This window comes from Macaca thibetana, chromosome 12 (genome assembly GCF_024542745.1).
Source record: "Macaca thibetana thibetana isolate TM-01 chromosome 12, ASM2454274v1, whole genome shotgun sequence".
In the NCBI taxonomy this organism is placed as follows: domain Eukaryota; kingdom Metazoa; phylum Chordata; class Mammalia; order Primates; family Cercopithecidae; genus Macaca; species Macaca thibetana.
Genome location: NC_065589.1, coordinates 20,778,160 through 20,850,248, shown reverse-complemented (window position 1 = coordinate 20,850,248; position 72,089 = coordinate 20,778,160). Strand labels below are relative to the sequence as shown.

The 72,089-nt window shown below is 39.5% G+C and overlaps 1 long non-coding RNA gene across 1 annotated transcript; it reads right to left on the bottom strand.

The window, feature by feature from the left end:
• Nucleotides 1–40,368: 40,368 nt before the first annotated feature.
• Nucleotides 40,369–46,047, bottom strand: LOC126933032 (uncharacterized). Its single transcript, XR_007718398.1, has 3 exons — nt 45,934–46,047; nt 42,024–42,780; nt 40,369–40,520 (listed from the first exon to the last, which is right to left on the bottom strand). It is a non-coding gene; the product is annotated as an uncharacterized LOC126933032 (long non-coding RNA).
• Between the last annotated feature and the right edge of the window lie 26,042 nt (nt 46,048–72,089).

The window sequence follows — 72,089 nt, the reverse complement described above, 5'->3', positions numbered from 1 at the left end:
CAAAACTTTTCCAAGAACCTAAGCAATTCTTATAAATCTAATAAATTAAACTTTTAAATATCATGACCCTGAAGTTCTCTTAAATCTTTCAATGCTGTTTACAAACTTAGCCAACTTCTCCTGGAACTTTCTACTCTAAAGCTTTCGTCTAAAATCAACCACTAAATTAGACATTTAAACTAGTATCACATGGCTAATTACAAGGATGACTATGCCAGAATCCTTAAACATTAAAAACACTTTACCAACGTTACAAACACTTTAAGTATCAGACATACAGTGGTTGTCTTAAATTCAACAGAAAAACGTTGAAGAGTATGGGTTTTGTTTACTTCATCGTCCTTGTGGTTAACTCTAAAATCTTCCAAGGTTGGAAAACACCTGATAAGGAAAGAGTTTTATAATTCCCAGATAACTGGAGTTACCTTCCCACTGATTGGTTTTTCTCATTAACCAGAAATTTAGACAGAGACACTAGGGACTAAAACCCTTCAACTTGATAGCCTTCACTTTCCTGACAGGCAGGATGAAGTCCTTTTATGTATGTATGTATTTATGTATTAATTAATTAATTAATTAATTGTAGAGATCAGGGTGCAGGGTGAGGTTCTCATTATGTTGCCCAGGCCAGGCTCTAACTCCTGGTCTCAAGCAATCCTCCCACCATGGCCTCTCAAAGTGCTGGAATTACATGTGTGAGCCACCAGGCCCAGCTGAAAGCCCTTTTTAAAACAATCAACAGTTGGGGAATGTTCACCCCATGTCCTAAAAATGCGGCCCATCTAGCTGAACTGAATCTCCTAAGTTAAAGCAAAACTGTTATCTAATTTATTTGAAACGTCTTTTACCAATCATTGCCCGTTTTGAGTTCATGAGTTTAGTGACTTCTCATCTAGATTTCTCCTGCACTTGACTGGATTCAGTTTAATCTATTTAGTGTTTGATTTCTATGCAACCTGCCCCATGGACTACATCTGCCAAGGCCATTTTAAAAACAGAGAGTAGAAGGACTCTAGGTATTTTGGTCACATGCCCACCTGCTGGGCCAAGTGAGCTGAACTTCTGGTTACTGTACCTTTTGACCATGGGTCCACAAACAGGGTAGGGAAAAAAGAGAGAAACAATGAAGTCACTGATAGGAGAATAACAAGCAGCTACTGGCAATAGTTCCCACTCCACCCACACCACATGCCCCTTCCCAGTCCATCTCCACTCTGTGGCCAGTAAGATTTTTCTCAGATGTAAATCTGACTATGAATGTTTGATATGGTTTGGCTGTGTCCCCACCCGAATTTCATCTTGAATTGTAGTTCTCATAATCCCTGTGTGTCATGGGAGGGACCTGGTGGGAGGTAATTGAATCATGGAGCCAGTTACTCCCATGCTGAGATTCTCATGACAATGAGTGAGTTCTCATGAGATCTGATGGTTTTAAAAGGGGCTTTCCCTGTTCTGCTCAGCACTTTTCCTTGCTGCCACCATGCGAGGAAGGACGTGTTTGCTTTCCCTTCCACCATGATTGTAAGTTTCCTGAGGCCCTCCCCAGCCCTACAGAACTGTGAGTCAATTAAATCTCTTTCCTTTATGAATTATCCAGTCTCGAGCATGTCTTTATTAGCAGCATGAGAACAGGCTAATACTATGTTTCTCATTAAAATCCTTTGAGAGACCTTCATTGTCTACAATGTGGGATTATACTACTCCATTCTTGCATTGCTATAAATACCTGGGACTGGGTAATTTATTTTTTAAAAAGGTTTAACTGGCTCATGGTCCTGCAAACTATACAGGAAGTAAGATGCTGGCATCTGCTTAGCTTCTGGGGAGGCCTCAGGAAACTTACAATCATGGTGGAAGGTGAAGGGGGAGCAGACACATCGCATGGCCAGAGCAGGAGCAAGACAGGGCGAGGGCGAGATGCCACACTTTTAAACAGCCAGATGTCACCAGAAGTCACTCACTATCTCAAGGATAGCACCAAGGGGATGGTGCTAAGCCATTTATAAGAAATCCACCCTCATGATTCGGTCACTTCCCACCAGGCCCCAACTCTGACACTGGGGATCACATTTCAATCTGAGATTTGGGTGGGGACACACATTTAAATTATATTAGGAATCATGACCAGGATCTTTACACCATTCACAAGGTCTCTCATGATGTGGCTGCCAGACCCCTTTCAGCCTCATCTCCTCATATTTCTTATATTTTGATACCTCTGATGGATAGAAGCAATGATTTATGGAGCACTATATATGCTATGAGCTTTTCCACTTTCCCTTCTTTATACATGCCAGTCCTTCTGCCTTCAATGCCCTTTCCTGTTTTCTTTGCTCACTAAACTCCCATTCATACTTCAGGAACTCCTCCGAGGATCTCCTTCCCTCAACACCTCCCTCATTTGTTCAGTCGTGTCCTCCTCTGGGGCTCTATAGCACCTCTGTGACTCTATCAAGCACTCATCACAATGTTTGACAATTATTTATCAGCATATCCACTTACTAGTAGACCATCAGTTCTTCGAAGGCAGGGTGTGCCACTTTTCTTTATAGCCCTAACACCATCCATGGTACCTGGTCCATAGACAATCTCAGTAGGGACCTCCATGTGAGGCCTCTGTAACAAATGTAACTGTGAAATGTAGGAGCAATTAATATATATTATGGTGCACAATGAAAACTGATGAGTGTGTATGTGTTCAGGGTTGGGGAGATAGAGAGAGAATGAGATTTTAGAAATCATAGTTAAATCAATCAGTGACCTAAGAACTAGGAGAAATCTTAAAACACTTAATAGGCACAGGCAAATGTGGGAGCATGGAATATTTAAGGCCTCTTAAGTTTCATCTAAATAAGGATAATAATAATAATAGCGAACACAGCTGGGCACAGTGGCTCATGCCTGTAATCTGGCACTTTGGGAGGCTGAGACAGGAGAATCCCTTGAGGTCAGGAGTTTGAGACCAGCCTGTGCAACACAGTGAGACCTTTCTCTCCTCTCTCTCTCTCTCTCCATACATATATATATATATTCTCCTTATATATAAATATATATAAATATAATTATATATATAATTATTATTATTATTTAATTAGCCAGGCATGGTGACACACACCTGTGATCTCAGTTATTCAGGAAGCTGAGGCGGGAGAATTGCTTGAGCTCAGGAGTTCGAGGCTGCAGTGAGCTATGATCACACCACTGCACTCCAGCCTGGGCAACAGAACAAGACTCTGTCTCTAAAAAAAAAAAGGAAAAATACAGCAAACACTTAAATAATGTTTTCCATGTGCCAGTGCCAGAGATTATTCAATATCTGTTAGTTATCTTAGTAACTTAGTTCCTTATAAAAATCCATTATCTAGGTTCTACTATTGTCCTCCTTTCAAAGAGGAGGAATCCAGGTCAGGCAGGGTGGCTCATGCCTGTAATCCCAGCACTTTGGGAGGCCAAGGCAGGTGGATCACGAGGTCAAGAAATCGACACCATCCTGGCCAATATGGTGAAACCTCATCTCTCCTAAAAATACAAAATTAGCCGGGCATGCTGGCATGTGCCTGTAGTCCCAGCTACTCGGGAGGCTGAGGCAGGAGAATTGCTTGAACCCGGGAGGTGAAGGTTGCAGTGAGCCAAGATCATGCCACTGCACTCCAGCCTGGCGACAGAGCAAGACTTCATACAAAAAAAAAAAAAAAAAAAAAGAGAGAGAGAGAGAGAGAGAAGGAATCTGGCTAGGCATAGTGATTCACTCATGCCTGTAATCCCAGCACTTTGGGAGGCCGAGGTGGGCAGATCTCTTGAGGTCAGGCTTTCGAGACCAGCCTGGCCAACATGACAAAACCTCACCTCCACTAAAAATATAAAAATTATCCAGGGATGGTGGCGTGTGCCTGCAGTCCCAGCTACTCAAGAGGCTGAGACAGGAGAATTGCTTGAACCTAGGACTTGGAGGCTGCTGTGAACTGAGATCACACCACCACACTCCAGCCTGGGAGACAGAGCGAGACTCTGTCTCGGAAAACAAATAAATAAAAAATAAAGAGGAGGAATCCAAAGTTCACGAGGATTATGTAACTTACCCATGCCTCTAACTATATGCAGCTTACCTTCTAGAGACAGTGCTCTATTGTGTGACGGGCCCAAGGAGCAACAAACAAAGAAACAGAGAAAAGGACAGAGCAGAGAGAAAGACTGGATGGGGAATCCAGGAAGAAAAGAAGCTTCCGAGGGCTGAGACTCTAGGATTCTTTATCCATGAGGTGACTGTCACCTTTTTATGAGGATATTTATTCATATTATTTACTCTCTGTGTTCTTATCTGAATTAACATAGAATTGCCCCTCAGTGTCGGTGGAGAATTTGTTTCAGGAACCCCGCAGATACTAAAATCCATGATGCTCACGTCCGTTATATAAAATGGTGTAGTATTTGCATATAAGCTATGCACATCTACCCATATATTTAAATAATCTCTAGATTACCTATAATACCTAGTTTAATGTAAATGCTATGAAAGTAGTTGCTATACTGTACTGTTTAGGAAATAATCAGAGTAAAAGGCTATCCATGTTCACCACAAATGCAACCATGCCTTTTCTTTTTCAACTATTTTTGATCTGAGATTTGTTGAACCCATGTATGAGGACCCCATGGATACAGAGAGACAACTGTATTCAGTCTAGTTAAAGTATTCACCCAAGTGATAACAGATGAGATCTGGATCTTTGATCAGATCCATCTACAGTAGCCCATGGAAGGGTAACTGCCCTCCAATGAGTTTGCCAAAAGTCTAATTAGCAGTTCCAACTACTCTCACTTAAACAAGAAGATTTATATTATTTTTAACTTAATTAACTAGTTTAAAGTGGAATACTATGACATCAGGAAAGATCAGCTTCCACCCTATGGTGTCCCTGGTTAAGCATCAGGGTCCCCAAACAATCATCTTGTTGTGCCATACCTGCATTATCAATAATGATTCTGCATCTCTCTACCAGGATCAGGCTAAGATGGGATGTCAGAGAGTGAGTGGATCCATGTATCCTGACTCTAGGAACTCCTGCCCATTTCTTTGTCTGCATGACTTTTGTAGTTTCTGCAGAGCTGAAAGGCTGTCACTCCAACCTATCACTCTTTCAGTGGTCAGTCCAAGCTCGTGACACAATTGTTAGCATGTAAGAAGGGAGCAGTAAAGTTGCATTGGCTGGACTTCTGGCAGCAGGGACGGACTCTGGGTTTCTGCACTTGTGACATCAGTTGGCACCAGGGGTAGATACGTGAAGCAGGAATTAAGATCACAGAAAATAGAGAGCTTGGGGAACAATGCCTTCCTGTTTTAATCATGTGCTGCCACATGCCCCGATGGTGTCTTTAGTTTGAGAAACAAGGCCATTTCCCCACTTACAAATGCAGGGTGGATATGTCTCCATGGGTTGTTAGGGTGATGAATGCCATGTTGTATGTGTGTGTGGATGCATTGGTGTTGTGTTTGAAGGAGACTGCAGATTTCCGTAATTAAGAGATTCTTTAACTTGGTAACTGGGCTATTGTATTTATACGGACTGTTCCTTTTTAATATTAGAAATATTCCATTAAGCTTATCAGTTGTGAGTCTATTTCTGATGCTATATTCCTTGTAAAAATTACAGAGCACAAATATCATATCTTCTTTAGTCGCTCAGCTTCCTCATCTGTGAAATAAATGTCTTGAGGTAAACTGTCTTCATGCTCTCTTATAGCTTTACAGTTCCAGAATCTGAGATGATCAATAAGTACTTGTTGCTATTATAAATAGCTAGCATTTGCAATACATTTGACATCTGGGGACTCATTTGTTTTGTAATAATATTCTATGGGGGAGAAATAAAAGGATGTTTCACATTGCTTATTGCTTACTTCTCTGTATATCTGGCTGGGATCTAACACCACATCAATTGGCAGTAAAGCTTGCTGGTCAAGCAGAAGGTATCAAGGTAACTCTTCTGCCAAAGGTGGAGCTAAAGGCATGACACAGAGTCTCACAGGCTTTCTCCAGTCTGTGGCTGTTTGTTCACCTGGAATACGCCACACGTTTGCAGGAGAGAGCACTGTTGGATCTCTTCCCAAGTCTTCTCCTGGAGTGGGCTACTGTCCTCCTGGAATTCAATCTTCTCTTTTAGTTCTCTGATTAACTCAGATTCAGAGTTGACCCTCTGATCACTAGGGACCTTTAGAAAAACCTATAATGGTTTATAAAATAGTTCCATAACGTGCTAGCCTCTCTCTTGGTCATTGTGATGTGATTACTTTGTCTTATTAGGGAAATGTTTCTGATTCCCAGCGAGTCTGATTCCAGGGACAGAAACTAAGTGCAAAAGCATTTTTCTAGACCAGGAGCCACTGGCTTCATTAGTCTGGCTGCCCTCTCGGCTCCAGACTTGTGCTTCATACACTTCTCACAGCTCTGACACCTCTGTTCAATATGTCTTGTCATTCTCAGCCAATAAAATTGGTCTTGCGCCAAGTCAACCATTCCCTCAAATCCTGGGTGTCCCATCTCATCATGTTTTCCTTTTGTCACTGAATAAAGCACAGTACTGTTTGACTAATTTTGTGTGTGTGTTTGTGTGTGTGTGTATGTGTGTTACTCTGTCCTACAATTACAAACCTCTTCCAACATAAGACTGGGCCATTTTCTCAACTATGATTTTGTTTCTTTTTACTTTTCTACAGCTAAGGTAGGTTCTATAAAAGTGATTTTTTGAGATGTGTGGCTCTTTGTTCTTTTTGAACATGTTCAATCACTAAGAGAATAATTCATATTCTCTATAAGCCCATCAATTTGCTTAAGAATCTCAGCTTCCACTGGGACATCCTGCTTCACATTAGGAGTATTTCAGTCTGGGTTATAGATCAAGATGTTTGGTATCTCACTCCACTTCCCCCACTACCCTGTGAGCTAAAAAATCTGTATTGTTTAGTGCCTTTTTTCATATTGCCCATTGAATTTTTTAGATTAAATTTACATATATATATAAAATGTTAAATGTGATATCATGTTTTTATGTTGTTGCTTTTGATTGTGTGCAGATTTCTTGTTCTTTTTCTGTTTTGCTCAGCTCTCCTCTCCCTTGTTCTACATACCATTGTTTCTGCCACATTATCCCCCTTCACCCAGCTTCTGCATAGCTCTTTCAGCAACATAGTATATATCCTTCTATATTTCCCCATGTTTATGTAATAGCATACAAACATGAATGTACATATATAAATATACAGAAATAGAGGTTGTGTTAGCCAAGGTTTCAGCGGGAAACAGATGGCAAGTTCCAATGAAGATCATTCAAAAAGAACCTAATAATGGGATTGTTTATGAAAGTGCAGAGAGGTTACTGAAAACCAGAAGGAGTGTAGCTATATCCCAGTGCTGTTAATATTTCTAAGGATAAAAGGAAAAGGGGCCAGGGGAGTGGTTACCAGAACCTGAAGGAAAGTCATATAGAAAGGGCTATTTAGAGGGAAGTCATAATGTTCAGAGACTCAACCAACACTGACCTCATTTTCCAGCCTCTCTCCAATCATCTGCCAGGTCTCTGATTGGCTAAAGCTGATGGGAAGTCAGAGACTTAAGAGTGTGCCACCCAGGTCAGTATCCCAGGGCACAGAGCAGGGTGGAGAGGGTGAAAAGTGGATCTGCAGGGGAGCAATAAAGACATCAGCTATGAATATTTTTGTTGTTACTTATTTTCTAAAAATGCGATTATATTATTCAGTTTTGCTACATCTGTTTTTTCTTTAATTCCTGGTGGATATCCTTAAAAAGTAACTGGCATAGCTCTTATTTATTATTTTTAATGGCAGCATAAAAATTCATGGTGTGGGAAGTTCCAAAATTTATTCACTTTTTTGCTGTTGAACAATGTTGGAATGTACCTGCATGTCTATGTATGTTTGTATGTATATATGTGTGTGTGTGTATGTGTGTATGCTGGTACTTTTAAGTATATACTTTTTATTCTAATAAGTTTTGCCAAATTGTTTTCCATAATACTCTAACTTTTCACATTGACAAAGTAGAGGAGTACCCTTTTTGCCTCTTTTACTTCATAAATGTTTACTATAAACTTTTAAATTCTTTCTAGTTTGAAGGTAAAGTGATGCCTCATTGTTATTCCAACTTGTATATTCCTAATCGTTACTGAACTTGAATGTATTTTCCTACATTTCTTGGCTATTTGGGGAGATATCTGGGTTTTCTAACCCACTGGCCACTGGCTTCTTACCGGGAGCCTTTTTGGATTACAAATCTGTTTTTGATATTTCTGATTCTCTTTCCGATATCTCCAGCTCACCATGGCTGTCTACACTTCTCTTTATGTTTACAGTGGGCATACTTTCCAAGGGGTAAGATTCTTACTTGTCTATGCATTTGCACTTTCTGCCTATTACTATGGGCCTTTTCTCTGGTGCCCATGAGCAAAGCTGAGGAGTTTATCCTCTTTGTCATGAGGACTAGCTGTATGACTGGAGCCTATCCTAAAACTATTTCTCCTTCTGATCTCAGCATCATTATGGATGACCCCCAAAAGCAGCAGCTGTAAGACATTATTTACTTACAGCCATGTCTCTTACTAGTGTCCTAAAGGCTCTGATACGACTTTAATGGCACATAACGTATCAGTAATTAGAAATATATCATAAAGAAGAAAACTAATGTTATATGCTCACTGCTGTGCCTCTGTCATCTCTCTTACCTAAAACCTTGAGAGAGATCAAGGTAACAAATGCTCCTGTGCCTAAGAAGCAGCTGAGGCGCTAGTTAAAATGCAGATTCCAATTCAGTAGGTCAGAGTGTGTGCCTAAGATTCTGCATTTCTAGTAAGCTCCTGGGGTGCAGATGATGCTGATCCAGTAATCACCACGTAAAGTGGAGAAAAGGTAGATAACAGAGGTGTTAGTAGACTAGGCAGCACATAAACAGATGAAGGTGCCATGTGGCTAGTCAGTAGAAAGTAATTGTTCATCACAGTCTGCCTGAATCCAAAGCTATTAGAATCAAGCTGTCCTGTGTGCTTGTTTTCTTTCCTCAGAATTGGAAACCTTTTATTGATGGCATCACAGTCTTTCTGCTAAACAAATCCTAACATTCTCTAGGACTCAGACTGTGTTATGCGTATCTCTATGCCCGGCCTTGCACGGTGCCTGGCACACAAATGTTTGCCAAATGATAAGTGGCACTGTTGCATAGTTAAGCGAAAATATGTGGAACCTGGGAAAGATCTGCAATCTTCACTCTTAACTGTGCATAGCAGAGGCAGCAAGAAAGAAGATTCTAGCACCTGTGCTCAGAGTCCAGAATCTCTGAGCTATAGCTCTTCTAATGTAGAGTACCATTTGGCTATGAATATCTCTCTTAAGTACCAGCCAGCTCAATAAACCACTGAGGATCTAAGCCCATGAGGTAATTCATGGCAATCAACCTCAATCAGAGTCCTTGGGAGAAGGAAAGGCAAAACAATTGGGAAGTGTTGCCTGGAAAAGCATAGACTGGGCACCTCTCTGTGCCTCTGAGCTCCTCTGAGTACACAGATAAATAGATGGGGCCTTGGCCTCATGCAGCTGACAGAGAAGACTCTAACACAAACTCCAACAGGTATATGAAAAAGATGCTCAACATTACTAACCATCAGGGAAAGGCAAATCAAAACACAATGAGATATCATCTCACCCCAGTTAGAATGGCTATTACAAAAAAGACAAAAATTAACAAATGCTGGCCGGGATGTCAAGAAAAGGAAACTTTTATACGCTGTTGGTGGGAATGTAAATTAGTTCAGTCACTATGAAAAACTGCATAGAGGTTTTCTCAAAAAACTCAAAACACACACACCATGCAATCCAGAAATCCCACTACTGGGTATTGGTCAAAAGGAAAAGAACTCAGTATATCAAAGGGATACCTACACACCCATGTTTATTGCAGCACTATTCACAATAACCCAGATATGGAACTAACTTATGTGTCCATCAACGGATGCACGGATAAAGGAAATAAGATATATATACTTAATGAAATACTATTCAGTCATAAAAAAGAATGAAAATCTGTAATTTGCTGCAACATGGATGGAACTAGAGGTCGTTATGTTAAGTGAAATAAGCCAGGCACAGAAAGACAAATATCACCTGTTCTCATGCCTATGTACGAGCTAAAACAGTCGAAGTCATGGAGCTAGAGAGTAGGATGATGATTACCAAAGGCTGAGAAAGGTGCAGGGTGGTAAAGAGAAGTTGGTTAATGAGTACAAACATACAGTTAGAGAGAAGGAATAAGTTCTAGTGTTCAATAGCACAATAGGGTGACTATAGTTAACAATAATTTATCACATATTTCAAAATAGCTAGAAGAGAAGATTCCTAATACAAAGAAATGTTTGAAATGATGGATATCCTAAATACTGGATTTGATCATTCCACATTGTGTGCATGAATCAAAATATCACATGTACCCCATAAATATGTCCAACTATGTATCAATTTTAAAAAGGGATAACAAAATAATAGCAACCACATATTGAGTGAACTTAGTCCTACATAAGAACCAGACATGTTACATACATTATCTCACTGTATTTAATCTTCATCACAGTTCTATTATAGTAGATGTCATCCTCACATGAAGATGAGAAAGTGAGGCTCAGGGATGCTAAGAAACTCACACAGGCCGCAAAGAAAACAAAGGTCTGAATCAGGATTTGCATCAAGGTCCATCTGACTCATTTTTGTTTTCACTCAACAAGAATTAATTCAGTGCCTACTCTAGGCTAATTTGTGTGCCTTGTGTTCAATGCCTTTTTCTTCTACAATACTTGGTGATATGTTTTGGCTCTTTGTCCATACCCATCATGTTGAATTGTGTTGGGGGGGGTACCTGGTGGAAGGTGATTTTTGCTTTTCTCATGATAGTGAGTGAGTTATCACAAGATTTGGTGGTTTGAAGGTGTGTGGCACTACCCTCTTCACTCTCTCTCTCTCTCTCCTGCTTTGCCATTGTGAAGAAGTCTTCCCCTTCCTCTTCCCTTTCGCCTTCCGCCATGATTGTAAGTTTCCTGAGGCTTCCCAGTCATGCTTCCTTTTAAGCTTACAGAACTGGGAGTCAATTAAACCTCTTTTCTTTATAAATTACCCAGTCTCAGGTAGTTCTTTACAGCAGAGTGAGAATGGACTAATACACTTGGCCACCTCTTTGCTTTTCTCCTTTTTGAATAAAATTAAAATGTCTTATAGTGGTTCCATCTACACATTCAAAGGTGGAACAGGGAAAGTACTAACTGGATATCTCATATCCCCAGCCAGTTATTTTTCTGAAAACACACACACGCACACACACACGATAATATGGGTTTATACACATAGCGGCCTCATTGGAACCTATTTATGTGGATACAATTAGATTTACCAGCTCCTTCACAAAGGGTAGATGTTGTACTTGCCATGTGTGTTTGAAAACTCTTCAGGCACTTTGTAGAAACAGTTTTTGGTGGAAATATAACACTTACTGAATAAGTGAAGGCATTTTTTGTTTTTTTGACATTATTAAAAAAGCAAAAAGTCTGAATCTTCTCAGTGCTCCGTGGAAGCGCAGGCTCATGCTCCCCTTGGGTGGTGCCACGTTATTCATTAGACACCTTCTCTGGGCTTTCTGTCGGTGTAGGCTGCAGGGAATGGTAAACTATTAACTTCCAGTGACAAGAAACTTAAATTACAATGCAAACTCTGCAAGGTGCAAAATTTGCAAGTTGAATTCCTTGAGAGGAACCCCTTTGTCTGGCTGAATGCTGCTGGAGGGATTGGTGGGGAATGGAGCCTGAAGTCTCATACAGCCTTCTGGAACCTTTATAACCTTCCTCTGCTTTGTGAACCTCAGGCCCAGCCACTGAAGGAGGGGCTCTCCTCCCCGGAGTTCTTCCCTTATCTTTACCCAACATGGCTGGGTAACCATGGCGACGGGGAGGACCTGTGGGAAGAACAAAGCCAGTCGGGTGTTTTATTCTGTCACTACGTTCCACTCAGTGGCCAAAAGCTTTAAAATCAAACAATATAGTTGGAGACATCAAGTCAATACTGGCTGCACCGACTGTCTCTGGCTGAAGGCAGCTAAGGGGAGAGAAGGTAATGCTTGTTGACTCAAGAAAAGGCTGAAAATCTGCCCAGGAATCACCCAGTGGAGAAAACGATCTGATTTTAAAGTCACTGATAAATTCTTTCCACTTAATCTTTATTTAAGGAAACAGTGTTAATTAGCTGTGACTATCTCATGTAATTATCTTAAAACAGGATGAGTATTAAATGCTGATAAAGGCAATCTCAAAAGGCAATCGTGGGTTTTGTTAGTTTCAAGTATATTATTTAAACTAAACATAGGTGAATATGGTGAAATCAGAAATATTTTTAACCAATGACATAATTGTCCATGTTACATACACGTTAAAATTGGGAATTAAAAACCCATCTTTACGGGAACTTTCTATGCATTCTGCATGCCTGAAAGTTGTTTCTCCTGTTTCCACATTCATATTTTAAAATGTGGAGCATATTTTGTTAATTCTATCCTCCAAACAATTAATTAATGAAATACTTATTGAGCACCTTTAATGCTCAAATTGTGGACAATACACAAAAATTATAAAATCTGATCATGTATCTCCTTAGGAAGATTATAATCTACTTGGGATGATGGATGGGAGTATGCAAATTTTAATCAGAGGTACTTAGGACACTGTGGAATTTAACTCTGGCTTTGTCCAGAGAATAATTTTTACCTTTGACCCCCACCATGACTTGAACACATGCTCATCATTTGCAAGTAATTATAGAGACTAAAACTCCCCATATTTAGGAATATTTAGTTCTAAATATGACTTGACTTTTCATTTGGAAATGATGGTAGAATTAAGCTGCAGAAAGATACCACAGGTTGTAATAATGAGCCAAACCTAATAAGGTTAACTTTAACTAGGTTAAACAGGAAGGTCTACATTCCAGAGTATTGATAAGATTCCAAGCTGTGTGAGACCAGAGATGGAATGTGTCTAGCTACTCCATCTAGGTTCACTATCTCCAGTGCTCGGCACAGTGTTTTTGCCATAGTTGACATTAATAAATATTTGTTGCGTGAGTGAACCTGCCCAAGCTATGAACCTATGAGTGAGAAGTGCTCAGAATATTTCACTGTGTTGAATCCTGGGAGGCACAGCAAAGAAGCATGTAACATTATCAGAATTGCCCTGGAGAAGACACACAAAGGAGGGTTAAAGAAGGGGCTTTAGGAGACCGAGGTGGGTCAAGAGATCAAGACCATTCTGGCCAACATAGTGAAACCTCATCTCTACTAAAAATACAAAAATTAGCTGGGCGTGGTAGTGCACTCCTGTAGTCCCAGCTACTCAGCTGTGTGGGGGGTTGGGGCGGGTGCAGCGGGGGTGGGGGGGCGGTGGGGCTAAGGCAGGAGAATCATTTGAAGCTAGGAGGCAGAGGTTGCAGTGAGCTAAGATTGTGCCACTGCACTCCAGCCTGGTGTTGAAGAGAAATTCTGTCCCCAAAGAAAAAAAAAAAAGAAAGAGAGCGAGAAAGAGAGAGAGAGAGAGAAAGAAGGAAGGAAGGAAGGAAGGAAGGAAGGAAGGAAGGAAGGAAGGAAGGAAGGAAGGAAGAAGGAGGAAGAGAGGAAAGGAAGGAAGGAAGGAGAAAGGGAGGGAGGAAGGAAGGAAGGAAGGAAGGAAGGAAGGAAGGAAGGAAGGAAGGAAGGAAGGAAGGAAGGAAGGAAGGAAGGAAAGAAACAGAGGAAGGAAGGAAGGAGAGAGAGAAGGGAAGGAAGGAAGGAGAGAGAGGAAGGAAGGAAGGAAGGAAGGAAGGAAGGGAAGGAAGGAAGGAAGGAAGGAAGGAAGGAAGGAAGGAAGGAAGGAAGGAAGGAAGGAAGGAAGAAAGGAAAGAAAGAAGGCTTTAGTTCACTCCAAGGTGTTTTCGCATGAAAGGGTTATGACCTATTTTGTATTGAAACCCACTACTAATTAGTAAAATTAATTTATTGGTTCAGAATCAGCGTTTTTGAAAATGGAAAGGAAGGGAGGGAAATGTGAATGTACCCTAGGTAGAAAGGTAAGTCTTTTTTCTCTAAATATTTATATCTGATTACCTAAGTATATGTTATATTAAGTATAGACATTATATATATGTATATAGATACATATATATGCATTAAATACATGTAATGAGTTGCAATGTTAGTGATAACCAAAATATTTTGAACAGTATTTCTCTAGAAGGAAACTTGATGATTGGTCATGAGAAAGAAAAAAAGCCTTTTATCTGAAGAATGGAAGCCCCTTTAAATTATCAGTCCCAGAAAGGCATTTAAAATGTAACAACAGTCAGATCTCACTCTTCCTTGAGCTAAATAATTATTTCTTGAAGCCACTTGTCACACAGGCTCTAGACTGACAACACCAGGCCATAAAATGCCATGTGCTCTATAGTTGAACAATGTACAGCCAATCACTAAATGATGTTATTTCTCTAAACCAAAGAGAATTTTTGACAAAAACTTTTGTAACCGTCCCCTCTTCTGACTTGTCCTTTTTTTTATTTAAAAACTTTTGTTCTTTGGAGCACTCCCCAGGGCAACTTGGAAGTGTGTCCCTGGCTGGAGTCCTCAACCTTTGCACTTGACTAAGCTGTCTTTAAACTAGATTTTAACCCTTTTGATTATGTTAGGTTGGCAGTCAGAAAAGAAGGAACAGTTTCAACATAGGCAGGAAAGATGGAATGGCCCAATCAGGTGATCTGCAAGGAATTTGGTGTGGCTACAGGATTGGGTGTCTGAGAGAAAGAGATGGGAGATGAGGCACCAGGAGCCGTTAGGGGAGCCACAAAGGATATTCTACTCTGTTACGAAACGTGTCCTTTATGCTGGAGGAGTTGTAAACAGGATGGATAAGAGGTAATAAAGAGTGACCAGGAGAGTCAGAAAATATGAAGGAAACATTGCAGAAGTCAAAGGAGGGTTGACTTTCAACACAGAGCTGAAGTTGTAATCAACAGTGCCAAATGCCCCACTTCGGTCAAATATAACAGTAATCAGTGTAAAGTTAATATCTGGTAGTTAAGAGGTCTGTGATCTTGGTTTCTTGGGGGTTTTTTTTGCAGCCTTTTGGGTACCGCGATCCTACAATAAGATATACATTTCACATGGCAACACAGCAAGCATATAACACACAAATCTAACAAAATGTTCACAAAATTATATATACAGTTATCACGCACAATATACTCTGTCATTTTTTCTTCTCCATTCTATTCTGTTTGCTTACTTTTTAAATTTATGAGATCTACTACACTGATTTCACACCCAGCCACAGCTGGTAACCAACAATTTGAAAATTACTGCATGAGATGACCATGCAACTATATTAGGATAAATAATATGGCAACCAGTACAGGTTCTCTCATGACTAACGATAGCACTTTTTTCTCTGTTGTGTGTGTCTATTTTAATAAATTTCATGTGCTTTGCAAAGCCAAAACTGTAACCTTTGTATGTGTATTTAAACATGTTTAAAGTAAGAATTCAATTCAGTTTAGTCTCCAGGCTCTCAGACGTTTTCTAGAAATGTGTTTTAAAAACCATTCATGGCTGGGCGCGGTGGCTCAAGCCTGTAATCCCAGCACTTTGGGAGGTCGAGACCGGCGGATCAGGAGGTCAGGAGATCGAGACCATCCCGGCTAACACGGTGAAACCCCGTCTCTACTAAAAAATAAAAACCATTCTTGGCCGGGTGCGGTGGTTCACGCCTGTAATCCCAACACTTTGCGAGGCCGAGGCAGGAAGATCACAAGGTCAAGAGGACGAGACCATTCTGGCCAACATGATGAAACTCCATCTCTACTAAAAATACAAAAATTAGCTGGGCATGGTGGCGGGTGCCTGTAATCCCAGCTACTCGGGAGGCTGAGGCAGCAGAATCACTTGAACCTGGGAGGCAAAGGTTGCAGTGAGCCAAGGTCGTACCACTGCACTTCAGCCTGGTGACAGTGCAAGACTCTGTCTCAAAAAAAAAAAAAAATTCTACTGGTAATTGTAAAATTGCTTTATGAAACTATCTGTCTTTAAAAGCACAAAAGCACTATCCAGTCACAAATATTTTGTGGGATTGTGGAGGCGGAGGGAGGAGTGGGTCTAAATTGAAAGACTTCATTTTAAATAATGAAAAACAAGAACAAAACAATTCTCACTTTTCAAAGGTGGTCATGAGAAATTTTCCTTCTTTTTAGAAAGGAATAGAGTTCAGATAATATTCCAAAATTGGCTCACCTAGGATAAGAATCAGAACATGTTTAACACATTTTTGTAATGCATATGCATGTTTTCTATCTCAAGGTTTGAAATATTTAAACTAAAAACTACATTTTAAAATAATTGTTTTGCTCCCTAATAAGAATTCTGCAAACATAGACAATTAGATCTTTTTTTTAAGCTGTTGCACACCTAGGTCACATTAAAAACCTTCCAAATGCTCCATGTGGAGAAAAATATTGTAGGCAAATATCTATGTTTTATTAAGTTTACTTAAGATAAAATTTTGGCAAAGATTGTGTTTAGGGTCAATGCGTTCTAGTTTTTAATCCTTGCAAATAATATTTGTCATTATCTGATCATAGAGTTTGATGGGTACAAACTTTGTGCTAATAGCTTTGTACTCCTTTCATTATCATTTTATTAATTATAAAATATTTGCTTTGTTATAAGGCATCTTGAAAATTCTAAAGTTTTTAGGAAAGTAAGAAGCTTTCAGTTTTGCCCTCAGGAAAGTTGTTTTCCTGATGTTTCTTAGAATTGAGTAACATCCTAAAATCATATCTTGAAACAAATAAGATGAAATATAAAAAATTACACATTTAATTCCCATATAAACTTATGGACAGGATGGAGCAGGCTTGGGCTCAGTAGATAATTGAATTCGCTTCACTGACGTCTATCAAACAGAAGGATTAACTGACACTTGCCATTGCTTCTGAAAAGCATGCTGACTGAACACATCCAGCTAACAGGCTATTCTTCAGCAGAACCATGCACTATTGTCATGTGTGAGTTGTGTGCTTATCCAGTGCCAGACAGGTGTGCTCCTGAACCTATTGAAGCCAATTTCACTTGGTATTACTCTGAGAGGAAAAGTCCTTTTCCCTACTCCTTGATACCATAATGAGGGATTTTCCCCAAGCACACTCCAAACCTCTTTGTCGCCTTCTGTCCCTGGGAAGATACAGTGATTTACCAATGGTAAAGGTGAGACAAATGATATGGTTGGCTAAGCGTTGCTTTTCTCTTTCGGATAAACATACCACGTTCTGCTTCCAGGGAACTTTGTCCCTGTAGGGGAAGGCAGGCTCAAGCCCATTGCTTCTTTGGATTGGGTGATTAAGTCTTGGCCTAATTCCTATGGCACTATCATCTTGGCTAAAAACTAAAGTCAAGCCCTTCAGTTTGGGCTCTGTAATTGTAAAAGTGATATTCTGACCTCAATATTTGCTCTGTGTTTTATTTTCAACTTGTTCAGAACCTGGATAGGAAAAAGAATTCTATTTCTTGAGTACACTTTTGTAGACCCTAACAATATTAATTGCATTATTTAATTCAACATTACTTAAATTGATAAAATATAATTAGAGTTGTTGATTCAACTAAGTCGAATATTTTTTAAAACAGTTGACAAGGCAAACAATTTAATAAATGCTATTAAATGTGAGCATGGTAACTGTAAACATTCATCAAAAAATTATAAAAATCTAGAAATCTAGAATTCTGCATTCATGTTACTTCTCCCGTGTCCTAAAATTCTCCCTTCATTTGAAACATACTCCAAATGGCACTCTTATATGATGCTTTTAATAGTATGCTTTTTATAAGGCAAACACAAAATTCTAATTAGCTTACCCAAACAGAAAAAAGGTTTTACTCCTTCAAAAAATGGCAAAATTTGCATATGTGTATGTTTTAAGTCAAACAAAATGTTTAAAGCCTTTATGTGTCATTTAAAAATAATTTCCTTCTTTAATTTACCTTTTTAAAAATATTCTTCTATACCAGATAACTTCTACTGTAGTTCTTATTTAAAAGCTCTTTGGACTTGTTGGGGTCGGAAACCTCTGGGAATCCAGTGAAACCTGTGGAAGCCCTCCTCTCTGAAAGTGCACATACACATGACTCAAACCTCCCAAAAGCCAGGAAGTCCATCTTTGACTGAGTTCATGGAAACCTCCTGATATGGTTTCGCTCTGTATCCTCACCTAAATCTCTTCTAGAATTTTAATCCCCATAATCCCAAAAGTTGAGGGCAGGACCCAGTGGGAGGTGATTGGATCATGGGAGTGGTCTCCATCATGCTGTTCTCATGATAGTGAGTGAATTCTTATGAGATCTAATGGTTTTATAAGGGGCTCTTCCCCCTTTGCTCATTTGCTCTCTCTGGCCTGCCACCATGTAAGATGTGCCTTTGTTTCTCTCTCGCCTTCAGCCATGATTGTAAGTTTCATGAGGCCTCCCCAGCCATGTGGAACTGTGAGTCAATTAAACCTCTCTCCTTTATAAATTAACCAGTCTTGGCTATGTGTTTTTACCAGTGTGAGAACAGAGAACAGACTAATACATGACCTATCTCTAAGTTTTACTTAATGGATAGACTAATATATGCTAGAATTTCAGGTTAGCCATCAGATAAAATAAATATGATTTAAGACCATAGAAGTAGAAATGAGTCATCCATTTTATTCTAATCTCATCTGACTATATATCCAGAGGATTGTTTGAATTTCAAGCACCATATTTTAGGAGGCATATTAAAAAACTAGAACCTATTTAGAAGGAATGGCTAGGATAATGCGGGATGTAAAGACTATGCCATGTAACCAATGGTGCGGGAGGTGGCTTTTAATTTTTTTTTTCTTGAGACAGGGTCTTTCTCTATTGCCCAGGCTGGAGTGCAGTGGTGTGATCGTAGCTAACTACAGCTTCAACCTCCTGAACTCAAGCAATCCTTCAACCTCAGCCTTCGAAGTAGCTGGGATGACAGGTACATGCCACCATACCCAACTAATTTATTTATTTTTGAATATTTTGTAGAGACAAGGTCTCCCTATGTTGCTCAGGCTGGTCTTGAACTCCTAGGCTCAAGTAATCCTCTTGCCTTGGCCTCCCAAAGTGCTGGGATTACAGGTGTGAACCACTGAGGGCAGCACTGGGGAGGTTTAATTGGAGGAAGAATGTCTTAGGAATTAAGGACAGCTGTCCTTGATGACAGAGGACTGGCATGAGGGTGTGAACTATTCTGTGTTGTTGCAGTAGGTAGAACATGAAACAATAGAAAAAGTTACTCTCCGGCAGGTGTGGGCTCTGTGAGAGAATCCCTTCAGCTGAAGAGAGAAGCAAATAATTACTTGTCAATAAACATCTATAATGAATCTCCCATTATCTTAAGATTTTACATGAGGTGTGGTTGTACTTTATTCTCCAAAGTTCTGAGCAACTGAATGCACTATGTTATGAAGACCGCTTTTCTATGTGCCTGGGCAAGTTATATATTATTCACCATTTAAAAAAAGATTATATAAGTATTTCAGTCAGAGACCTTTTATGGTATTATGTCAATTTTCTTGGTATTGTGTTTTTGATTTGTCTATTCAAAAGGATTTCTTGATTTTTGATCCTTTTCTGGGCAATCTGTAGGCATCATGATAAGATAGGCTAAAATTTGATTTGGAAACTCATCCATTTTTGGCCCACACGCTAACCTCTCTTTTTCTCCAACCCTATTCCAATTTTCCCAGAAACATTCCCATAGAAAAAAGAAATTTATTTTTTATTTTTAGTATTTTAATTTTCTAGGAAAAATTGAGTAATAAAAACAGAGCTTCCCCTACTCCCTCTTGCTTCTTTTCTCTTATCTTTCTTTCTCTGCTTCTGCTTCTTTCCCTTTAAGTTGTGTCCATATTCCTCCAAGATCACTATATCATCAAAACTAACGACATAATTTGCAGAGCTCAGCACAAAATGAAAATATGGGCCCCCTTGTTGAAAGAATGTTAAGAATTTCAAGATGGCAGCAACAAGGTACTAAACCAACAGCAGGTCCCTTCCATGTGCACTGGATGTGTGCCCATGAAGCCAGTCTACATTTAATTGTCATTTGTTGAGTGCCTCCTGTATGCCAGGAACTGGGCAAACTGCTTCACATGCAGGATCCCATTTAATACTCCCTGCAATATTTTCACCCTAACTTTGTCAGAATTTTGAGACATGGGGGAGACATCATTTTCAAAAGTCACACACATGGTGTTTAGAGTTGCAGGAGTAGAATCCATACTTGGCCGGGCATGGTGGCTCACGCCTGTAATCCCAGCACTTCGGGAGGCCGAAGCAGCCGGATCACCTGAGGTTGGGAGTTCGAGACCAGCCTGACCAACATGGAGAAACCTCGTCTCTACTAAAAATACAAAATTAGCCAGATGTGGTGGTGCATGCCTGTAGTCCCAGCTGCTTGGGAAGCTGAGGCAGGAGAATCGTTTCAACCCAGGAAGTGGAGGTTGCAGTGAGCTGAGATCGTGCTACTGCACTCCAGACTGGGTGACAGAGTGAGACTCCCTCTAAAACAAAATCCATACTTTAGGCCAGTGCTCCTCCCTATAGGGAATTAGGGAAAAGATAAAAGACCATAGAGACAATGCCAGCAGCTGAGACCATCACTCTATTCCAAGTTTGAGCAAGCAGTTACTCTATATGCAGCATATGAGACGCTGTGAAGTTCTAGGGAGTCAAAGGAAAATAAGAATACTAGAATACTAGCCCCTGCTTTTTAGGCCTATGCAATACAGTGAGAAGAGGATCTAGCAGAATGATGATGTCTCAATCACTCAGAACAATGTAGTTGGTCTGTTAAGAATCCTGCTATTCAGGGAAGGTCAAAGTCCTTCATACTAATCCCATGACCCAGACTTGCTCTCCCCAGCTGGGCAACAGCAGAATGTTTTCATGCCAGTCCTTCTGCCCACCTTTCTCCCCTTGGAGAAATTTGGCTAGTTATAAGTGTCACTCCAGTCAGACCTCTAACCCTCCTTTTCTTCCTGGAGATAGAAAGCAACTCATTGGATTGAGTTGAATTGGATTTGTGTTAAAGATGTGGCAAACATCAGTCCACATTTGGGGCTGTGTAGTGAATTTATCAAAATGCTGCAACTAGGCTGGGTGCGGTGGCTCATGCCTGTAATCCTAATACTTTAGGAGGCTGAGGCAGGCAGACCACCTGAGGTCAGGAGTTTGAGGCCAGTCTGGCCAACATGGTGAAACCCTGCCTCTACTAAAATACAAAAATTAGCCTGCGTGGTGGTTGTGCCTGTAATCCCAGCTACTCAGGAGGCTGAGGCAGGACAGCTGCTTGAATCTGGGAATCTGGGAGGAAGAGGTTGCAGTGAGCCGAGATGGTGCCATTGCACTCCAGCTTGGGTGACAGATCTCTTAAAAAAAAAAAAAAAAAAAAAAAAAACCTGCAGCCAGTGGAGATTTAGTGTCTTTGTTCTACGCCTGCCCTGGATCAGTAAAAACAATGATCTTGGATATTCATTTCTGCTCTTCAGGTTAAAACTCTCCTTTGAGTGAAATTTTTCGTGAACTTCACTCAAAGAAGAGTGAAGAATTGGATGAAGAATAGAGTTAGCAAGCTGTGTGGCTGCACATATAAAACAGTGTTTTCCAATTAGTGGTAATGATAAAGCAATTTCAGCCTGGGCAACATAGCAAGACTCTGTCTCTACAAAACAAATTTTTCAAAAATTAGCCAGGTGTGATGGCACATGCTTGTGGTTCCAGCTACTTGGAAGGTTAAGGTGGGGGAATCGCTTGAGGCCAGGAGGTCAAGGCTGTAGTGAGCTATGATCTCACCACCACATTCTAGGCTGGGCTACAGAATGATACCTTGTCCTAATAATAATATTAGGTTCGTGCAAACGTAATTGTGGATTTTGCCGCTACTTGTAATGCCATTACTTTTAATGGCAAAAACTGCAATTACACAATTACATTTGCACCAACCTAATAATAATAATAAAGCAGTTTTTAAAGATGTTCATCTCTTGGTCATTATAATTTACTTACGGATCGCTCTTGGACTTGAGAGGAAGAAAGGATAATATGCTTTTCCTTCCCAAACCCCAACAATAATTCCCTTTTCTCAAATACACATACAGCCTCATACGCACATTCTCCCACCCTCAAACCCTTATAACATTGCTTTGTGCAGACATGTCACTCAGTACTGTGAGTATATTTCTTTTGCTGAAATTTGTCTGTTATGCAGAGTACCAGACTAAGGGGATCTAAGTCCTGTACTAAACTTTTTTCTTAATTGGTTGTCTGGCCTTGAACAAGACAATTTCCTTGAGCTGGCCTCAGTTTTTTTCATCTATAAAAAAGAAAAGTTGGCTATTGTAATATTGGTCTTTCACCTCTGATCGTCTCTGAATATTCCTTCAGGGTCAGAGTCTCAGGGTCTTTGGAGGTAATGCCAAAAACGTTCCATGACAACTTAATTTGAATCAATATGATTATGTAAAAGAAATGGAGCAAAAGCTTCAGGTAACCTAAGCACTTAGTGGAGATCATTGGGCCATCATGTTTCAGGCTATATTATCTAATCAGGGGCAACTTGAAGGGTACAGATTTGAGGTAACAGATGAGGATGTTTGTCTGACGTTCAGGAGAGAGATGCTTTGAGAAAGACTGAATTTCATTGCGTTTCCAATATCACACAACATAAATGACCTCTTGGGTTTTTAGGTCCAGGTGTACTATCTTCTTTGAACAGATTAATTAATTACTTTAATCATCTACTTTGTAAATACACATTTTGGGGGCATGCCCAGGTGGCAGGCATGTTTGCAGGCACTAGATTACATCAGAGAACAAGACAGGACGGAATCTTTTCCCAGAAGGAATTCACATTTTAGAAAGGGTAGAAACCATTCCAACTAGGAGAAAGAGCAGGACGGAGATTCCGAGACAAACCTAGCTGTGATTTAATGAACACAGAGAGTGAGAAGGTTAATTTTACATGTCAACCTAGCTGGACCACAGGGTGCCCAGATTTTTCGCCCAACATTATTCTGGGTGTTCCTCTGAGAGTGTTTTTGGGTGAGGTTATCATTTAGATTGGTGGTCTTTGGGTGAAGCAGATTACCCTCCATAAAGTGGGTGGGTCTCATCTAATCTCTTGAAGCCCTGAGTAGAGTAAAGGTCCAGCTCCCTTGAGCAAGAGGAAATTCTCCAACAGACTGCCTTTGGACTTCATCTGCAGCATTGACACTTTCTGGTTCTGCAGCAAAGGTCTTTGGACTCAAAGTGCAACATCAGCTCTTCCCTGGGTCTTCAGCCTAAAGGCCACCTTGCAGATTTTGGATTTACCAGCCTCCATAATTGTGTGAGCCAATTTCTTATAATATCTTTATATATTGTATTAGTCATGGTTCTCCAAAGGGGAGAATGAATAGGATACAATTCCCAGGCCAAGTCCCATGATAGACTGTCTGCAAACTGGGGAAATAGATGAAGCCCATAGCATGAGACAGTACAAGTTTGAAAGCCTCAAAACCAGGGAAGCCAACGGGGAAGCCCTCAGTCAGAGGCCAAAGGCCCAAGAGCCCCTGGGAGGCCACTGGTGCAAATCTCTGAGTCCAAAGGGTGAGGAACCTCGAGTCTGATGTCCAAGGGCAGGAGGAGAGGAAGCCAACTGTTCACATGGTGCAAAAAGAGAGAGCAAGCCAGAAGACTCAGTAAGCAAGCTGCTTATCCCCCTTGTTCTGCCTGCTTTGTTCTAGCCATGCTGGCAGTAGATTGGATGTTGCCCTACCCACATTGTGGGTGGGTTTTCCCCTCCCAGTCCACTGACTCAAATATCAGTCTCCTCTGGCAATGTACTCACAGACACACCCAGAAACAATGTTTCACCCACCATCTAGGCATCCCTCAACCCAGTCAAGTTAACACCAAATATTAACCATCATTCATAGATAGAAAGATAGATAGATAGATAGATAGATAGATAGATAGATAGATAGATACACACACACGTTCTAGTGATTCTGTTTTTCCGAAGAACTCTGCCCAGTAACAGAGAAAAATTTTAAAAAAAGGTAGAGAGGTAGGCAGAGGCAGTGGTGGGTGGGATTTTTTTCTTTTTGGACCTGGTTGGTAGTTTGTACTTTAATATGTAGGTGTTGAAGGGTTTGTCACAGGGTAATGTTAACATCTGGCTTACATTAGGCTCACTCAGGCTGCTGTGTGGAGAATGGATTGAGAGGCAAATGTGCAAGCATGGAGACCATAGGGGCAGTGCTGCAAGCCTCCAGGCAAGAGGTGGTGGCATGTTAAATGTAGGTTTAAGGAAATTCATTGGGCAGAAGTCATCAGATTCAGGAAACATTCAGGAGTGGGTGTTGACAGAACCAACCTTAGATTTTGCATTTATTTTCAAATTTGAAAAACAAAGATTTGCTTCTGCACAAAACTACATAAACAGAGGAGATAATTAGGTCATGACTGTGGCCCAGAAGAATCTATAGCTATTGTGTGCACATTAAAGAAAACAAAAGTAAAATTTGTGTTTATTAATACCAAAGTGATCTAAAGGTAATCAAAAAGCCCACAGTCAAGTGCTTTGGATGATACTTGTGCCTCAGCTTCCTCATCTGCAGAATGAGGATGATAATAGGAACTGTCCTTTGTGGTAATGGATTAATACACATACAGGGCTTGGAACGGTGCTAGGCATGTAGTGAGGATCATATATGTCTTAGTTGTTACTAGAATTGATATTCTTCTTTTTATCATCATCACTATGATAATGGATAAAAATACAAAGCCAGTCAGACTTAGAATCAAAACCCAAATACTACACAAAAGTAATAGACTTATGCTCTGGATTGATTATGAACCCAGATTAAATAGACTGAGGCTTATGGGAACAGTGCAGGCAAACATATTCTGAGTCCTATCATCCCAGAAATAAACGGCTCAGAAGTCAGAAACTCACACACACACACACACACACACACACACACGTAAGCAAGTTCTCAAGGAATCAGGAAAATCCCTTTGTTCTTCAATATCCATTCTGATTAAAATATAAAATTACCTAGGATAATGATAGTAAAGTTAAATATCTATAACATATAATGCACATACTGGTCTTTTCATATAGAGTGTATCACTTAGTCTAATTTAATACAAGTAAAGACCCAATGGGATATATACTATCCCTATATTAGAGATTAGAGAAAAAGACTCAGAGTAGTTAAGTATGCCCAAGATCTCATGCCAGTAAGTGAAAAAGTTGCACTTCTATTTAAAAACCCATGCTTGGTGTATTGAGTTGGAAGAGAATGAGAATTACGTAAAGACAGTCCATAAACCTCATTACCAGGAAGGAAAAACCCTTCCTTTGTTTGTGTTTTTTCCCATGCATAAGGATTGAGAACATGAAATGCAACCCCTGACTCTGCACCTCTCTGGTGGGAGCAGCTGCCATAAACCTTGGGCAGACGTTTACTTCTCTCTTTCACAGCTTGGCTCTTTGCCCTTCCTCTCCCTCCTTCCCAAATAACCACCACAAAGAAAACAAACCATCAGATCACACCTCCACCCCTCACACACACACTCAAATGAACACTCAGCCCAATTGGCGGGGTCCAGATGTCACTTTGGGGAGTATGGGAGTATTAATAGTTGCAAGGGAGGAGTGTGGTAAGACTCAGGCTTCCCTAAATCACCTGACTCAGTAGTTTGCCACTCCTCAGTGCGTACTTCCTACTTCCCTCCACAAAAAGCTCTTACCTGACATGACAAAGACGAGACCTAACTATGGCCCTAAAGGAACTGAAGAGACTTTATGTCTAGAGAATGTTTGGTTGAATCTGGAGCTAGAGGACAAGATTAATATCTTCCACTTCTGAAGGTCAGGGAAAAAAACTGGAAGAAAGTGATTTTTGCTGGGTCCAGTGGCTCATACCTGTAATCCCAGGACTTTGGGAGGCTGAGGCAGGAGAATCGCTTGAACCCAGGAGGTGGAGGTTGCAGTGAGCTGCGATGACGCCATTGCACTCCAGCCAGCCTGGGCACAAGAGCGAAACTCCATTAAAAAAAGAAAAGAAAAAGAAAAAAAGAAAGGAAGAAAGAAAAAACAAAGAAAGTGATTTTTAAGAAGACACAAAAAACGTTTGACTTGTTGCATGGCCTCTTTGGGCATGCAGCTAGAAACATGCCAGTTGGACGTGGTGGGTGTGCATCTTCATCAGCAGGTCCATTGGGCACTCCCACTGGGCGATGGAGTATGGGCACCGTTCAGTCTTCATTTGCACAGCTATGATTTGGGAAATACCACACATCCTGTCACATTCTCCATCATTCACTCTTTTCTATCAACTGAACCAGAAACCACGGCTTTTGGGACTATCTCATCCCCCTTCCTCAGCACTCTTAGCCCTGCTCTGCAAAGGAGGACTGCAGACCAGCATCATGAGTACCACCTCTTACTTGGGAGTTGCAAGAAATACAGAATCCTGGGCTCCAACCCAAATCTACTGAGTCTGAATCTTTATTTGGTGAGATCCCAAGATGATTCATATGCATACACACTGAGGTTTGAGAAGCACTGCCTTAGACCATCAAGGACTAAACTGAGGTCTTTTAGGGTGGGCATAAATTTCAGCAGTCACGTGGAGAGAAGATGTGAAAATTAGTCAACTGTAGCTTGTAAAGAGCAGAGAGAAACACTAACATTTATTCACCTGTCCAAAAAATGTGGTGGCATAAAAGTATTGGTCAAGTATTTGACCCACTAACCATTCAATGACAAGTGGTATAAGTGAACAGAATAGCAGACCTATCCATGCTGGTCCTCTGGAAGTGATTGGAACCACTGGTACCAGGGATGCAATGTACCAACGAAACAGAAAATCATCACCTTTCTCTTCCCTGAAAACCAGCAAGACACTTTCTTATGATAGCATCAACACCTTTGACCCTCGATTTTTATATGGTGTGTGAAATATTTATCCTTATTGCATGATAAAATGAAGTCCACAAAATAGGAAATGAGGCAGGATTCTTTAGTTTTCCCAGATTGGTGTATGTTTTAGAAGGAGTGGGTAGAGTAGAGAAGGAAAAGGGGTTTCTAAATATGGATGATGAAGGGAAGGGTAAGGGGACAGCAGTGTCTGTCTCTGCAGACATAGGCAGAATGATATTAATACAGTCCAGCGTTTTGTGGCTGATAGAATGTTTGTACACACTTTATCTTATCTGAATTGTACAGATATCTCATGGCAGATATTTTTATTGATTGCATCATTTTATAGATAAAGAAAATAAGACTCTGGGAAATGAATGGAATTGCCCAAGGTGACAAAATTAGTAAGTAGGGAAGCCAGTCCTCGTAACTAGGTCGATGGGCAGTGAACATGTTTTCTACTGGACAACAAAAAATAAAGGAATGGGGGGGAAGTGGGAAGGAGAGAACAAAAGAAGACAGGAAGAGAAATAACGGAAGGAAGAGAGGGAGGACAAAAGGAAGGATAGAAAGAAAACTGCTAATTTTTAATTGCAATTTTCTAACATTTTGACTAGACATTTATCCTTCTTGCTTTCTTCATTAATCTTTTGCAATGTGGTCCCACATCTTGTTATTGTTTACTTGATATAAAATATCCCTTATTACTCTAATTACTAATTACATAAAAATAGAGAATTGAAATGTTAAATATTTCGATTAAGTATGCACATTTTAGCTAAAATTATGACTCACAAAAAATCAAAGTATATTTTCCAAAATCTCATGTCTACAACAGCTTGTGATTTCAGGCAATGTAAGGCTGCTTATTCCAAAACTTGGTGCTTTATCTTAACTGGTTTCCAGATTAACATCCTGACAGTTGTAATTCAGGATTTCGCTTGAAGAGGGGAAAAAGGACTATGTGAGGAAGTATTTAGATGTACATTCGCTGTTGCATTGCTGCTGTTGTTGTTATCATAATTACAGCTTCCATTGATGAGGGGAGTCAAAGTCCTAAAAATATAAAATGTTTAGAAACCTAAAGACCTGAGAGGTGACTTGTTTCAACCATGACCTTTCATGATGAGGAAATGGAAGATGGATGATGGTGGCCTGCAGAAGGGAGCAGTGATTTGTCCGAGGTTCCACTGTTGCTTACTTAGAACTTGAGTCCAGATGTTCCAGTTGATATAATAAGAAAAATAATATTTTAAATAAGCTAAAGATTTTCTTTTATTATTGGAACATTAGCATAATCATTCTGGCCTCTCAATAGCAAACCAATCAGTTATTTTTCTTTTTACCTACATGGTCAAAATAAATTATTTTCACATCACTGTGCTTTACTTTTCCCTTTGAGAGATAATAACAATAGAGCCTCATCGGCCTCTGCATCTTTTACTTCTTCTCAAATATTTTAATTTCATCAAGCATAAGAAAAGGCTTTGCCTGAGATACCTTCACATCCTATTCTACCAGCTTTTGAATAGAGTCTGATGATAATTTTGTATCCTCAACACCTGGCACAAAGGCTTAGCATTGTGTTAGCTGCTGAGAGTGAATATTCAATCTTTATAATCTTAGAAATAGTAGAACCCCCATTCTGCTGAGAGGATGACTGAGGCTCCTCTAGGTTAAGTCACTTGCCCAAAGCAGCCCAGTGAGAACACGGTGGGTCCCTGACCAAAACCCCAAAAACCAATCTGTCTCACTTGAGAGCAAGCGGTATTCCCCTGTTGTGAGTAAACACAAAAACTGCCTCTTGATGAAGTGAATGAATAAAGGATCAATGAATAAAAGAACACCCATGTGTACCTTAAGATCTGGAAGTTGCACCAACCATTTTAGCAAGGCAGTCAAAGAAAGAAATCTATAGCAGTTTGATATCTCAATTGTTTGCTAGAATCACCTGGAAGGAGACAAAACTGCCAGAGGGGATCACTGTAAGAGATATTGACAGAGACTGACAAGAGGAGCGTTGCCTTCCTAACTCCTGCTGCATCAAAGTGCCTCCCAAAGAATGCAGGGCCTTCATCTCCCGCCCAGGGCCATCCGAGAAAGTGGCCTGCTGCCAAGTTGCTATAAATCTGTTTTTTTAATTTAACCTCTTCTCTGGCCTCACCATTAGCATTGCTGCACAAGCAAGGAAACGGAGTGGAGTCCCTCTGTGATTATCACCGGAAAAAATTCGGGGGATGAAATAGAAAAGGCAATAACAGCTGCAGGGGCAGGGGAAGGCTTATTTCAGGATTCTGTGGAGGGTCTTTATAAATAATTGAGAGTAAGAAACAGGTTAAACTGAAAATAAATGTGGCATACAAAATTATCAGTGTTACTCTACAAGAGAAATGTTTAAATAAAGCTGGGATCTTTGGAACATAACCAGAGGACTCCTGTTGTCTCTGAAGCTATTCACAATAAATAGCTCCTGAGACTCCAAAGTGCCAATTCAACAGTTTGTCTCTGCCTCAACCTTAATTTGGCAGACAGCTCTGTTGCAAATCTGCATACTGGGATGGAGAAAAGTTGTTTCTTAGCTTCACCCCCCAGAGTTTACTCTTCGCCTAACACAAAATGTAAATATGCCATTGTGTTGACTGTAAGTCAAATGAAAGATGCCAATTGGAAGGAAATATCCAAGTCCCAGATTCATGAATGGTTGAAATATTCTAATTTATTGCCCATTATATGTATATAAGAAAAGACACAGGAACCTGAAGACCTGGTACAGAACTACTTAAGAAGGAGAGGTCTAGAAAGTCAACACAATTGTCCCTTTGTTCAAGATTAGATGATTAGGAACTTCCTTGTCTGAAGACTAGGTGATGTTAGTCAAGGGGTAAAATACCATCAGCGTCCTGAGCAGCAAATTCAGTAGCCACTTGACGTGATTTAATCTTATAAAGGTCAAGAATCATATTTAAACTTTGTTTTGCAAAGTGCTTGTTGTTTCTACTGATGATTTTGGGGTTTGGCTCTGAGGAACACGAAAGCCTGTCACGTAACTGGAATGATGTGGGCCAGTTTTATGGGACACTCATTCATAGTTTCCCTGTAAAAACACTCCTTGAAAACTCTTTAGAACTCTTAGAATTCAGAGGTCTTTATTCTACACTGCAGGCAATGATTGTCTTATTGAAAAGAACACTGAAGAACTTCCCCCAGACCATCTAAATGTAGCAGGTGTAGTGAATGCAGAAAGATAGGAAGCTGAGAGGGTTTCAGCCCAGTCCACCACCTGCAATTTTGGACTGACTGTCAAGCTTTCAGGAAATCTTTTTCCCATCCATGAAGACCTGATTTGGGACAGAAATGAGAAGAAGGCAGTCCATCCTGGGTCTGCCTTCTAATTCCATTCAGCTTTCTAAAATCATTCTTGAGATAGATTCCAATCTGTTTGGGATATGGATGAGATGTAACAGTTGTAGGTAAACTGCACCAAGCAATACCATGTGTATAATCCTCTTTTCAAGAAACTTTTTATTTTTGAAAAACTGCATCTTAACAGAAAAGTTGCAAAACCAGTAGAGATCCTGTATAGCTTTCACCTAGTTCATTTTACATTACCATGGTGCATTTGTCAAAAAACAAAAACAAAACAAAACAAAACAAAAAACCAACACTGGTTTGTTATTATTAACTAGACTCCAAATTTATTTGGGTTTTCCACTAATGTCATTTTTTGTTCCAGACTCCCATCTGGGATATTTTATTCCATTTATTGGTCATGTCTCTTTAATGTCCTTTGGTCTGTGTCACTTCTCAGTTTTCTGATATCTAGTCTTTGGAAAGAAGTCTTTAAATCCAGCACAAATTGATAGGGGAGAGGGTGGAGCAAGAATAAACTTATACCTCTTGGAGTGGCAAGTATCTATGTATATTATTTCAAATTCTTCTGTAAGGAAGATTTGTCTTTTCTCTCTTGTTTATTTATTTATTCAATCATTTATGTCTCTGTAGACTCATGCATATTTATTTTATATATTGGTGTATATTTTGACTCTTGTAATATTTATTTTGCACTATGAGTTATAATTCAATGCAATATTATAATATTTATTTTTTCACTCAAATTCCAGCTTTGACCACTAAGAGCTCTCCCAGTTGGCTCCTGTGTCCCTTTGGCATGGCCCCATTCTTTAATTTTCTGAGCACTTCATTACTTTCTTGTACTACAAGATGCTTCAGGCTCATCTTATATTTTTCCTTCCCTGGTCCTATAGCCAGCCATTTCTCCAAGGAGCTTTGTTTCTATTTACTGGAGGATAGTATTTTGAAATCAAAGTCTCAGTGCTGAATGTGCTCATGGTTACTGGGGTGTCATTGTTTCCAGGCCCTCTCAGCTAACAGAGCTAGGTAGTATATATGTGTATACTAAGATACACAATTATAGCCATGCATGTCTTTACATGCCTACCTATGCACATCTCTGTGATTATTCCCACATCTATCCATCTCTGTGTTTAGTAAGTTAAATGTGAATTCATACTGATGTCTCAGACTCGAATCCAGTACCACATTCTTTCTGACCATCCCTTCTTGCTTATCTCTCACTTCCCACTCCAGCAGTGAGAAACCTGACTCCCATCATCCATCATGCATTTATGAGTTCAGCCCCAGTACACATATAATGCTGTTTCACAATTGTTTAAGCCATACCTCCAGAAGAAACAAATTTACCAGCTACAGTCCAATGTTTATCCTTACAGGTCCCAGACAAAACATGATTTTCCAGAGTTATTTAGGTCAGCTTCTTTACCCCCTACCTCTTCTGTAAAGTTTTTTCATACATCTGTGACACAATTAGATTCATATGTCATTGTTTGCACAGCATCTTGTTGTTGTTTTAGTTTTCAAACATTAAAGTTTGTGACATGAATTTGTGATACACATTTCTCTTGCTTTGAGATATTCTTTTATTTAAAAAAAACAAAAACCCCCAAAACAGATCCAGGCTTCTAAAGTGAGCCAGTGCAAAAGCGGTGAGTTTTTATGAAAATCCTTCCTTGTTGGAGGTCTTCCTTTACCATTTATCACCAAGGAGTACTTGTAATGACTCAACCTTCAGTCCAGGAGTGCCATGAAAATATACATTCACATTGACCATATCACTCAAGGGGGAGGACAGAGTATTAGTTAAAAATACTGAACAAAAGTAAGGAGCTTAGGTCAAATCCTAAAGGTACATTAAATTACTCATTGTGTAAGAATCATATGTCAATGGAAGGGGCACAGAGCATAAAGGTGATATGGTTTGGCTGTGTATCTGCATTCAAATCTCATATCAAATTGTAATTTGCGGTTTTGGACAAAGTGGCTGGTGTGAGGTAATTAGAGCACAGGAGTGATTTCTAATGGTTTAGCACCATCCCCCTAGTGCTGTCTTGTGACAGAGTTCTCACAAGATCTGGTTGTTTAAAAGTGTGTATTACCTCCTGCCTCCTCTTTCTCTCTCTCCTGCTGGCCATGTGAAGACCATGCCTGCTTCCCCTTAGTCTTCCGTCATGATTTTAAGTTTCCTGAGGCCTCCCCAGCAGTGCTGCCTGTACAGCCTGTGGAACTGTGAGTCAATTAAACCTCTTGTCTTCATATATCACCCAGTCTTGGGATGACTTTATAGTGGTTTGAGAATGGACTAATACAGGAAATTGGCACAGAGAATGGAGTATTGCTATAAAGATACCTAAAAATGTGGAATTGACTTTTGTACTGGGTAATGGACAGAGGTTGGAACAGTTTGGAGGGCTCAGAATAAGGAAGAGGTTGGAACAGTTTGGAGGGCTCAGAATAAGGAAGATGAAGGAAAGTTTGGAACCTCCTAGAGACTTGTTGAGTGGTTGTGACCAGAGTGCTGATAGAGATATGGACAGTGCAGGCCAGGCTGATGAGGTCTCAGATGGAGATGAGAAACTTGTTGGGAACTGGAGCAAAGGTCACTCTTGCGGTGCTTTAGCAAAGAGACTGGAGGCCTTGTGACCCTGCTCTAGGGATCTGTTGAACCTTGAACTTGAGAGAGATGATTTAGGGCAAGCTTGTCCAACTTGTGGCGCGTGGGCAGCATGCGGCCCAGGACAGCTTGGAATGCTGCCCAAAACAAATTTGTAAACTTTCATAAACATTATGAGACTTATGCATGGACTCTTTTTTAGCTCATCAGTTATTGTTAGCATTGCTGTATTTTGGCCCAAGACAATTCTTCTATTTCCAGTGTGGCCCAGGGAAGCTGAAAGATTGAACACCCCTGATTTAGGGTATCTGGTGGAAGAAATTTCTTATTTATTAATTGATTGATTTTGAGATGGAGTCTCGCTCTGAGCTAGAGTGCAATGGCACGATCTCAACCTCTACCTCCCAGGTTCAAGTGATTCTTCTGCATCAGCCTCCCAAGTAGCTGGGACTGCAAGCACATTCCACCACACCCAACTAATTTTTGTGTGTGTGTGTGTGTGTGTGTGTGTGTGTGTGTGTGTGTGTATATATATATATATATATATATATATATATATTTTTTTTTTTTTTTTTTAGTAGAGACAAGGTTTCACCATGTTGGCTGGGCTGCTCTTGAACTCCTGACCTCAAGTGATCTGCCCACCTCAGCCTTCTAAAGTGCTGAGATTATAGGCATGAGCCATCGTGCCTGGCTGGTGGAAGAAGTTTCTAAGCATCAAAGCTTTCAAGAGTAGCCTGGCTGCTTCCAAAAGCTTATGCTCATCTGTATAAACAAAGAAATGACCTGAAACTACAACTTACACTTAAAAGGGAGGTGGAACATAAAAGTTTGGAAAATTTGTAGACTGGCCATATGGTAAAAAAGAAAAATTCCATTTTCTGGGGAAGAATTCAAGCCAGCTGCAGAAATTTACATAAGGAAAGGGGAATTGAATGTTAATAGCCTAGACAATAGGAAAAATGCACCCAGGGTATTTCAGATACATTTGCAGCTGAGGCCTAGAAGGGAAAAATGGCTTTGTAGGCCAGACCTAGGGTCCTGCTGCTCTGTGCGGCCTTGAGACATGGCAGCCTGTGTTCCAGCTGCTCCAGCTCCAGCCATAGCTAAAAGGTGCCAAGGGACAGCTCAGGCCACTGTTCCAGAGTGTGTAAACCAGAAACCACCAAGGCTTCCATGTGCTGTTTAGCCTGCAGGTGTGCAGAAGGCAAGAGCTGAGGTTTGGGAGCCTCCACCTAGATTTCAGAGGATGTATGGAAATGCCTGTATGTCCCAGCAGGAATCTGCTGCAGGGGTGGAGCCCTCATGGAGAACCTCTACTAGGGCAGTATGGAATGAAATTGTGGGGTTGGATACCCCACACACAGTCCCCACTGTGGCATAGTGGAGCTGTGAGAAGAGGGCCGCTATCCGCCAGAGCCCAGAATGGTAAATCCACCTACGACTTGCACCATGTGCCTTGAAAAGCTTCAGGCACTCAATTCCAGCCCTTGAGAGCAGCCTTGGGAGCTGAGCCCTGCAGAGCTAAAGAGGTAAAGCTGCCCAAGGCCTTGGGAGCCTGCCCCTTGCATCACTGTGGCCTGAATGTGAGACACGGAGTCAAAGGAGGTTACTTTGGCACTTTAAGATTAAATGACTCCACAGCCAGGTTTTGGACTTGCATGGGGCCTGTGACCCCTTTGTTTTGTCAATTTATCCCTTTTTGAATAAAAGCATTTACCCAATGCCTGTACCCCCATTGTATCTTGGAAGTAACTAACATATTTTTCATTTTACAGGTTCATAGGCAAAAGGGACTTGCCTTGTCTCAGATGAGGCCTTAGACTGTGGACTTTTGAATTAATGCTGGAATGAACTAAGACTTTGGGGGATTCTTAAGAAGGAATTATTGTATTTTGAATGTGAGAAGGACATGAGATTTGAGAGGGACTGGGGCAGAATGATATGGTTTGGCTCCATGTCCCCACCCAAATTTCATGTCAAATTTTAATTCCCAGTGTTGGAGGAGAGACCTGGTGGGAGGTGATTCGATCATGGGAGTGGTTTCTAATGGTTTAGCACCATCACCCTAGTGCTGTCTTGTGATAGAATTCTCACAAGATCTGGTTGCTTAAAAGTGTGTAGCACCGTCCCCCTCCTCTTTTTCTCTCTCCTGCCGGCCATGTGAAGACCATGCCTGCTGCCCCTTTGCTTTCTGCCATGATTGTAAGTTTCTTGAGGCCTTCCCAGTCATGCTGCCTATACAGCCTGTGGAACTGTGAGTCGATTAAACCTCTTTTCTTCATAAATTACCCAATCTCTGGTGTGTCTTTATAGCAGTGTGAGAATGGACTAATATAGAAGGTTACTGGAGCAAATTTCCATTTTGTGTTTATCAACCCACTATGAGGTCACTCCCCATAAACTGACACATCATAAAACATCTCCAGATGCTGTGTATGTTGAGCTCTCTCCTCCAGGTGTGTTTAACTCCTCTATGTTATCTTGCTCTGTGTCTCATCCATTTTTTTAACTTATGCTGTTTCATACCTCCCTGTCCCTGAAAAGCTGAGACCTCTGCCTGAAGGGCCCTGAATCATCTCATCTCTCCAGAGACTATTCAGACATCATCTCCTCCATGAAGCCTTCTCCTTCAGCTTGTATTAGTCAGCAGGTATTTATTGAAAGTTCATTTTGGCTGGGCACTGTGGCTCATGCCTGTAATCCCAGCACTTTGGGAGTCCAAGGCGGGCAGATCACAAGGTCAGGAGATCGAAACCATCCTGGCCAGCATGGTGAAACCCATGTTTACTTTTTTAAAAAGTACAAAAATTAGCTGGGTGTGGTTGTGCATGCCTGTAGTCCCAGCTACTCGGGAGCCTGAGGCAGGAGAATTGCTTGACCCTGGGAGGTGGGGGTTGCAGTGAGCCTAGACTGTGACACTGCACTGCAGCCTGGCAACAGAGTGAGACTCCATCTCAAAAAAATAAAATAAAATAAAATAGAAAGCTCACTTCGTGTAGGGTACTATGGTATGTTCCCTTGGGAAACACAAAGAGGTATGAGTCATGTTCCTGGCTTTGGAGTCCTGTCATCGAGAGGAGGAGCCCAAGTCATATTCTGAGATACCTACGGGTGTAGGATTCATCTAGAAGTAGAGAGGCATGCTGAGCCACAGCACACTGTGAGCAAGAGTTGGCACATGAATCTGCATAATAATTTGGGAGAATAAGGACACAGGGAAGGAGTTTACTGACAGCACCGCACAGTTTACTTGGGGCATAGGGATTATCAATGGCTTCAGGCCTGCATATCAGACTGAAAAGCCTGGATATTTTCTGTAGCTGGTAGTAAGATATTAAAGGTTGTTAAGCATAGAAGTAACAAAGTGAAATTCATTTTCTTACTAGAATGAGCCAGGTAGTCTTATGTATTAATACATTGTCAATATAGTAATCTGGTGAAATAGAATAAAAACTTCTTGGCAGAGTGCAATGGCTCATGCCTATAATCTCAGCACTTTGGGAGGCTAAGGTAGGAGGATTGTTTGAGGCTAAGAGTTTGAGACAAGCTTGGGCAACATAGCGAGACCTCGTCTCTACTCAAAATTTAAAAAAAAAAATTAGCTGAGTGTGGTGGCATACACCTGTTGTCTTAGCTACTCCAAAGGATCAGGTTGGAGGATTCCTGGAGCCCAGGAGTTTGAGACTGCAGTTAGCTAAGATTATGCCACTGCACTGCAGCCCTGGATAACAGTGAGATGATATCCCAGCTCTAAAAATAAATAAATAAATAAATTAATTAATTAATTAATAATCTAAGCTTCCTGAGGAGTTAGTGGTTTGGGATTTCAAATCCTCCCAAATAGATATTGAATTATAGAAAACTGCTGACTTGATGAAGTAATGATAACAGTAACTGCTGACATTTGGTGAACACCTATTATGTACCACACACTGTGCTGACGGTACTACTCTTAGACCTAGGCACCCCCGTGGGGCAAAGCATGTGTGGGGCAAGTGGCCGTGCCCTATGAGAGCCTGCACCAGCCCTCCTCAACTCCAACACCACCCCTGCCTTCTTGCGCATCCTCTGGACCTTGCTACTCTATCCCCAAATGACCCTAAGCCACTTTCAGTTCCAGCATGGCCCTCTTCCCTAGGGTCCTGCTTCTGAGACTGACAGTATCCAAGGGGAGGCTGTTTGCTAAGTGATGATGAGGGGCAGGGAGAAGAAGGGCAACAAGCAGTGGAGAGGGTGGCTCGTTCTTAATCTTCCCTTGAGCCCCACAAATGTATTAGGAGCAGGTCATGTGCTATGTGCTTGAATTATCTGATTCAATCCTTTAAAAAATCCTGCCAGGTTTCTACATTATACTGAGAAGCAATAGGGCAAAGAAGTTAGGGAGACAGTCTAAGGAGACACAGCATATAATGGTGGAAGGCAGGATGCAAGTCTAGATCTATTTCACATTGTATATTTCAGGACCACCATGTAGCACGACTTCATTCACATCGTTGTCAGGCGAATGTGCTTTCTAGAGTTGGGGACTGCGCAGAGAGCATGGCTGCACCAGGTAGCTACAGCTATTAAAAGAAACAATGATTCATTCACAACAGCCTATTCGTTCACTGTGCTTACCCTCATTTCTCACCTGCGATCCTGACCCTTTCCCCCTTTTGAGTCTGTCTAGAGCCAGCAGCGCAGGCTCCTGAGTTTACTGCATCTTTGGTCTGCAGCTCTCCATTGCACATGTGTGTGCTTGAGAATCCATGTGTCTTTCAATCATGAGGTTTAAAATGGGTAAGCTTATTTCTAGGGAAATGGCAGGAATGCCTCTCCAGGTGGGAGGGCATGACATTTCTGCCACGTGCCACTTCAGTCCCCCCTTGCCTCCCCCACAAAGGAGTATTTTAATAGAAGGTTAATGGAGGGCACACAGAACAAAAAGAAAACCCTGTCATCGTTATTCCATGTTTTACTGTAATAGAGGTCAGCTCTCCCACATTCTTCCTAGTATCCATCTTCAAAATGAATTGTTTAGCCTATGAAAACAAAACTAGTTTATTTATGATGACAGAGAAGCTGTAAATGTGCTCCTGATCTGTGCATTGACTAATTAGATTAATTAAGCCTGCATGCATTTCAGAACAGGCAGGCAGGTGGCAAATAACATTTGAAATGATTTATATGATATATTCCATCAAGCTTACACTTGATAAATAATATCACATTCATTCCATTAAGATATCGAAGTGGAAGAAGAAAACAGTGCATTTTTGGCCCTGTGCTCCTACCAAAAGAGCAACTGTTGAGGTTAAAACACTAGGCATAATTTACTCTCCTCAAAACTGTGAAGGAAAAAAAACCACACAAGCCAAATCTCAAACTCAAGTGTGTCTCAGTAGTTGCTTGTACGCAGAAGTGGTTTTTTGTTGCTGCAGTGGAATTGAATTTTAGGAATAGAGATGAGATTTGAATCTTAATTAAATCGTTGCAGCTTGCTACCAAATTTTGCTAGAAGCTCCCATACCATGGTTCTTTACTCATCAACCTGCTTTCTGTGGCTACTCCGGTAAATGAGGGTAAAACTGACTGACTACAAGGTCCTTCTTTCTATAATCTTAAAATTTCAACATGCCTAAGAATCACCAGAAATGTACAAGTGCAGATTCCTGGGCCTTTTCCCCAGTAGACCTGGAGGAAGCTCCATAGTCTAATTTGTTTTGTTTTTTATTTCTGTTTTTCCTTTTAAAAAAAAAAAAGAATCAACATCTAGGATATCAATATTACTCCATACCAATAAGCTCCCACACCAAGAACTGAATCCCTGATTTGATCTTTGGTTTTTCAAAATTCTTAAGTTTGTTAAATATATTAGATCTGCTTCTTCTGTTAGAGTAATCAGTGTTTTTCAAAGTTTGGTCAAAGGACTGTTGCATTAGAATGTCCTATGGGACAGTGTAAAAATTCAGATTCCCAGGCTTCACTTGAAACCTACTGTATCCAAAATTATACAGGAGAATATATATATATTTTAACAAACTATCTGTATAATTCTTAGGCATACTAAAATTTAAAGACCACTGCTTTTAAGCAAGTCATATTTGACGTGGGTGTAACAGTAAATGGAAGAGTCTCTTCTGTATCCTCCCTGCAGTCATAGTTTTGCCTACAAGGCACAGATGTATTATGTCTGACCCTGCCTAGCTCAGTAATCTCTTAAAGAATGAATTTAGGCCAAGATTGAAGGTAGGGCTGGAATGGTCTGCCTTCCAGACCACTTTGGCTTCCAACTCCTTTTGGTTTATTTTCTAAGGGACTCTGAAAAGTTGCTACCATCTGGTTGAGGGCTGCTCTCAAGTTGCCTCCAGGACATCAGGAAACAAATGATTAAGGGGCAGTCCCCTGAGCTACTGCTGCTGTGGTGTAATGGTGGGACATGCCGGTGATGTTGCAATGACTAACGGCAGAAATTGATGTGCCAGACAGACCCTAATCAAAACCTGACACCCTCCCCAGCCCAGAAAGAGATGATAACTTTTTCTATTTCAGCAAAAAGGCAGGTCAAGAGGCAGAAGAGAAGTCTTCAGGATAGACAATGACAGAGCAGTGCAGCAGCCACGTAACTGAGGAAAAGGGCAGCCTGAGTGCTACAGAGCGTATCGCCCAAAGCAAAGGCTCTACCAGCATCACTGGACAGCATCTGTATTTAAGCTTTGCACAATCATGTAGCCAGAGATAGAGAATAATCTGATAATTGTAATGAGAATTCTAATTATAAGATGTTATCATTTCATCCCAAACTACATCAGGCAAGGGTGAGCTCGATGGAAAAAGAGACCCTTGAAACGTGAGGAGAGAGAACTTTGCAAAAGACCAGAACAGACGCCCCTCCCTTAATTGTACTGTATAAATTATCACTCATTTCACCATGAGAAGGAAGTAGAAATTGATTTGAGAGACTCCTCAATAGCCTTCATAATCCCAGCAGTAATTTCTTTTGTTCATTACTATTAATATATATTGTTTTCTCCTTCCCTAGTGGAGATTCAGTTCATTTGCAATAAACCCTATAGTTATCTTCAACATGTTCCCAAAGAAAGAACCTCCAGGTATCAATGCATATAGGAATCCTTGATATATACGGAAAAGATTCCAGTTCACAGAGTGGGCAAAACCTTGTAAACAGCATTCTGCTGGAGCATCTTTCCGAATGGGTGAGCTCCATCTTTGCACAGTGAAAGGAACAGTATCATTCAATTCTGTAAAAATACATTGTAACACATTTAAAATGCCTTACCTCATAAAGCATTGCTGTTAAGATGTTCTTTATCAAGCTATAATGTCAAGATTATATGCAGTTAAGCAATCTTCCTTTAGAAACAAGTGTCTAGTGGGAACCCAGCTCTTGAGTGGTCTGCCCATCTGTAGCTTCATCCTAACAGCGGCTTGCTCTACCCTGGACCTGTCTGGCAGTAGAGAGAGGAAAATTGAGTCAGCAATAAGCTTGGACCAGTGTGTGTGTGTATATGTTTGGGGGTGTGTGTGTGTGTGAATGGCACATGATTTTGTCCTATCCTTTCAGTTGCTAACCTTAATTAGGCTTCTATATCTTTATGACTGTTATGTATGTTTTAGGTTTGATTTTATGCTTTGCCAGTTTTTAAAAAGGCTCTTAAGCGTCTTACAATAAAAGACACACAAAAGGTTGGTTTATTAAACATAAATAAAGAATGTCAACTGTACCTAAAGAAAGTGCATTGCTAATCCAAAGGGCATTCATTTTTACTACAACTGAACATTAAATTTTGCTATAAACTTCCTAAAAGCCAGCGCAAACATGGAGATAATATGTATTACAGAATCCCTATCATTTAGAGAAAAAACATCTACCAATTCTTTAAGGCATACAAGTATAAATTCACCTATTTAAAGTATGCATATGACAAAAGTTTGTATTATCACCATTATCACAGTCCATAGAACATTCCGTCATCCCAAAAAGTCCCCTCAGTCCTCTTTACTATCAATCCCCTCCCCTAATCCTGGGCCCTGGGAACTGCTCTGCTTCCATTCACTACATTTTTCCATTTTCTATAATTTCACATATAGGAAATCATACAATATGTAGTTATTCATGTTTGGTTTCTTTCACTGAATATGATGCTTTTGAGATTCAGGCATGCTGTTTTATATACCAGCAGTGTGTTCCGTTTTATTTCTGAGTAGTATTTCATTGTAGATGTGAATCACAATTTGTTTATCCATCAATTTTGTTTCAATGTTTGGCTATTATCAATGAAACCATGATGAATTTCCATGTGCAAGTGTTTGTATGGAGACATGTTTTCATTTCTCTTGGGTAAATGTCTAACAATTGTTCCACATCCTTGTTAGGCTTCGTATTGTTGGGTTTTTTGGTTTTAGCTGGTCTAGTGATTGTGTAATGGTATCTCTTTGTGGTTTTAATTTGTATTTTCCTAATGACTGATGATATTGAGCATTTTTTCATATGCTTATTTGCCATTCTTTTTTTTGATAAGTGCTCACATTTTTGCACACTTCTAATCAAGTCATTTGCCTTATTTACAGTGATATTGGCTTTCCTTTTATTCAATAGAATCTTGGTCATCAATACAAATCAGTCTGAACTAAAAATTCATTTTCAAACTTAAACATAAGCTACATGGAATAGGAGTAAGATGTCAGAAAGGAAATGACATATTTTAAAATTCTAACTAAAACAAGAACAAATAACCCAACAAATCACAAATGTTCTTAGGTGTCTCAAAACAAAAAAAAAAAAAAAAAAAAAAAAAAGATAGAGTAGAATATAAACCACATCTGAGTTCAGAGTCAGGACTGACAATAAGGTTTCCCATTTGGGGATCCATGGATCCCCATATTAATAAAATTAATTCAATGGGCAGACTAAGATCTTATCAGGGATCTAAGGGCATGTGGTTACTTACAGAGCACCTAAAGGCAGACACAGAAGGCTGAAATTGGCATTTCCATGCCAGTTTTCCCAGGTGCCAACCCGGTTGTCCTCTGGTGGCCTCCTCTTGTCTTTGCATGATTCTTCCTCAATAGGTGGAGAAAGCAACCTCTAGCCAACAGAACCTCCTGAGAGGGCCGACAGAACATCACCAACCAAAGCAGAGCTGACAACTGGTGTGCGGTGTGTGCTCCACGGATGCTACCTTTACATTCGTACTGGGTACATTTCTTATATTTTTGGGACTGAGGGGCAGCTTCAGGACCCTGGAATGTCCAAACTGTTTATCAGAAGGCATTTCTGAGTCAACAGCCAGTGGGCAAAAGATCTCAAAAAGAGACCAAGAATAACAAAGGTAAATGTAATCTATATCTGTATTTGTTTTTAACATGCTGTCCAGAAGTGCAGGGGTCGGAAGAATCATTTTAAAATAGTATTCCTGTTTCTCTTGAGAGATTCACTTGAATTCACCTTTGAAGACAAATTGTACTTTTGTTTCAGGAAAGCTATCTTAGTGGGCTCCTTGGATTACTTCAAGTTAAAGCTGAGAAAGGAATCAACTGGCCCATTCAAAATGGAGCAGGGGTAGCGCCCAAGGACGAAACACCACCATCATGGTCCCATGGAATGTTTTCATCTGTGTATTCCAGTCACACAGTAATCAGTGCAACCTTTATGAATTTATTTTCATATGTCATCCCCTTCTATTATCTCTCCATTTCAGACTATCCCTGTTGGAATAGAAAGGAACAATGCTAGAACTAAATAAATCTGAATAAAGTATAGACTTCAGTTAGCAATAATTATCAGAATTGACTTTTTTTTTTTTTGAGACAGGGTCTCTTTCTTTCACCAAGGCTGGAGTGCAGTAGTGCGATCTCGGTTCACTGCAACCTCCAACTCCCAGATTCAAGCGATTCTCCCACCTCAGCCTCCCAAGTAGCTGGGACTACAGGAGTGCACCACCACGCTCTGCTAATTTTTGTACTTTTTTGATAGAGACGGGTTCCACCAGTTGGCCAGGTTAATCTTGAACTCCTGACCTCAAGTGATCTGCCCACCTCAGCCTCCCAAAGTGCTGGGATTACAGGTATAAGCCACCGTGCCCAGCCAATATTGATTTTGTAATTATGCACACATAACATACCATCTTAGAAATTTTTCTGTAAATCCAAAGCTGTTCTACAAACATTTTTTTTTTTTTTTCAAAAAAGGAACAATGCTTTCATGAAGACACATCTGTGAACCCTGGGTTAGACAAACTTCACTGGTTTTTCCATTTTTCTTAGCTCTGGTTATGTTTACCTTCACATGTTTGAGAACAAACAGAAACAGTGGGATGAGGAATTGCTGTTGTATGTTGCCTTGCAGGGATGTAGCTTGGTGAGAAGAATGTAGGGGAGCGGCGTGATGCCTGCCAAAGGCTGCATATAATTTATGATGATTTCCTTGTTTACTTTTCAAAGCAATTGACTTGCCTATAAAGGAGCCAAAAATTATGTAGTTTCTGTCTCCTATTAGCTTATTAATTCCTTGTAGGTATAAGTCAGACCTTCTCATGCTTTTGTGTAGCACATAGTACCCTGTATTCAGTAGGTCCTGTGTGAATAGCTGTGATTTGAATTAATGTTATAAACAGAGGCATTGATGGCCATAGAACAGTCCATACATCTAATATGAGAAAACATATAAGAGCCCATTTAGATTTTTATCAGTTAACTATAACAAATGCTTGCTACATCCTTTAAAATTAACTGCCATTAAAATTACTAAGACAATTAACTCTACATTATGAATTCATCATATTGAAAGAACTTCTCCACCCAGAAAAAATAGAAAGTTTTCAGTTCAACAAGCGAAAACCATATTTTGAAAGATTAATTTCCATCTTTTTGACATCCTTGTCACTCAAAGCTAGAAAACTTGATTTAGGGGTTTCAAGCTCTGTCACTTAGAGCAAATTTCAAGCTGTGGATGTCTATGCAAAATTTCGGAGGTAATGTTTTCCTGGCCAAGTTGCTGTGGCCTTCGAAATAGAATTTGCAGCATAGACTCTGGCAGGTTCTAAATGTAGCAGATTGAATATTGATATAGTGTCAAAAGAGTTCCATAATTAAAGGTTTTTCTTTATAGCATTTCCCTTCACCCAATCATTAATTCAACAAATATTTATGGAGCACCACTTATTTGCCAGGCATTGCATTAGCAAGTCTTTTCTGTCTCCTGAATCAGATAAGTTAGTGAAATGAATGAATGAGCAAATGAATGAATCAATGAGTGACTAAGAAGATGCCTCCCATAACCACATTGCTCCATGGCTTCCAAGCCCATTCCAGGGCTGAATGTGAAGAGACATGGAAACATACAAAAAAACTCCTGATGGCCGGGCACGGTGGCTCACGCCTATAATCCCAGCACTTTGGGAGGTGAAGAGGGCCAGATCCCGAGGTCAGGAGATCAAGACCATCCTGGCTAACATGGTGAAACTCCGTCTCTACTAAAAATAAAAAAAAAAAAAAAATTAGCTGGGCGTGGTGGCGGGTGCCTGTAGTCCCAGCTACTCGGGAGGCTGAGGCAGGAGAACGGCGTGAACCTGGGAGGTGGAGCTTGCAATGACCCGAGATCGCGCCCCTGCACTTCAGCCTCGGCGACAGAGCAAAACTCTGTCTCAAACAAAAACAAAAACAAAAAGACAAACAAAAAAACCTCCCGACTTAGAAAGGCTTCTTTGGAAGCCCAGGGAAGTGAAGTCCCTATGATTTCACTCGGATATGTTTTCTGACAACCCCCCACTTCAGCCTCCACCACTTTCTTGCCCCTCTCCAACCCTTCCAGATTCCAAGCCAGTAAGACAGATGGAAAAGAGAAAGCTCTTTTATACAGGGAGCTGGGTATCTTCAGCTGAGCTCTTGCCTTTCTCTTCTCTCCTTTAGTCTCCACGTCCAAGCCTAAAAAAGTTTTCCCTTTTCCATCTGTCAGGAACTGCTCTTAAGTCATGTTCATCTTTATGAGAGACCTGAAGCTCACTTTCATGGCCAGATCTCTGTTTTTATTGTTGTTAATGTTTGTTTGCTACTTTTAGCTTTACATTATGAAGAACTTAGAACACACAAAAACGAAACAAAATAGTATAATAAACCTTCAAGTACCCATCACTCACCACCAAACCCATCAACCAAGGACCAATCCCACCCTAACCATCCACTTTCCCACCATTATATTATTTTGAAGAAAATCCACAGAATCATATATTTTTAGTTATACCCTGAACTTAATAACAGAAGGCTAGGTGAGAGAACCTCAGAAAGCGGGAGAAGAGTGAAAGGTAGTTAAAAATACTTTATTCACTTACAGTAGGATAATTGAAGTAGGGAAAGGATTAACAAAAGCACTCAGCTTTGAGAGGAAAATGGGTGAAGACAGCCCCAGGAACACAGGAATGATAATATTCTAAATTCTTTATTGTCATTTATATCAGCAATGTTCACAGCATCCTTACCAGGAGTAGATCCCATATCAAAAAACCACTTTCTTTGCTCATTCATAAGGAGAAACTCTTTATCAATTAAAGTTTTATCATGAAATTCCAGCAATTCAATCACATATTCAGGCTTCACTACTAATTGTAATTATCTTGCTTTTCCACCACAGCTTCAGTGACTTTCTGCACTGAAGTCTTGGACCCCTTGAAGTCATCCATGAGAGTTAGAATCAACTTTTTTTTTCCTGCCAGGCGTGATGGCTCACACCTGCAATCTCAGCACTTTGGGAGGCTGAGGAGAATGGATCGCTTGAGCTTAGGACATCGAGATCAGTCTGGGCAAAATGGCAAAACTCTGTCTCTAAAAAAAATACAAAAATTAGCCAGGCATGGTGGCACGTACCTGTAGTTCCAGATACTTGGGGGTCTGAGGTGGATGGATCACTTGAGCCCGGAAGGTCAAGACCACAGTGAGTGGAGACTGTGCCACTGTACTCCAGCTTGCACAATGGGAGTAGATCCTGTTTCAAAAAAAAAAAAAAAATAGAAACAAATAAAAGGAGAATCAACTTTTTCAAAACGTATGTCATTGTTGATTTCCTCCCATGAATCACGAGTGTTCTTAATATCATCTAGAATGGTGAATCCTTTTTATAAGGTTTTCAATTTACTTTGTCCAGATCCCTCAGAGGAATCACCATCTATGGCAGCTATAGCCTCACAAGATGTATTTTTTAACTCAGATGTTAAACTCAAAATGACTCCTTGACCCATGGGCTTTTGAATGGATGTTGTGTTAGCAGGTTTGAAAACAACATTAATCTCCTTGTACATTTTCATCAAACCTCTTGGGTAACCAGGTACATTGTCAATGGGCAGTAATATTTTGAAAGGACTCTTTTTTTCTTAGAAGTAGATCTCAAAAATCAGCTTAAAATATTCAGGAAACCATACTGTAAATAGATGTGCTGTTACCTAGGCTTTGTTGTTCCATTTAGAGAGCACAGACAGAATACATTAAGTGTAATTTTTAAGAGCCTAGGATTTTCAAAATGCTAAATAAGCATTAGCCCCAACTTAAAGTCACCAGCTGCATTAGCCCCTAATGCTTATGGACAAGGCGCCTGTCACCTAAGAGCTCTGATGGAGATATACAAAGAGATTAATGTTGTTTTCACATCTAATATAACATCCATTCCACAGCCCATGGGTCAAGAAAGTCAGCCTGTCCTTTGAATTTCAAAGCCAGGCATTGACTTCTCTCCAGCTCTGAAAGTTCTGGATGACATCTTCTTATGATATAAAGCTGTTTTGTTTCCATTGAAAATCTATTGTTTGGTGTAACCACCTTCATTAATGATCTTAACTAGATCTTCTGGATAACTTACTGCAGCTTCTACATCTGTGCTTTCAGCTTTACCTTGCACCTTTATGTTATGGAGATTGCATCCTTACTTAAACCTCATGAGCCAACTTCTGCTACCTTCCAGCATGTTTTTGTGGCTTCCTCAGCTCTCTTACTTTTGACAGATTTAAAGAGAGTTAACGGCTTGCTCTGGATTAGGCTTTACCTTAATGAAATGTTGTGCCTGGTTTGGTCTTCTAACCAAATAAGCAATAAGGCTGTTTCACATTCTTACCATTCATGTGTTTCCTGGAGTAGCACATTTAATTTCCTTCAAAAGCTTTTTCTTTGCATTCGCAGTTTAGCTAACTGTTTGGCATAAAGGGCCTAGTTTTGGCCTATCTCACATTTTAACATGCCTTCCTCACTAAGCTTAGTTAATTCTAGCTTCTGATTTAAAGTGAGAGATGTGTTACTCTTCCTTTCACTTGAACACTTAGAGAACATTATAGGGTTATTAGCTAACCTAACTTCAACATTGTTGTGTCTCAGGGAATAGGAAGGCCTGAGGAACCTGAGAGACATGGAGGAACAGCAGGTGGGTGGAGCAGTCAGAACACACACATATTTATCCATTGACTTTGCCATCTTACATGGGCATGGTTCATTTTACCCCAAAACAATTACAATAGGAACATCAAAGATCACTGATCATGGATTGATATGCTTTGAGTGTCCCCACGTGAATCTCATCTTGAATTGTAGTTCCCATGATTCCCACGTGTTGTGGGAAGGACCTGGTGGGAGATAATTGAATCATGGAGGTGGTTTCCCCCGTACCATTCTCATTGTAGTGAACAAGTCTCATGAGATCTGATGGTTTTATAAGGGATTTCTCCTTTCACTTAGCTCTCGTTCTCTCTTGCCTGCCACCATGTGAGACGTGCCCTTTGCCTTCCACCCTGATTGGGAGGCCTCCCCAGCCACGTGGAACTGAGAGTCCATTAAAACTCTTTTTCTTTATAAATTACCCAGTCTCAATTATGTCTTTATCAGCAGTGTGAAAACAGACTAATACATAGATCACTATAACAAATAAAATAATAATGAAAAAGTATGAAATATTGTGAGAATTACCAAAATGTGAGACAGAGACACAAAGTGAGCACAGGCTGTTACAAAATGGCACTGATAGTCTTGTTCAATAAATTGCCACAAACTTGCAATTTCAATGTCTTAAGAAACACGATAAAGTGAAATACAGTAAAACTAGATATGCCTATAGATGGTGGGCATACATTGAGCAAAGAGGACATTTCAAGAGACAGACCACAACTGATTTTGATTACCGTGAACCTTAGTCATGCAAGGTAATATGAAGCTAAATGACCTTGAACAGTTTTCTTCACTCTTTGCCTCAGTTTCTTCGTACATAAAGTCATAGTAATAATATTCACCTTCCCAGGCTGGCTGCAAGGATTAACAGAAAAAGTGTATGTAAAGTGCCTTACATGCTGCCCAGCTTATAGTAGGGAATAAGTAAAATGGTTGTAATTATTACTGTTATTACTACAGACCAGGGCTCCAAGTGAATATAAAGAGATTATTATCAGAAGCAAAAAGACATCCAGGGTCACTGACTGTGATAAATTGCTGTGACTGTGAAATGAAAACACCTTGCCTTTACTATTTCTTAAAAGGAAAGATCCAAAAGATACAAAGGTTTTTATTATTTCCAATACCAATTGAATACACTTTCTCTCCAATCCTGAGATTCACTAAGAGCTAAACTGAGGAGGGTAATGAGGTTACTAAAAAGAGAAAAATTGAAAAGCACAAAAAACTCACTGACCTAGAAAGTGAAATGTTTGAGTGGTTTTGTCAAATTAGGGTAGATATCATTCCCATTTCTGGTTCTTGTTTGAAAGAGAAGCCAATACAATTGGTGTAAAGAGGAAAATTGTCTCAGTGAATGGCTCCAGCCTTCTAAATCTAGCATCTAACAATGTGACAGTACAGTGTCTCTATTTGCTGAAGTCTAGGCAAATGCTACTGCTGTTACAGCTGGAAAAGATTGGCAGTGAAAAGAGAACGACAATTCTGGATAAACACTACTGAGAATTTATCTGAGAATTCATTCAGTACTTTAGATAAAATTGTCTCTGCCTCAACTTGCAGCTTGTCAGGCATGATTTTTTTTGTTGTTGTTGTTATGAAAGATATAACTCACTGTAGAAAAGAGTTGTATAAAGAATGGCTCAGAGACATGTAAGCCAATAAAATGCAGAAATTTCATACAGCCAAATTGTGAGGCTTCTGGAATCAGAAAACATCTGGTTACAGATCCAGATGATCTAGAGAGGTCTGTGCTGTATTTCTCTCTTTCCTTGCTGCAAATCATTGTGCTATCCCATGCAGATGAGTTTGTATTATCTCTACTCTCAACTGGATTAAGTTTTGAAAATTTACTCAGTAACCTGAGCCACGCACACACATAAAAATAGAAAAATTGATAGGGGTAGTCAGGTAAAGCATAATATTCTGCATTTTTGTGTGTTTCTGACCATCTGCTCCTGTGTCGTTACCTTATGAAGGTAATGGAAAAAGCGAAGGGTGTGCAATGAGGAGCCCTGCCATGTATACCACAGGAGCAATCTTTTAGCAAAGAGGTATCCACTGTTTTCATCATGATGAAACTTCACCCAAAACATCATCAGAACAAATCTCTAAGCACTTGAAGGCAAGAATTATATTTTATTTAGAATTTTATTCTTAAGGCCTTTTACTCTGTGTAGACTCAAGAAATAGTCAGTGAATGTAGACAAATGGACACATGAATGAGAGACACACATGTGACAAAACAGTCAAATTCTAAATAGCCTCCAGCATTGATCAGGAGCAGGCATTTTTAGTACTTGTCATTATGGCCAGACAAGATCTGGAATAAATCTCACTTTCTTACACCAGAGAGGCTAACACTGAGAACTGGAGGGAGACTGATAACAAACGGTGGGAACTCTTCCTTTTAGCTAACCTCTTGAATTTGTGCTGAGCTTTGAGAAGAACTAGGATTCATTCGAAAAATGTACTTTGCCCTTACTCCATCATCTCTTTGAAATCTCCAGTGATGTTCAGACTGGGAGACTTGGAGAGAGTTAAAGTCTATGCAAAATCCATGATTCCAAAGGGGGAAAAAGATTCCTTTTAGACTTGGTGTGGCTGGGCAGGTAGCTCTTGATTCCATGCAGGCTTTATGGCTTCTCATATAATGAGGAAATTCCATGTGTTAGTCTATTTATGCATTGCTACAAAGGACTACCTGAGGCTGGGTAATTGATAAAGGAAAGAGGTTATTTTGGCTTATGGTTCTGGAGGCTGTACAGGAAGCATGGTGCCTGTATTTCTGGTGAGGCCACAGGAAGCTTCCAATCATAGTGAGAGTTAAAGGGTGAGCAAATGTATCACATGGCAAGAGAGGGAGTAAGAGGGAGGAGAGGACCCAGACTCTTTTAAACAAGCTTTTTCAACTCTCACTGAGCCAGAACTCACTTATCACCAAAGGGATGGTGATAAATCATTCATGAGGGATCTACCTCATGATCCAATCATCTCCCACCAGGCCCCACCTCCAACATTGGGAATCACATTTCAACATGAGATTTGGAGGGGACACACATCCAAACCAGATCACTTCAATACAAAGTACTAAGCTCCAGCATGGGAGAGAGAACCTGGGGATTGGCCTTGTAATCTCTGCTTATTTTGATCTAACCCCTTCCCTCTGTCATTACTCTTAGTCCTTTCTCTCTTGTTTTTCCTTTGATACCAACCAGGCTCCCAATCTCTAACCTGAGTCCTACCAGGGACTGTGCCCATATTAGGCAGCCAGAGGATTTCTCTTGCCTCTCAACTTTTTCCTGTTCTTGGCAGTAACCCATTCTGGGCAGCCTGAGCAAACTGCTTTTGCCAACACTGCTTGGACAATCCATGATAGCCCTGGAAACTGTGATGCCAACTTTTCAAGTTTATGTTGACTCTTGGCCCATTGACTGGATGAGTGCTAAATATGAGTAAATGATAACAGGTTTAGGTACTAATTGGTACCGCCAACATCCACTTTTTATAGTCCCTCTTATTCCATGATGCCATTACTAACAATCACTTTAACATTTTTATTATGGAAAATGTCAAATACATCTAAAAGCAGAATGGAGTAATGAACTGGCATCCACTCCTCAGACAACTTCACAATTACTTTTTAGGTTTTTGACTCTAAAAATGGTTGCATACCCAGCAAATCTCTTCAATGTTTCAGAATTACATTTTTGACTAACGCTGTATTTGCAACTTGGCAATTTTGGCAGCCCTGGCTTTTTTTTTTCTTTTTCGAGATGGAATCTTGCTCTGTCGCCCAGGCTGGAGTTCAGTGGTGCGATCTCGGCTCACTGCAAGCTCCGCCTCCCGGGTTCACACCATTCTCCTGCCTCAGCCTCCAGAGTAGCTGGGACTACAGGCGCCCGCCACCATGCCCGGCTAATTTTTTTGTATTTTCAGTAGAGACAAGGTTTCACCATGTTAGCCAGGATGGTCTCGATCTTCTGACCTTGTGATCTGCCCGCCTCAGTCTCCCAAAGTGTTGGGATTACAGGCATGAGCCACCGCGCCCAGCCAGCCCTGGCTTTTAAGACTCTATCTTTCCTGGCTCAGTAATGATAGACCATCCTTCCCATCCAACTTAGTTTAAACTGCTTAAGCAAATCTCCTCAAGATATTATGTTTTTGCTCCCTTTCTTAAAAATAGAAGGTGATATAAAAGGTCATAAAAATGTTCATTCATCAGGTCAGTCTTTGCAATCCCCCTTTTTGCCTGTGATAGCAATTTGGCAGGAGAGCCTGCTTATTGCCTCTGATCTCAACCACAAAAAGACCAGCAAGGTAACACAAACCATGCCAGCCTCCCTTAATAATTAATTACATGCCCATCCATGAATTTATCTAAACATTTTTGAAGCTATTTCTATTTCTAGCCAGTACCAGTTCTGAATAAGCCTGGTAGACACCATGGAGATAACAGAGTAGCCTCACGAGATGACGGGGCAGATAATGGAACACACGTACACAGGCATTTCACTCCTCCAGGCACCTCTTGGTTTAAACAGACCCCAAAGCCAACAGTACAGTTAGCAGTTAAACCAATCAAACTTTTTCTTCATTATTAAAGAGCTTATCACGTAAGCCAATAAATCCTCACACAGTCAAAGGTGAGTCAATTTCTGAAAAACTAGTTACTGTAAGGTATGCTGTAACCCACAGTGTAATCTAGACTTGACTTGTGGAGATAAGGTGCATGTATGTAAGAGCTCTTCCCACCCTTATCTCCAATAACCTTAACCTGGATATTTATCTTCATTAAGGTGGAGATGAATATTATGTGTGTGTGTATATAAGTATGTATATATTTCTTTTGCTTTTGCTTCTTGAGGTTAAATATAATTCTGAAGGTGATGCACTTGCATCCTCAAACAGGCTTGCTAGTTTTACAAACAAACTAAACCTTTAACACTACCACAGAAGCTGATCTATATCCCTTTTCCTGCCCCCTCCTTTTCCTAATGCATGAAACACTCATCTTTAGTAAGACGGGATGGGAAGAGGGGACTATCAGGAGATAAAAATGATCGACTATGGGCATAGTTCAGCAAAATATGCATCCAAGAAGAAAAATTCAAAGAGCATACCATATTGACAATGGGTTCTAAGAAACATATATAAAGAACAAACATTTGTGTATTACGTGTGATCACATTTTGAACTAACTTGAATTAAATCAGAAAAAGTATGGTATAAAAATACTAATAACATCTCACTTTAAGGACAAATCTTATATAATAGCAGTTCCTCCATATTAAAAATTCATTCATTTGAAACTGTGTTCATGCTTTTGTCACTTAACAGTACTGTTTTTATGGATACACCAAAATAACTGTCATCCATCAACAGGTTTTGTCTTGAATCATGTGAATTTCAATGAGCCACAAAAGCACCTCTTGAACCAAATGCAAAATTTTGTATTGCTAACAGATGACATGCTTAGCTGACTCAATGAATTTCTCTCCCAGAAGCTGGAGGCAATTCCTTAATGGCCACAGGGGTAATGACTGTCTATCTGTCCAGGTGTGAACTGGGGCACAGTCAGTCAGGCAGAGGACAAAACTAAATGATTAGGAAGGTCAGTTTTGCAGCTTAATCACAGAGGGAACTGTGACTCCGCAGCTGCCAACCATATTCTAGGACCGAGACTCTAGGCCCCAAGGGAAAGAAGAACAGAGGGCTGTGTATTTTGTCCGCCATGGGAGATTTGCTGTGACCTACATAATTATGTGACGGTGGTATACTGTAAGGCAGTGGCTCTGCCCTGTTACAAGAGCACCTGCTTTGCATGTGCTGTTCCCTTTGACTGGAATGCTCTCATCTCCAAGGCACATTCCTCATCCTGCAGATTTCAGCTCTTCCCTAGGGAAGTGACTCCCATCTGCGCCATGTTCCTTTAATTTAGGCATGCTCAGAAGGCAGGTTATAGACAATTTATGTTGTCTGTAAATACTTGTAAATACTTCAACATACATAGAGTGATGTTTGTCTTGATCTGCATCTTGGAGGTGTTTAATTCATAGTAGAAGGGCCTTAATCTAAAATACACACTCAAGATATGATTAGTGAGCATTTGAAAACTAATAGAAAATCTACACTCGAGGCATCTACACAAAGTCTTCAATGATCTCTATCTCTATTCCACCAGAGGGTTTAATAATCAGCACTTTAAAAATATTGTTAAAATATTAATCATACTTTTTATAGTTTTTAAAATAATGTTTCATTAACTTAATGAGTGGCATTTTGAACAGTGTGGACTGGCTAGAAATCTTGTACAAGTTCTCTTGCCTTCACAGAAACAAAATAAAGAATTGAGCAAGGCCAGCAGCATGAACTCTTCAGAAGGCTGCTTTAGGTTTAGAAGTCCATCTGGTTCTGAGTGCAGAAGCTTAAAGAGGATGCTGATACCTGAATCCTGGTGTCTGAATATTACCACATTAATTTCAAGTGAATCTTTTGTATCATGTGCTTTGTCAGAGCATTTAAAAGCCTTGCTGCCAGGCGCAGTGGCTCTTGCCTATAATCCCAGAACTTTGGGAGGCCAAGCCGGGCAAATCCCCTGAGGTCAGGAGTTCGAGACAAGCATGGCTAACATGGTGAAACCCTGTCTCTACTAAAAATTCAAAAATTAGCGGGCGTGGTGGTACGCACCTGTGATTTCAGCTATTTGGGAGGCTGAGGCAAGAGAATCACTGGAACCTGGGAGACGGAAGTTGCAGTGAGCCAAGATCACGCCACTGCACTCTAGCCTGGGGCATAGAGCGAGACTCTGTCTCAAATAAAAATAAATAAATAAACAAAATTTGAAAGCCTTGCTGCTCAAAATGTGGTGTGGAGACAGTAGCATCAGCAATACCTGGGAGGTGGCCAGAAATGTCAACTCTCAGGCCCCATTCCAGACAGACCACATTTTGACAAGATCCCCAGTGATTCCTATGGCATCTGAGTCACACTGCCTACATTTAACAGCTGAAGGCTGGGACTTCATCAAGTTTACAGACCAGGTTATATGGATGCTCTTTTTTTTTTTTTTTTCTTTTTGGATGCCAGTCAGCTGATAATCATTTGTGTGACAGAATTCCATCTGAGACTTACTGTCACTGTAACTGACATCTGGCGGTGAGAAGGTAAGTGCAGAGAACTGCAAACCTCTCCAACCTTAATTATTGAAGCCCACTTTTATCTACCGTAAATCACCTTATCATTGTGAACTACCAAACTGTCTTAGGTGAGTTTGCAACATTTTTTGTTTTGCATTGTGTCTCAATTTGTAATTTTACATTGACCCTGTGATTATGTGGTTAGTGCGTGTCTCCTCTGGTATACAATAGGTTCTTACCAGAAACAGGTTTTATTTTGTTTCTCTTCTGCCTCTCTGGTCAAGCATCTAGTCCTGTTACTAGTAGACACACAGTATTTAAATATTATTGAAGGAAAGGAATGTGTGTGATTTTCTGAGCAGATAGAAGAAATGCATTTAAATTTTTATGAGCTTTAGAACTTTGAACTGACTCTTGGTTGCTGAATAAATAACTTCCATTGTAATTCACCCCCAAACAGCCAAACAAACATTTCTCATGATCATATCTTGTACACTTCTAGTGTCACTACCGTGAAGCCTAGGATATGGAGAATTAATTATAAAAACTTTTTCTTTTCTTTTGTTTTTCTTTCTTTTTTGTGTGTTTGTTTTGTTTTGTTTGCTTATCTTTTTTTGGTTGGAGTTTGCTAATCAGGTACGTACAAGTATAATAATCATGGAATGTATGACTACAGTGTTAAAAGGAACATTGACAAATTATTTCATGACTTCAATGCATTGTTCTGGGCTCAAGGTGGCAGACAGCCATTTTACCAGAGGGAGGAACGCCAGCCAGTGGTGACACACAGATGCCTTCTCCCAAACCCAGTCTTGTGAAATAGAAAGTCTTATCAGAAATATGTAATCAATTTAAGCTTATTTTATGCAAATTACACCTTGTTAAGAAAGCCTGTGAACAAAGTCTCTAAAAACAAGATTCTGCAGGGTTTTTTGGCACTACTGTGATAGACAGTATTAAATGCCAGCAGACTTGCATATTTAAAATATTTAATGATGGGGAAAAATATAAAATTAATTATCTTGGTGAGAAAAACCTGTCAGAGAGATAATTTATTAAAAACTATTTTGGAAAATTGTTACATAAAACATTTCTAAATAAAAGAGAATGATCTATCTAATAATAGGCCTCGAAACTATACCACAGTGGGGCCAAATTAAAATTTATACTGAGCTCCAATCCAAACAATAGATGAAATAAATTTTACCTATAACACACAACTGATTGCTCATGGCAGTCTTAGGCCATAAGAATGGCTTGCCAGCCCTTATTTGCAGTATCTTATATGAACTTTATTTAAGGGAAGGGAAGTACCTTAAATCCTCCAACCATGCCTGCAAAAGATATTTTTCAAAAGAATGAGCTCTTGTTCATATGGTTTATTTCAAGATAGCTCTTATACAGGACTACCTTCATTACTATTCTATTTTTAGGATTGAAGATTTCTTCCTGTTTTCAAAACCACATGCATAAGCAAAGAAATACTCAGGAAAGAAATTCATACATTGTAATAATATGTGGTTGAAGTGATTGAAATGGTTAAGTAATACTGTATTATTAAAACATAACATTTTTCTTAGACTTTCAACCTCACATAGGGAATTTACCATTTAAAAAGGATGAAATTCAAAGATTTTATTGCTTAGAGATATTTATGCACCTAGATGCCTGAAATAGAAAGGCACACACTTTATTGCTCTGTTCCTATAACTCAACACTGGTGAATAGATTTAGTATTTTTTAAATGAATTAAAACCAGACATAAGCAATTTAAGCCCCAAAGCTGGTGGCTTCAATAAGGAATGAGGAGAATAAAATAGCGATGATGGAAAAGCTTTGGCTGGGTGCTAAGCGTGTGCTCTTACTCTGAAGGAGAGAGGATGTATAACAGACGTGTGATTTAAACTAAGGATGGGGAAAACAAGCAAAGTCAAAAGGTGGAGAGCAGAAAAGGGAGATTTCAAGCTTCCTAGAGCTCAGGTCTTTGTTTTCTTCAGGTGGAGGTGGTCTACAGCACAGATCTTCTCTTGGGACTCTAAGGTGAAAGAAATTGACTTTGTCCCAATTTCTTAAACTTCCAATTTCCAAGCTTACAAATGCAGTAACCAAAGATAATACACTCTAGCTCCTTCTCCCAATCTTAGTTGCCCAAGTAGGAGAATGGACATTTAATTATGCTAATGCTATGTCAATTTATATAGAGCTTCACAGCTATATAGACTAAAGAACTGGAAAGAAAGCTGATCTCATTCTGTTTGCCCCTCACCTAGCTCCCAACCTGCTGCCATAATTCCATTATTTACTTCCCAGGAGAGGATCTCTACTCTTTTGGGATATTGCAAATAAGTGTTTCAGAACCTTCCAATATAATCTCCACTCTTTAATTTGTGAATTCCCTTTATGGCAGCAGAGTGGCCTTAAAGAAAGAAGACTTAGATTCTAACCTTATCAATTCATTTAGTAAATATTATATAGTGACTTCTAGATGCATACATTGAGATACATGCAGAGCTTACCAAATCATAACAACAAAGATGACAAGGAGATCAAAGGAGAGAAAACACACATACATGATTACAGCCAGTGGGATGTTTGCAAGTTCACAGTAGATCACAGGTGATATTAAGAAGAAAGAGATTATTTTTGCTTGGGTCAAGAGAAAAGCCTTCATAGAGGAAGCCACAGCTGAGAGAGGATGTTAACAAGTCTCTGGGCCATACACTGTGAGATGAAGCTTATATTTTTCCTGTGGAGCACTGGTTCTTCAAGCCTCCTACATTCACACTCTTCCAAATCTTTCTTTTTCCAGCTTCCTCTAGTCTTCCAGTCCTGATTCTTTCTCCTTTTTTCTTTTTCTCACACTCTTTTCTCTAAACAGCTTTGAGCCCATGTTAATTATTCATACCATATTTAAGATTATAACTGTATGTCTTCCTTTTCTTACCTGTTAACCTGTTTTGTTATATAGGCTATATATACACACACACACACACATATATATAATTATACAGAAAAGCGAAATGCAATCAGATTCTGTGTGTGTGTGAGAAAGAGAGAGAGAGTGTGTGTGTATGTGTTTTCATTTGTTTTAAAGCAGTTTTGTTCCTTCCATTTTTTGCTTGGCCTTCCCATGACTTCACATTTGTCCCAACTCCATTGTTAATTTCTATTGACAGCATTCAGTATTGTCAGCCATCTTTTCTTTATGATTATATAACAACACACACACACACACACACAAATATGCATAAATACCATACACATAAAACATAAGATTTATCCTATGCCTACTTTTCTGTATCTTGTCTTTCTTATTTAAAAGTATTTACAGAAATTTCTCTAAGTCGACCAGTAGAGTTCCAACTCATTCTTTTTATGGCTATGTAGTACTTCATAGTGTGGACACCCTGTGAATTTGTCAACCATTGCCATAAAATCCCAGAACTTCACCTCCAGGTTTTTGCTGCAATCAGTGCTGATGTTCATATATCCTTTTTTTTTTTATTTCTCTGTTATAGAGCCCCAGGAATGGGATTGTTCAACATGCATGCACAAACACACACACATATACAGGCACATGCACATGCACATGCGCACGCGCACTCGTGGGCGCGCGCGCGCGCACACACACACACACACACACACACAACATTCCATTTTAATAGATATTGCCAGGCAGGTTGCTTTAAAAAATGTTTTAATTCACACCACTAATGTGTAAGAAAATATTCTTTCTGTATCTCTGTCAGTAACAGATGTTTATACTTTTTTTAAACAATCTTTAAGAATCGCTTTCTTTTTTTGAATCTATTTAAATTTTTAAGTATGTAAAACATTTACATTATTCTAAAGTCAAAGCTATATAACCAACCAATATTCAGAGAAGCCACATTTCTGTCACTGTCCTCTCCGGCCTCCTGCTTAGGTAACAATTTTATTCATTTTCAGTTTGTTCTTTTTTTTTTTTTTTTTTTTTTTTGAGACGGAGTGTCGCTCTGTTGCCCAGGCTGGAGTGCAGTGGCCAGATCTCAGCTCACTGCAAGCTCCACCTCCCGGGTTTACGCCATTCTCCTGCCTCAGCCTCCCGAGTAGCTGGGACTACAGGCGCCCACCACCTCGCCCGGCTAGTTTTTTGCATTTTTTAGTAGAGACGGGATTTCACCGGGTTAGCCAGGATGGTCTCGATCTCCTGACCTCGTGATCCGCCCGTCTTGGCCTCCCAAAGTGCTGGGATTACAGGCTTGAGCCACCGCGCCCGGCCTTCAGTTTGTTCTTTAATGTTTCCTTTTTTCAAATATACTAATTACATCTACATTTATATGTTTAACCCCTTTTCTTACACAAAAGGTATAATATCATACATATTTTTCTGTACTTAGCTCTTGTCACTTAGAAATACATTCTGGTTCTCCACGTGAGTGTATAAAAGCCTTCCTCATTTTTTATAGCTGCACAATATTATATTATATGAATGTACCATATGTCATTCAACCAGTCTCAAATTGATGGACATTGAGGTTGATTTCAAACTTCTACAATTCTAAAAAAAATGTCACAGTGAATAATCTAGAGCATAAGTTATTTCATATTTTTCCAGTGTATTTTTAGGCTAGATTCTTAGAAGTGAGATTGCTATAAAAAGGATAAATGCATATATAATTTTTAAAGATATTGCCAAATGCCCTTCAATTGGGTTTGTACAACACCGCATTTCTACCAAAAATATGAATGTGACTATTTCCCCCACAGACTTGCCAAAATTCTCTGCTTCCAAATCTTTAGATTTTCATCAAACTAACATGAGAAATGATAATTTCATTTAATTTTTATTTATCTTATGAGTGATATTGAGGATTTTCTTATGTTTAAATACCATTTTTCTTCTGTGAGTTACTTGTTTATATGCTTTGTTCATTTTTCTGTTGGGTTATTGGTGGCGTTTTCCTCAATTTTAGTAGCTGCTTGTATTTTAGTGGTAACAATCTTTTCTAATCTAAATTTCTAATATTTTAAATCCATATTTTGATTTTGTATATGGTGATTTTTTTCAGCAAAGAATTTTTTGTATAACTGAACTTAATTATTTTAAATTGCTTATGAATTTTGAGTCATAGTAAGGTCTTATTTCTAATGTATAAAGGAGTTATCCATGTCTACTCTCAGGATTGAATGCTTTCAGTTTTTACATACAGATCTTCAACAATTTGGAGTTTATGCTGGTAGATGAAGTGAAGTGCAGATTTAATTGTATCTTTCTTCAAATGTCTCAACATCATTAATTAAGAAGTCCAACTTTTCCTACAGATATGAGATACCTTTTTTTTATCATATACCAAATGTCTATGTGCATTGGAATCAATTTTGTGCTATGTTTCACTTATCTATTCTTGCACTCATGGCATACTCACATAAACAATTTATAGTATCTGTCTATCTAACTATCTGATAGGACTGGTCATCATCCCCACCACCAATACTCTTCTTTTTTAGAATTCTCTATTTTTGTGTGTTTACTTTTCTACATGAAATTTAAAATCAACTTGGGGAGCACCAGTTTAAAAAAATTCTTAGTACTTGTACTGGAATTGTGTTAAATTTATAAAATTTCTAGAAAGAATTGTCTTCATGACATTGAGTCTTCTTATTTATGAACATTATAGATTTTTCTACTTGTTTAGATCTAACATGGAGCCTTGCAGGGATATTTCAGTTATATTTTTATTATTTATTTAGCTTTTTCACATTTCCTGTTAAGTTTGTGAACAGGTATTTCATTTTGTCTGTTGTAATTTTAATTGGGTCTTTTCTTTCATTGCATCATTTAACTTTTAGATATACAAAGCTGTATTGATTTCTTTGTATTAATTTTATACCCTGATTTTTTTACTGCATTCTTTTGTTTGAAATAGTTTCCCCAGTATTCTCTTGAGTTTTCCAGTTTTATTTTTAAATTATTATTATTTTGAGATAGAGTTTCTGTCACCCAAGCTGGAGTGCAGTGACTCAATCTTGGGTCACTGCAGCCTCTGCCTCCCAGGCTCAAGTGATCCTCCCACCTCAGTCTCCCGAGTAGCTGGGATTACAGGCTATTTTGTGTATATTTAGCAGTGATGGAGTTTTGCTATGTTGCCCAGGATGGTCTTGAACTCCTAGCCTCAAGTAATCTGCCGGCCTCTGCCTCCCAAAGTGCTGGGATTAGAGGTATGAGCCACTGCACCCAGCCTAGATATAAAATTTTAGAAGTCTTTCTTCCTAATTCTTGTGCAGCTAATTTCCTTCTCATCTAATTTCTTTGGCTCATACTTCTAAAACTATGTTAAATAGCATTTGCTTATTAGGCATTCTTATCTTGCTTTAACAAGAATGCTGCTAATGTTTTCCCATTAAGTATTAATAAGAGTCAGATTTGGAAGTTATGCATATGTATATGTATTGTACTCTAAAAGTATCTATGATTCCTGGTCTATTTATTGACCTTATCAGGAATGGGTGTTGAATTTTTTGAAATGTCTTTTAGGCACCTCTGGAAATGATTCTTATTTTTTTTCCAGGATATGTTAATAGGAATTGGTTACATTTTTAACATTTTGTTTATAGATTGTTTATTGATTTGCTAATATTGAAGCATTCTCACATTCTTGAAATCAACCCCACTTGACACTGATGCACGCAGTTTTTAATGTATTATTGGAATCTATCTGTTTAGGTTTTAAAAGATTTTTGCATTAATCCTCATCTAAAATATTAGTGTATGGTTTTCTTTTTTGTTCATTGTTTATCAAGTGTTAATATACAGGTACATGTCTCTTAAAAACAGTTTGGAGGATTTTCTTTTTTCTGTATATTCAACAAGATTTTTAGTAATACTAGTATTACCTCTTCTATAAAGATTTGGTAGAATTTTTTCTCTGAAACCACTTTGCCTGGTGTTTTTTATGGTTGAGTTCTTTTATAATGTTACATATTTTTTCCCTAAGAAAACTATTTTTCCAGAATTTCTGTCTATACTAGAGTTGTTTGACGTAGATTATATTTTACTACTATTCAATCCATCTAATTTTAAAATGTATTCACATAGAATTATACACACAATTTCTCATGTTTTTCTCTCTCTTCCCTTCTTTCTTTCTACTTGTGATTTCATAGCTTTCATTCCCTTGCCATTTTTTATTTTGCACTTTCCGAACTTTCCTTCGTTGTTTTTCCTTTTTCCTTTATTTTAGTACATCTAATAGTTTATAACTTTTTCGATTATTTTAAATGAACCAGGGGATTTGTTGCTTTATACTGATTTTTCTTTCACTCTCCTTTGTTGTTCTTTGCTAGTTCATTAAAGTGGATATTAAATTCACTTACTTTTCTTTTTCCTTTTTATTTTTGAGACGGAGTCTCACTCTGTTGCCCAGGCAGGAGTGCAGTGGCGCATGGTCTCTGCTCACTGCAAGCTCCGCCTCCCGGGTTCATGCCATTCTCCTGCCTCAGCCTCCCAAGTAGCTGGGACTACAGGCGCCCGCCACCAAGCCCAGCTAATTGTTTGTATTTTTTTTTTTTTTTAGTAGAGACGGGGTTTCACCATGTTAGCCAGGATGGTCTCAATCTCCTGACCTCGTGATCCGCCCTCCTCGGCCTCCCAAAGTGCTGGGATTACAGGCGTGAGTCACCGCGCCTGGCCTACTTTTATTTTTCATTTTTGTTATAATTATTTAGTATTATGAATTTGCCTCTATTTAACTATGCTCAAAAATTCTTATGTATTATCTTTTCATTAATACTATTTTCTAGAAATTCTGTAATTTAATTCTGTTTTTCTCTTTGATGCAAGAGTTACTTAATATAGTTGTTTACATTTCAAGGGAGGAGGGTGATTTCATTATGTTATTTACTTTTATTGAATTGTGATCAGATAACTGTGTTTGTATTGTTTCCGTTTTTGAAATTTTTGTTTTTCTTTGTAGCTTCATTGATTATGTAGTTTTTTCTTTTTAACATCCAGAATACACACTGGTTGATTATGTAGTTTATTTCTTTAGATTCTTACTAATTTTTGACTACTTGATCTATCTAGGACTGAGATACACATTTTTTTTTATTATTGTACTTTAAGTTCTAGGGTACATGTGCACAACGTGCAGGTTTGTTACATATGTATACATGTGCCATGTTAGTGTGCTGCACCCATTAACTTGTCATTTACATTAGGTATATCTCCTAATGCTTTCCCTCCTCCTACCCCCCTCCCCACAATAGGCCCCAGTGTGTGATGTTCCCCTTCCTGGAGACACATTTTTAAGTCTCCAACTTTTGGTGTGTGTCTATTATTTCTCCTTTTATCTCATATAGTTTCTGCTTTGTAAGGGTTGCTGCTATATTTCATGTATGGATATTAGCAACTGGTTCATTTTACTGGGCATTACTGACTTTAGCATTATAAGTGTCCTTTTTGTCTCATTTAGTACTTTTGTCCTACTTCTGTTTAGTTTTACACATAGATTGCAAACTCTTGCTCTTTTTGTTTGAAATCATTTCTTTCACTATTTCCATTTATTTATCTTTACTTGAGGATATCACTTTTGATAATATAGGCCACAATTTTATATTTGATCATGGTCTATTTCAATTTCCCTAAATTGTTTATTTGAAAATTCATGTTTTAAGTTCCAGAAAATCATTTCTTTTCTTGTTCATTGTCATCTTCTAATATGATATTATTATTATTTTCTTTAAATGGTATTCTTCAGCAGTTCCTTTACATTTACCATATATGTTCATTTTCCATTGTGGCACAGCAAATTACCACAAACTTATTGTGAAAGAACACACACATATTAGCTCACAGTTCTGTAAGTCAGAAGTCCAGAAAGGCTCAACAAGACTGAGATCAATGTGTCAGACAGACTGAGTTCTCATATGTAGGCTCTGGGAAGAAATCCACTTCCAAGCTCATTCAAGCTGACAGAATCCAGCTCCTTTGTGAGTTGTAAGGCTGAGATCCTCATTTCTCTGCTGGCTGGAACCTCTCACAGATCCTTAAACATCCTTTCTCAGGTGGCTCCCTCCACCTTCAAACAAGCAACGATGCATGGAATCTTCCTTGTGCATTGGGTATTCTGCCTTTTTTCTTTTGTTTTAAGGGCTTGTGTGATGAAATCAGACCCACTTGGATGATCCCATATCCTAAAGTTAACTGTGCTATATATCACAGCAGAGTCATGAGAGTAATGTTTCATCATAGTCACAGCTTCTGGAGATTGGGATGGAACACACTGGTGTTCTGAGGGGGATTCGGGAAATTCTGCCTGTCACAGTCCACACATCCACGCCAAAAGATTCACATCACTCTCAAATGCAAAATACATTCACATTAGCTCAAGGTTTCCAAGGTCTCATTCCATTGTGATATCAATTCAAAGTCCCAAATCTCATCTAAATCTCATCACCTCAAAAGTCCAAAGTCTCCTTGTCTCAGTCACCTAAACCAATTGCAGTGGAGGCCCTTGACCACAATTTCTCCCCATCAGTGGAGCAAAGAAAATAAGAAACAAGTTATCTGCTACCAACATTCAGTGGTATGATAGGCATAAGATAACTGTTCACACATTGACATTCAGAAATCAGTAAAATTGAAATTAAAAAGTGGTCAAACATGCAAAGCAGTTTTGAAATCCAACTGTGCAAACTTCTTTTGATGTCAAGTGTTCTGTGGTTCTCAGCTCCAACCTCTGTGCTACAGGCTTCATCCTCCGTGCTCTTGGTTCTGGCCTCAGATTCGTGCTTCCTTTTTCATGAAAATGGTAGCATGCAACTTCAGCTGAGTAGTTTTATCAGCCTGTTTCCTGTTCGGAGAACGTTGGGTTTGAGAGCCTTTGTAATCTCTGTGCTTTCGGTTCAACCCAGCAGTGTTTCTGCTGCCATAAAATTCGCAAGAACCTTATATGCATGAATTTCATGGGTGTTCACTCTTTTAGACAAAGGGTTCATCCACAAATTTTCCTGGATAATCTCTTTTCTATTTTTGGCTTCTGCTGAGACAGCTGAAACACTGCCCTTACAGTTCCTAGGGCCCTCTGGTTTCATTGAGACCATCTATGACCCTTAACTTCCTGTTACTGAGTACTCTGACATTTTGATCATTCAGAGTTTCAGTAAAAGGTTTCAGTAAAATGTTTTGCAGTCACATCCTTGGCTTTTTCTCCATACTGTGCTTTCAGAAGCAATTTCTTCATTTTAGCATCATCTGCCATCTGGAAAGATTGAGAATTTCCCAAATCATCAAGTCCTGGCTTCCTAAAGTTACAAACCATTCTTGTCAGGAAGAGTTCATAAAATTCATAGAAATTTAAAGCTGATTTCACCTTGGAAATATCTAAACCAGTGATTCTCAACTGGGGGTAATTTTGCCCCTGGAGAATATTTGGCAATGTCTAAATATACTTTTGGTCTTCATGATGCAGGGAGGGAGGGATGGGTGTGACTGACTAGTAGTTAGAGGCCAGGATGTGGCCAAATATCCTACAATGCACAAGACAGCCTCCTCCCTGCAAGAAAGAATTACCTGGCCCTAAATGTCAATATTGCTGAAGTTGAGAAACTGAAGTAAACAAACTCTTATATTTTAAAGATGCAATACCAATTTCCAGAGAAGTAAAGGATGGGGCCAAGTCGCAGAGCCCTACAATAGAAAAATCAGAACTATAACCCAACATCCAGTCTTCTTTCCATTACATTGGACTTCTCAGCAATTCTGTGTCTACAGATTCCTTCAACTAACTTTGGACACGTTGGCAGGCTATTCATTTTAATTATGTTTAAAAATGTTTTTTATAATTAGACATTTGACTAAATGCAATATTTCAAAATTAAGAATAATGATGATAATCATTTCTCATCAGTGAGTGAACACTGTTGGAATTCTTCTTCCAGTATTTGTGCCTTCCGTGTAACGACAGAGATCTTCAGCCATTGGCCCACTTTTATATTCTTGGTAAGTTTCCTTCCTTACACTTTATTTTTATTAAGCTGGATAATCTGCATTCACAAATATGGGCTGTTTAAACTCAAATAGTTCCACAAATTCAGGTAAAACATGGATCCAGAAATTACAGAGTTATTTATTTATATATTTATTTTTACCATAGACTGCTTTTTCCCAAAGCATATTACTCTAAAAAACTGAAGGTTGAATATTTCAACTTGGAAATAATATCAATTTATTTATTTATTTATTTGAGATGGAGTCTCACTGTGTTGCCCAGGCTGGAGTGTGGTGGCGCGATCTCGGCTCACTGCAACCTCTGCCTCCTGGGTTCACACCATTCTCCTGCCTCAGCCTCCCAAGTAGCTGGGACTACAGGCGCCCGCCACCCTGCCCTGCTAATTTTTTTGTATTTTTAGTAGAGACAGGGTTTCACCGTATTAGCCAGGATGGTCTCGATCTCCTGACCTCATAATCCACCTGCCTCAGCCTCCCAAAGTGCTAGTATTACAGGCATGAGCCACCGCACCCGGCCATCAAATGAATTTTAAATTCCCTCTTTGGTTGCATATTTCATTTTCTGTTGTAGTTTATGGATACATACACAGTGTACTAAATCACACCTCACTGGGTGTTTTAGCGCTGAGTAAAAACCAAACATTTTTAACTAGAAGGGACGCCAATTGTTAGTAATTATATCCTTTCTATTTCAATTGTAGCTTTTGAAAAATCCTGATATTTATTATACAGCTAAAATAGATGGTATATCAGCACTGAAGATTGCACTGTCCTAGGTATTGAATGTAGCTGAGCTGCACAATATGCGTGACCTATAGAAACTAAAATTTTAACTGGTCCATTAGCATTATAAATTTTCTTAGAAGTTTGTGTACTTTCTCCCCAACAATCAGAACATTCCAGAGTAGAAAAGGAAAGAACTCACCCCACCACCCTTTTCTGCTTAGAGCACTGTGGATGATGGTCTAACGATATGCCCCTTCACAGGGAATTATTTCTTCATCCACCTCCCAGGATCACTGTTGGAAGATAAACAACCCTCAGCTTTCAGTTCTCTGCCTTGCTGAAGGTGACACCTCCTTCCAAGGGCCCTCCACATCCAATGCATGATCTCATAGGGCTGTAAAGAGGGAGCCTCTTTGCTCAAACATAGGAAAATTTCAAAAACAATTCTTACTCTAGGGCTCTCCAAGAAGTCAGTGAGGCCTTCAATGGCACTGTTCAGCTTCTCCCTCTGCCCCATGCCCATCTCTTCCCTTCTGTGTCATAGGTATCGATCCCAAGAGCATTCACTAATAGCCTGAATGCTAATTTTCTTCTCAGAGGTTGCTTCCGAGGGAACCCAAGCTGGAAAAGTATACTTAGTAATTGAGATGCGTTCTATAATTGTAGTTTTCATCAGTACTGATCCCAATGCACCTTTGCAAGTCATTCAGATTAAATACTTTTGCCCCCTTAGCACATTTTTTGGTGATAAATCAAACAAAAAGTCATTGAGTTTTCTCCCCCATAAGCAGTGGAATATGATTGCATAGGCTCTGGAGTTGGTGCCCTGGTGATCAAGCATTTCACTTCTACTTCTAACTTTCTCCTCCAAGCTATGATTTTCTTAGCTGTCAAGTAGAGATAAGAATAGTGCCTACTTCATAGAATTTGGGGGCTGATTAAATGAGATAGAACACCTAAGGTACAGAGTACAGTGGAAAGTTTCAGTAAATGTTTGCTCTATTTTCTTGTGTATCTTTTGCTTATTAGACAAGAGTTGATTCATACACTCTGCACATCACTAGTGTCAAGTAACTATAAAGCAAAATATCTGATACTATGCCGTTGACATCCAACAGTGTCTTTTCATAAAAATATTTTTCCAGAAGCACATAATACTTTCTCTCCAAGCATAATATTGTCATTAAATTTTATATGCTTGTCAGTATACTGTGACTGGAACAGGATTTTTGTTTTTTGTTTTATTTTGCTTTTTTTTTTTTTTTTCTATAAAGAAAGCAATTCTGTATGATCTTTTCTCAGCCTTCAAAAAGAAAATGTATCCACTGAATGCTAGAAAGCATCATTTTATTGTTGTTCTGAAAAAAAAAATTGATAAACTTCCTAGTGTGGTGAGTATACTTTAAAATGATTTGAAAATTGGTGGCTCCGTGCTACTATCTGACAAAGTTTCATATCCAATAAAATACTGAAATCTTAGGAAAAAACAAAAGCTTGGTTCAACAAAATCAGATTTTTAGACACCCATTGTTCTTATTTGCGCTTTTCTTTTTCAGCTTGTGAAAATTCATCATATTTAGAAAATCAGTTATCTCAGCATACGCAGAATCACATTCCATATTCACATCCAAACCCTGTTCACTATTTATATTTACAATGTTGTTCGAAGTTGTGGTATTTGCTTTACTATTTTCATCACTACTTTCATACTTCAGTTAACAACTTTTGAGCTACTGAATAAGTTCTGTGAATCAAGAATATAACACCTTAGAAAAGTAACAATGAAATGTGAAAAGTAACAAATGTAAATAACCATATGCAAATGAGGCAATAATGAGTTAGTCAAGATAATTCTGTTCACTGAACGAACCTGCAGGAAGAGTCATAGGGGTCCTTGTAGAATAAGTAGATTCTTTCAGAATATAATCGTTAATCGTTTCTTTCAAATTCAGCAATGTGTGTGAATAAAGCGTTTCTTTGCATTTCCTCTGAAACCATCAAACTGCTTGCAGACCATGTGAAGGGTTGCTAGACCCACAGAGACCAACTAACCACATTCAGATACATTTTTTCTGCCTACTGTTGCTTCTGTGTGGCTCCCCAGGCAAAGGCACAGGTATCCATCTTGCCCAAAACCAGTTTTTCCAGCAGCGGATCCAACCTATTCTTTTGAGCTGTGGTTAAGACTCAAAGTTCAGTTGAATTTGGTTACTCGCCTTAGAACTATTCAGTTCTACACAAGACAGATTATAAGGCATCCACCACTATTTGCATCAGTTAGTTGGGCTTATTAAGTGGGTCAAGGACTTTTTCTTATATTCTTGGGCTGCTCACAAAATAGATGTCATGAGAATTAGCATAAAATTTAGCTAACCATGAAGGGAATTGTCTGAAATTAGGGTTGCCTGGGCTAATACTTCGTACACACCAGGGATTCTAAATTCTAACCCCAATTCTGCAAATTACTCATGGTAGGGATTTTAACTAATGATTTAGTCTCTTGTAACTCTGTCACTTCTTTATGAGCAAAGGAATGGATGTAGCTTTCTGGTGAAAAAGCAGCCGTCAAAAATGAAAATAGAACAGACACACAGAAAAGGCTTCCTATGAAACTAAGATCCCATAAATGCACAAATAGATTGATTTATTATTACTTTTAATTTTAAGAGTAATAGCTCACATTCATGGCTATTGGGATGAAAGTTAATGCCTTCAGTGACATCATGGTTTCTGTCTTCCCCTTCCCCGGTGATTTGCTTCTTATTCCCACACCTGGAGGAAAGGGAAACTTTTAACATCCAAGTTGTACGTCATGAGGAGATAGGGCTGGTGAGAGATGGACTGTCATTGTTACAGATGTCCAGGAGCCACTGATGCTGGTCGCTCCACATTAAAATGGGGATATACAGAAAAATGTTGTCTCTGGATTTAACTCTGTGGGATCTTGGAAGGTTGGATCCAGGGTACTTGTTGGGGTGGGGGTAGGAGATAAAAGTGGAAGTAGGAGTGAGACCAAGGCAGAGGGGACTTCAGGTTTTCCTTGCATAAAGGCCAACTCTGTTTGGAGTAAAGGGAGACCAAGTTGGGATGGGAGAGGAGCAATATTGGATATCCCTTTGTATTCTGTGTTCACAATCAGACAACAGGTTGTTCTTTCTGCAAAAGGTGCCATGTGGTACCCAGTGATTGAGGGCAGGGTTCCATTGATTAAGATGCACTGTATCTTTAATAAAGTACCACTTGAGGAGAGCTGATCTCCTAGTTTCCTGGCCCTGCCTCAGCAGCACCTGTGCTCTGTTCCCAAAACAGGAGCAAAGGAAGCTGTGCCTTTATGGGGACAGTTCTTCAGTCTCAGGGCTCACAGTTCAGAGCTCATGTTTACCAAAGAAATATTCCCCTGGGCCTTTAAGGCACTTTTTAAAAGAAATTGAGAGTTTCTGTATAAATACTGGAGACATTAGGAGGGGTATTATTTTTTTTTTTTTTTTTTTTTTTTTTTTTTTTTTTTTTTGAGACGGAGTCTGGCTCTGTCACCCAGGCTGGAGTGCAGTGGTGCGATCTCGGCTCACTGCAAGCTCTGCCTCCCGGGTTTACGCCATTCTCCTGCCTCAGCCTCCCGAGTAGCTGGGACTACAGGCGCCCACCACCTCACCCGGCTAGTTTTTTGTATTTTTTTTTTTTTTTTTTTTTTTTATTATTTTTTTTTTTTTTTTTTTAGTAGAGACGGGGTTTCACTGTGTTAGCCAGGATGGTCTCGATCTCCTGACCTCGTGATCCGCCCGTCTCGGCCTCCCAAAGTGCTGGGATTACAGGCTTGAGCCACCGCGCCCGGCCAATATTATTTCTTATAAATTACATCTTATATTCCATGGATAGAATAAGAAATAATCCTTATATTCTATACCTAGAATAGACTATACCTAGAATAGACTAGGTATAGAATAAATAATTCTATACCTAAAATAAGAAAATCTCCTAGCAGGGTAAGCACTTGAAGCACGTAATACAACTACACAATGTTTAAACATCTTTATTTTAGAGGCAGAAAAAATATCATTATTTCTTTGGCACAGGCTTAAAAAGGAGAATTTTCTTTTCAGTTATATAAACTTATCCTGTGAGCCTCGATTTATAAATTTGGAATAGGAACAAGTATCTCTCTGTCACATAAACTAGAACATTTTTAAGGTGAGGAATAGAAAAAATAAAAGAGAAAATGACTTCTATCTCTATTTGTGTGGGTGTTTTTTAAAACGCAGACAGTCATCACTTTGGTATGGAAGTGTCGTTATATTTGTGCAGGATGACAAATTTCATTTTAGCTTTTTTATCTCGTCATATATTCACATGGTGTTAACAAGTCATTGCCACTCTGGCTTGATAAAGACAGCCACAAAAATTCAAAACAATCATAAAAATCAAGGAACTATGGTGTTGCAATATTTATATCCCTGACAGGTGCCCTGCTGCTTGGAGTGAGATCTCTTACTTCTGTTCTCTATGCCTCTGGCTGCACCTGGTGCAAATAGCACACGTTCTCAGCTACCAGGTCATGCTTTCCAGGGCAGATGCAAATCACACCAGATTGGTAGCAGTGGGACCCCTGCCTACTTCATCCACACATTCTTTTTGTTTCATTGTGCATGTAAGAAATTATCAAATGCCAAATAGTTTTAGAAATGCCAGGGCAGAATGAAGAGCAATGGGGTCAGGGAATGAAAGCTTCAACCTGGGAATTCAAAAATATCAGGTTGAGGGCAGGGCATGCTCTGGCTGATGCTGACTGCTCTGTGTGTGTACGCGTGTGGACGCACGCGTGTGTGTGCATGGAAGAGGAAAGAAGGGTGTTGATGGAAACTGACAAGCAACAGGAAAACTGTTGTCAGAAACAGAAATAAGATCTGATCTAATTAGAAAGGGTGCAAGATCAACCAGAAGGAATCTATTAACTGGCCACTAGACTCAGCAAGAATCAAGGAGAAAAGGCTTAAACATAGGAAAATGTTCCAGGCTGACAGAAAATGTCCAAAGACAGCAAGAAATTCAGAGAGATGTTTACACATGGTCAGTGGAAAGACAGAATACTACTTAAAGGATAATACAGAACCAAGAAAAAATGCTGGAGAACTCAGAGAGAAAGAAATTTATTTTGTTTCTCACCAGAGAATGAAGTGCCCTCCCAAGAGAGCTGGGGGAAAACAAGGACTGGAAGAAAGAGATGAGATTCTGGAAAATTCTCTCTCTACCTGGCTTGGGAGCACAGCTAGGAAAAAAGAAGGCAGGAAGTGAAACATTGAAAATTGAGGTGAATCAAATGAATGAATGTCGCTCATACTTAAATATATACTTACCAATATATGGGCTCTCAAACCCTATGTGGAAAATATGGGGGTTTTTTTCCCACTAAGCTCTCTTTAACTATGTGTGTTATTCTGAAAACCCACTAGGTGTAGGAAGCCAGATGAAAGTAAAAGAGAAGAGACGAAGTCAATTCTCATTGCAAATTTTTGTAATTCTGCAAAAAATGTTTCCAAGATCTGGTTATTGAAGGACTCCTCAAGGAGTGGCCATGGAAAATATCTAGTAGCAGTGAGCCAGAGAGCTTTCTTTGTGAAGTGTGCAGGGCCTGTTTTACCACCATCCCACCTCTGTGGCTCCATAAGTAGAATCTATTTTTTTTCCACTACGGCAGCTTTTGGAAGCCTTGAGCAACTCTAAGCTCAAACCAAGTCTAATGGATGTGG